Genomic DNA, 66173 nt, shown 5'->3' on the forward strand with positions numbered 1-66173 from the left:
AGATCTCTGAGGTATGCTAATGGTAGTTGAGCTGCAATTGCATTGAATCTGTACAGCAGTTTTGGGAGGATGGCCATTTTCACAATGTTGGTTCCTTCTATCCATGAGCAAGGAATGATTTTCCATTTACTCTTTTTTCATAGTAGTGTAGTTTTCATTGAAGAGATCTTCTACTTCTTTTGTTATATTGATTCCTAAGTATTTCAATTCCTTGGATGTTATTGTGAAAGGTATGGTTTCCTTAATTTCTCTCTCACTGTGTTTGTTGTTTGTGTAAAGGAATGCTATCGATTTCTAGGTGTTGACTTTGTATCCAGCTACACTGCTGAATTTGTTGATTAACTCAAGGAGTCTCCTTGTGGAGTTTTTGTGGTCTTCCATGTAAAGTATCACATCATCTGCAAATAGTGATAGTTTTACTTCTTCCTTTCCTGTCCTTGTTCCTTTTATTTCTCGCTCCTGTCTTATTGCTCTGGCTAGTGCTTCCAGAACTATATTGAACAGCAGTGGTGACAGCAGACATCCTTGTCTTGTTCCCAATTTTAAAGTAAAACCTTTCAGTTTTTGTCCATGGAGAATGATGTTGGCTGTTGGATTGTCATAGATGGCATGGCTTTGATCAGGTTAAGGTAAAGACTATCTATTACTATTTTCTGTAGCGTTTTTATTAAAAATTCATGTTGGACCTTGTCAAAAGCTTTTTCTGCATCTATTGAGATGATCCTGTGGTTTTGGTCCTTGGCTCCATTAATATGGCATATAACATTTATACATTTGTGAATATTGAACCAACCTTGCATTCCTGGAATGAATCCAACTTGCTCGTGATGTATGATTTTCTTGATAATTTGCTGCATTCTATTTGGTAGTATGTTATTGAGTATCTTTGCATCTATATTCCTTAGGGAGATTGGTCTGTAGTTCTGTTTCTTGGTTGGGACTTTCTTTGGTTTTGGTACCAGTATGATGCTTGCCTCCAGAAATGAGTGAGGGAGAATTGCTTCCTTTTCAATTTCCTTGAAGAGTTTGACGAGGGTTAGTATTAAATTTTCTCTGAATTTCTTCCCGTGAATCCATCAGGGCCTGGGCTTTTCTTTATGCATAGATTTTTAATGACACTGTCAATCTCATTAATTCATATTGGGTTGTTCAGGAATTTGATATCTTCTTGAGTCAACCTTGGTAATTCGTATATATCTAGGAATCTGTCCATTTCTTCTGAGTTTTCTATTCTAAGAGAGTGAAGATTTTCAAAGTAGGTATTAATGATTTCTGAATTTCTGCATAATCTGTGGTAATTTCATCCTTCTCATTCCTTATTGCATGAATTTGAGTTCTTTCTTTTCCTTTCTTGATAAGGTTGGCTAGGGATTTATCATTTTGTTTATTCTTTCAAAGAACCAGCTCTTTGATTCATTTATTTTTTGGAGGGTTTTCTCTGTCTCAATTGCATTAATTTCTACCCTAAGCTTTATAATCTCCTCCCTTCTTTGGGCTTTGGGCCTGACTTGTTCTTCTTTTTCTAAAAGTTTGAGATGAAGCATTAGGCTACTTATTTGTTCTCTTTCTGTTTTCCTTATGTGTGAATTCAGCGCTACAAATTTCCCTCTGAGAACTGCTTTCATTGCATCCCATAGATTCCGGTAAGTTGTATTTATATTTTCATTGGTTCTTAGTTAATTTTAATTTCCTCTTGAATTTCTTCTGTGACCCATTGGTTGTTCAGGAGGTTGTTATTTAATTTCCAAGTGTTTATGGAGTTTTTGGAGTGAGTTTTATCATTAATTTCCAATTTCATTGCACTGTGGTCAGATAATATGCACCGGATAATTTCAGTTCTTTTGTATTTCACAAGTTATGCTTTATGAGTTATGATGTGGTCTATTTTAGAGACCATATGCTGCTGAGAAAAATGTGTATTCTGATGTTGTTGGGTGCAACACTCTGTATACATCTACTAAGTCCATTTCTTCACAGCTTTAATTCAAATCTGTTATTTCCTTGATGATGTTTTGTCCATTTGACCTATCTCTGTCTCAATGGGGTGTTGAGATCTCCTGTTACAATAGTGTTATTCATTATATGGGTTTTCATGCCTGTTAAGATTTGTCTTATATAATTTGGAGCTCTGATATTTCGTGCATACATGTTTATGATTGTCATCTGATCCTCTTGCAGTTTTCCTCTGACTAGTATGTAGTGACCTTCTTTATCTCTTTTGATTATTGTTGGTTTGTAGTTTGCATTGTCTGCAAGCAGAATAGCTACCCCTGCCTTTTTCTGGGTTCCTGTTGCATGGAGGATTGTTTTCCATCCTTTGAATTTTAGTCTGTCGATTTCCTTTTCAGTGAAATGTGTTTCCTGTATACAGCATATTGTTGGATTTCGTTTTTAAATCCACTCTGCCAGACTGTTTCTTTTGACTGGAGAATTTACATTTACATTTATAGTTATAACCGATATGTATGGATTTATCATTGTCATGTTATTTACTTGCATTGGTGTCCTACTTTTTCTACCTGTTAACTTGCTTGCTGTACTTGACATTTCATCCTACTGTTGTTTTTGAAATTGAGGTCTGACTTTTCTCTGTCTAGAATATCTTTTAGTACTCTTTGTAATGCTGGCTTGGTGCTCATGAAGTTCTTCAATTGTTCTTTTTGTGAAAATATTTTATTTCTCCTTTGAATTTGAGGGATACTTTATCAGGGTACATCAGTCTTGGTTGGAAGTTGTTCTGTCTCAGGACCTGTAATACTTCACTCCAAGCTCTTCTTGATTGGAAGGTTTGTGCTGAGAAGTCTGTTGTGATTCTGATGGGCTTCCCTTCATAGACAATCTGTTTCTTTTCTCTAGCAGCTTTTGATATTGTGTTCTTTTGCTGAAGATCTGAGAACTTGACTATTATATGTTTGGGTGTAGTTTCATTTTAGTTGTGGTTGTTTGCAGTTCTAAATGCCTAACTGAACTGTATATCAGGTTCTGTTTCCATGCTAGGTAATTTTTCTGCTATTATTTCTGCAAATGATCTTTTTACATCAGTTTTGCTGCTTCTGGCTTTTTCATTGACTCCTGTAAGTTAACATTCTTCCTCTTTGCCTCATCTTGCATCTGTTGAATTAACTTTTCCTGGGTCCTTGTTGATTTTATGAGATCCTTTCTTTCATGTTCACCAGTTTCCATGCTGTCTTCAAAGTCTGAGATTCTATTTTCAACTTCATTCAAGTGGTTTTGGTAGCTTTCATTGGTAGCTTTGTTTTCCTGGATGTCTCTTTGAATCTGGTTCATGTGTTCTAAGTCCTTTCTATATTTTTCTTTGAACTCTTCCTACCCTTGCCTTTGTTCTTGTATTTTCTTATATGTTTCTTCTTCAGACTTTTTGAGCATTTCCTTCATTATTGTTGTCATTTCACTTTGTGCCTGAAAGATTATTTCTGATCTCATCTCTTCTATGGCCTTATGGAGTTGTTTCTTTACTTCCATTGCAATCATTTCAGCTATTTGAGGCATGTGTTTACCAAGTTCTCCTATGTTGATGTCTCCTGGACTTATTCTGATTGGGGTGGAGTTCTAGGATTGTGTTTTAGTCCTTCATTTTGTCATGTTTGCTACCAGATGCAGAAAGTTCAGTTTTCCTCTTCAGTAGCTGCTCAGCCAACACCACTAGTATCCCCAGTTTTCCTGTTGTTCAGTTTTCCCCTGAGTGACCTCTGAGAAGCACTACTTAGTCTCGGGTTTTCCAGCAGTTTTTGATTTGTATCTAGTTATCCCCATTCTCAGACACAGGCACTGGTGTCAGCTGATGGCTGACTGTCTGATCCAGTGTCCCCTTACTGTTTAGGGCATGTGCACAGCCCAGACTCGGTTTGCACTTGTGTGAGAATCCCGGTCCATTGGATGTATGTCCGTAGGCAGTTCAGGGTACAGGCAAAATCCAAACACAAACTGCAGGGTCTACACTTTGTGAACCACCTGATTCTGTGTCTCCAGTCAGTTAAGGACACATACAGGAAGCAGATGCAGCCCAGATGCGTAGCAGTCACAGACTGCCTGTGCCTTCGACCCACTAGGGGGTCTGGGCAAAGGTAAAGCACTGACTTGAACCATGGGACCAGCAGCTCCTGGAGCACTTGCTTACTCAGTGGAGGGCACGCAAGGGCTGGGAGAGGCTGCACGCCCTGCCCCCAACCAGAGAAGTCCCCGGGGCTTCTGAGTGAGGACCTCCTCTCTGCTGCAGGTGCAGGGAAGGGAGAGACTCAGTCTGTAATGTTGGCAGAGTCCTGGGTTAGCCTGCTCTGCCCTCACCAAGTGGATGGGAAATACCTGGCTCTCTCCATGAGCTTCAGCTGGGAATCGTGGTGGTATGAGCAAAGCTTGAACTCGAACCTTGTATCCAGCAGCTTCCAGAACACTTGTTCCCATGCTGACTTTATCACACTAGCTTTGTAGTATAATTTTAAATCAGGGATTGTGATACCTCCTGCCTTGCCTTTGTTACCCAGTATTGCTTTTGCTACTCTGGGCCTCTTCTGGTTCCAGAAGAATTTTAGGAATATTTTCTCTAAATCTGTGAGGTATACCAATGGTATTTTCACTGGAATTGCATTGAAAAAGTAAAACAATTTTGGGAGTATGATCATTTTCACATTATTGATTCTTCCTGTACATGAACAAAGAATATCTTTCCATTTTTTGAAATCACCTTTGATCTCTTTTTTCAGATTATTATAGTTTTCACTCTATAGATCTTTTACTTCTTTTGTTAGATTGATTCCTAAGTATCTTAGGTTTTTGGGTGCTATTGTGAAAGGTATGATTTCCCTTATTTCTCTCTGAATGTTTGTTATTTGTCTACAGGAGTGCTATTTTTTTTGCACTTCAATAATTTTATTTAAAGGTATAATTCTTAGTACCAAAAATAATGGTAGTTGGTTAGGTTACCTCTGCCAACTCAAAGTTTATTAAATATTGTTGTTTATTAAATATTTGTTGTTTTCAAAATATTGAAATATGTTAGCCTTTTGGTAAAATTGAAGTTTTCCATAAAACATGGTTTTGAAAAAGTTAAAGGTAGAATATGCTATGGTTCTTTGGTTTATTTTGCAATGCTTATTTATCTACATGATGTCAAAATTGGTGATGTCCATTCTTGATAGACTCAGGCTTCAGGCCCTATTAAGTTACTGTTTACAACACTAACAATATATATATGCATTTCCTTACATTTATTGGCTCACATGGAGAGTTCCAAACACTACCTCAGTGATCTCATAATTATGGAGGTGCCTACTTACTTTTCTTAAGATGCAGTATAGAAATTTGTGAAAGTATGTTCTTTTTCTTAAGAAAAATAATAGAAGCAATGGCAGTTTTATAGAAACAATTCATAGTAATACCTGGAGTGCTTTATCTAGCCAGAACTTAGGGTAAAGCAAGTTTTCAGAGAGATAATTGATTCTGAGTTTCTATATAATATAATAGAATAATTTTTTAATGAAACTAGACTGAGGAAGTAGATTCTATATAGAAATTTTTATCATTGATACAAACATAACCTGTTTTTTGGAAGAAATATTAAAGAGCTCAATGAATATGCCAAACTTACTAGATCTGCATTTTAGCTTAATAAAAAAGTCTTTAAATTTAAATGCAATTCCCATACAGCAATAACATTCTCATCTCTGAATTATATTATTACTCGCATTATAGGTGTCAAAAAAACCATTACATTGCTAGAAGATAACCGTTATTATGCTTTAAGTGCATGTGTGAAATGTTGGTTTTGATGTAAACCTCATAATTTAAAATATAACATTTAAATTAAGTGGGTTACCTTTTCAATATCACCTAAATATAATATATTGATCCAATATGGAAAGTTAGGCTGTTATAGTTTGTGTCTGTGTGTCCCCCCATATCTTCATGCAGTCATGGGGCGGGCTTTTAGAGTTTTGATTGATTGGGTGTCAGTGCTATATTTGCCATGGGGCAGATAATTTGCATATGTAAGGGAAAGAGGCTTACTCTTCCTGCAGCTTCTCCATTTTGCTCTTGTTACTTTACTGTGCTCCACTGCCATGAACTGTAGTCCTCTACCATGTGTCCCTCTGCCTTAGAGACAGCCAAGTATGGACTGAAACCTCCACAAACTGTAAGCTAAATAAACCTTTCCTTCCTTAATTTTGGGCACCAGGTATTTTGTCTCATCAATGAGAGAGAAGTTACCAAGACATAGGTTAATGTTACAAATGGAAATTCGCAGTTCACCTTTTCAGGTTTGGATTAAGTATTTCACATTTATACCTCTAGCTTTACAAATGAATTCCAATATAAACAGTCCTACAATAACACTATATTAGGCAGTTTTACCAAGGTGGAGAACATCATACTAATCTAGTTGTGATGTTTTGAGGATTTATAACTTAAATCCATTATAACATTAAGGAATCCATAGTTCAGGGTTGCAGGAAAAGCCTTCAAAGAAACGTTTATTGTTGCTAAAATAATACTATTTATGTAAAGAACAAACAACCCCAACTTATTACAAGCTGGTTTAAATACTAGTAGTTATTAAAAGAAAAATTTTCATACCTAAGTTTCACAGTCATATGTAGATGTGTTAAATGTTGACATTTATTTTTGAGTAAGAAAAGACAAATCATTGCTATAACTTAATAAATATAGATGACAAGAACATATAGAATATTTTTATGAATACAATTACTTTCTGAATTCTTATTGCAATATCAGTATGTTGATACATATTGGTAATTTTCAGAAACAACAGATCATCTGTTTTGTATTACTTTTTCTTTAAGTATAATATTCAGTTTCATAATGATTCTGCTTATAAGCTAACAGTCTTAAATTAGTTCACACATTGATCAGACTTTTAGTCCTGTTATAACTTTAAATGAGGTAGAACATGGGGCTATGTATAGTGAAATGTGCAATTAAAAAACCTTTACTTCAGGGTTACTTTAAAAATTCAGGTTATTAAAGAGGATATTATTTTCCAAGCTGTAGTAATTTAATGAAATGGTTAACATATATATCAGAGATTGGATAACTCTTTTCTTTAGGGTGTTGTACCTTATGTATAGTAAATGCCTTTCAAACATGGGCTGACTGGATTAGTGATGCTATTTTTTCCTTTTTGCTATTACAAGTCCAGATGATTTATTTTGAAGATACTATTTCAGAATTTCAATTGTAGAAAAAAATTATACAATTTTCTCTATACAGAGAAAAACATACAAATTTACCAATTAAGGAACCATTTCAGGGATTGTTGGAAGGTGAGTTATTCTGCAGTAACTGTGCTTCAGTTGCCATGCAATACTCCCAGAAACAATCTACTTTTACTTCTGAACATTTGGCTTGGAACACTTGTTTGATGAATATTCAGTTAAACATTTGGTTACAAGCTCTTGCCAGAAGGTCAGATCTCTGCCATTTATCTTGAAATGTTTTTGAAGACATTCTACTCCTTCTGTTAACTCCACACACTTCTGTGCTTGGATCTCCAACGCAAAGATAGACAAGGCCAACACAGAAGGCTCTGCTTTAGAAGATATGATCCTGTAGTGACATGTCTTAAGCTGAGCTTCTAGTCTTTCAAAGTTCAGGCTATTTTTCCTTTCAAATGGCAAGTTCTCTTGAATGAGTGAATAACAGAGTTGTAGAAACTGAAAGACAGTGGTAGCTTTGACTTCCCAACACACCTTCTCCAATACAGTCTTTTCCATTCTCATCAAATCTGAAACCATGAACCTATTTTAACTTATTCAAATCAAGCCAGGTGCCAATAGGACATTTCTTTCCTCTTCTATGATTTTACAGCCAAATAAAAGTAGCTCAGCTCAACACACCCAAGGTGCTTGAGCTGTACATTCATTTTAGACAGGAATTTGTCCAGTAAATTCATAGCTAAAGAAAATGTCTCTATGTCTAAGCCAAAGAACTAAGACAAGGAGATCTTTTACTTCAATGTCCCTTAGTCTTTCAGTCATTCTGAGGCCATTATCATGTGTAGATTCAATTAGTCTCAAGCCACAGACCTTTGGCTGGCAACTCACCTCCTATTCCAACAAGATATTTAGCTGGTGTAGCAGTTTCTGGGAGTCAGCTGTTGTCAGTACTTCTATTATCTTGGCAGAGACTGCAGCTCATTGGTGTGGGCACCCTCCCCAGGCCTTCTCTCAACTTTCCCCATGATATCGATACAACAGGCCTAGGAAGCAAGAGGGAAGAGGCCCAGGGAGGGAGAACTGTCCAGGGTGGAGGTCTCCACAGCTCCTCTGAGACTACACTGCCCTCTTGTCACTGGGACCAAAGCCCAGGAATGATATTGATTTTTGAGTGTTAACTTTGTATCCAGCTACTCTACTGGATTTGTTTATTAGATCTGGGAGTCTTTTGGTGGGGTTTTTGAGATCTATGCAAAGTATCATGTAATCTGTGAATAATGATAATTTCACTTTTTTCATTCCTATCCTTATTCCTTTTATTTCTCTCTCTTGTCTAATTGCTTTGCCTAGTGTTTTGAGAACTATGCTGAATAGGAATGGTGACAGGGGACATTCTTGTCTTGGTCCTGATTTTCAAGTGAAAGTTTTCGGGTTTTGTCCATTTAGTATGATGTTGGCTGTTTGTTTATCATAGATGGCTTTGATCAGATTTAGGTAGTCCATCTATGCCAATTTTTTGTAGGGCTTTTATCATGAATAAGTGTTGAGCTTTACCAAAACCTCTTCTGCATCTATTGAGGTGATCATGGGATTCTTCTCTTTGGCTCTATTGATATGGTGTATTACATGTATTGATTTGTGTATATTGAACCATCCCTGCATTCCTGGGATGAATCCCACTTGGTCATGGTACATTATCTTCTTGGTGATTTGCTATATGCTCTTTGCTAGTATTTTATTGAGAATTCTTGCATCTATCTTCATTAGGGAGATTGGCCCATAGTTCTCTTTTCTGGTTGTCTTTTTCTGGTTTTACTATCAGGGTACTACTTGCCTCCAGGAGTGAGTTGAGGAGATTTGCTTCCTTTTTATGTCATTAAAGAGTTTGAGAAGAATTGGTATTAAATCTTCTCTAAAATACTTGTAGAATTCTGCTGTAAATCCTTTAGGACCTGGGCTTTTCTTTGTTGGTAAGTTTTTTACTACATTTTTTATTTTGTTGGCTGATACTGGGTTATTAAGGAGTTTTATATCTTCTTGATTCTGCTTTAGTAGTTTGTATGTATCCAGGAATCAGTCCATTTCCTCTGTGTTTTCCATCCTATGAGAGTAAAGATTTTTGAAATAGGTATTTATGATCTTCTGAATTTCTATAGGATCTGTAGTGATTTCACACTTTTCATTCCTTATTATGTGGAATTGAGTTTTTTCTTTCCTTTTTTTGATAAGGGTGGCTAGGGTTTTAACAATTTTATTTATTCTTTCAAAGAACCAATTCTTTGATTCATTAATGTTTTGTATTGTTTCTTAGTTTCAAATGTGTTAATTTCTGCTCTGATCTTTGTAATTTCCTCCCTTCTTTGGGCTTTGGGCCTGAATTGTTCTTTTTCTAGAAGTTTGAGGTGCAGCATAAGATTGTTTATTTGTGTTCATTCTGTTTTCCTGATGTGCGAATTCACTGCTCTGCTTAGAGTGAATTATTTCAAGTCCTGAAAGAAAACAATTCCCATTCACTGGGTGTTAACTTATTTTTGTTCTGGCTAATTAAATTTCTATATGCCTTACTTAACTGTATGTCAGATTCTTTTCCCATGTTTTGGAAATTATCTGCTATTCTGCAAATAGTTTTTTATATCATTTGTGTTGACTCCTGCTTTTTTATTGACACCAATTATTCTTATATTAGTATTTTTCTACATCATCTTGTAGCTGTTGAATAATTTGCTGATCTTTTATTATTTTCAAAAGATTGTTTTCCTTAAGGATCACTAGGCAAAATCCTGCCTTCAAGGTGTGAAAGTCTATCTTCAGTTTGATTCAATTGGCTTTGCCACTTTCAGTGGAATTTTTAATTTCCTGGATATCTGTTTGAATCCACTTTCCTTTATTGATCATTGAAGACTTCCATCCTCTTCCTATCATCATCAATTTTTTATCTATCTCTACTCTAGGTTTGCTGAGCAATTACTTTATAAATATTGACACTTCTTATTTTACCTGAGAGATTATTTCTGATCTGATTTCCTCTATAGTCTCATGTATTTGTTTCTTTATTTCAGTTGCTATCCTTTCAGAAATTTCAGGTGTGTGTCTTCCATTTTCCTCTGTCTTGCTGTCTTCTATACTTGTGCTGGATGAGCTGAAGGTTTGAGGTTACATTTTGCTTCTGTGTCTTGAATTTTCTATTTCAAAAGTTATTATTTTGTTTTCTGTGTTGATCTTTGTAATTTTTTTGTAGTAGGTAGCTATATTACTAGTATCAAGGCCTCTCTAGGTAAACTTTGTTCTTTGGAGATGTCTTCTGTTTGTACAAGGTGGTTGGTTTGTAACTATCTCAAGGTCCTACCTTTCCAATTAATTAAGAGTGGGATGTTGCTATCCATTTGGCTCAGTTCCCCAATCCTCTGGTGCTGGGGTGTGGTAAGGTTATTACACCAGAACTTCCCAGTATTGTTACAGAAGTGAGAACAACTGATTAACACAGAAATGACATGCTAGCTAAAGTAGTATAATTACCAATAATGATAGCATCTAGCACTATTTAGACACTGACAAACCATGGTAATGATTAATTTTGTACCTCTAACCATAGGAGCAAAATCTACAATTATATTACAGAATTGATCATATTTTGGAAACTTGTATGCAAAATGTTTCCCCTTGGTAGAGTTGTTTTTACCCTCTGGTGGGGAAATTTAAGAATGATAGTGGATAAAAGAAAGGCAACTGAAAAGAAAGTAGAAACCAGGCTGGAGGACAAAAGATGATCATGTAAGCTTTGGGAAAGTAGAGAAGAGGGCAGAAGAGAAAGACTAAAGGGGTAAGCAAGGGATTATCTGAACTTGGTTTCGGGTTTGGGGCATAGGATTCATTTTCTGTGGCTTGATTTTACCCTGTTTAGAAAAGAGAACAAAAGATAAGAAAAAAGAAAAGAAAAATAGAGAAGAAAAGGGGAAACCCCACCTGCCTGCTTCTATTCTTTGTGTCTTTGTTCCCAAGCACAACGCTGGTTTGTGTAACTTACCATTTGTTGGCTCCTACTATTACTGTTGCTTCTGATGATTTCATGCTGCTAGTCCCACCTGTCCAGCTTGTGACCCTGCCTGGGGGCCCTACTATGTGACTGATGTTCCTGCTGGTGTTTGCGTCTTCCTATGCTAATTCTCTAGCTCAAGAAAAAGGTATCAGATTTAGGCTTGTATTCATTCTGTCTGAATGTAGAACTCATCCTACACTTTTCAACTACATGAACTGATAAAATGTCTTTTAAATCCATAAGAATTTGGATTTAACATCCATAAGTACCAGGAAATATAGTTTGAGAAATGTTGTTCTAATATTTTTGTGGCTCATAGTTGAGTATTGACATATACTTTCCATCTTCAATTATGTTCTTAGCTCTGGAATTTCTTAATACCTATCATTTTACTACAGACATGACTTAGTTACTATATTATTTTGATAAAGTAATTACTAATTGATGCATTGACTTGGTATATATTAATATGGTATAATTAATATCATAACTATATTAATGAATTCATGGTAAATATGATAGAAATGTATAATTGGGAAGACATATTAAACAAATAATTAAAACCATACATCTGCTTTCTGCTTAAATTAGGTCCTGGTCCCTTTCTACCTCAGTACTTATTATTCTAGGATTAGTTATAGTCATTATCTTTGTCTAAGAGCCTTCTTTAACTCTCCAGAATGTTTAGGTCCCACAATCATTATAAAGCTGTCACTGTACTTGCACTATGTCTTTGACATACTCATCAGAGTTTTGTTAATTATTTGACTGAGTCAGATGTGGTGGCACATGCCTGTGATCCCAGCACTCAGGCGGCTGAAGCAGGAGGATATCTGTGAGTTCAGGGCCAGCCTGGGCTACATAGAGAGAAATTTCAAAAAATGTCTCAAAAAATTTTTTCGTGTAAATATTTGTTCAATATTATTTTCTCATCAGAAGGTAAGGCCTGTGGTCTTCCATGTTCCTTGGATCTCCTGTAATGCTGTGTATAGTGGTTTCTCACTATCAATAGAGGGAATAACGAGTGCTTGAGCCTCATAAGAGAAGTTAAGGTAACACAGAAGCAGAGACAGGAGGAGTCACCCTGGGCTACAGGAGCGAAGAAGAACTCCTGAGCAAAGGACAGTTGAGCTGAAAGAGGACGAGCTAGGACAGTCATCCAGGTGTGGGGATCGAGAGCACACTAGCTGAGGCAGCACGTGAAGCGATGTGAAAGGAGTCTGAGCCATCTTATGAAGAAGCACTGGGGGGTTTTAATGTCAAGTGTTTAGACTTTACAGCAACAACATTTGGAAGCTATTCTGAATATAGAAATGATAAACCATTTTACTTTTTTTAAAAAGGACTGACCAGTGTCTCCAGAACTGCTCAAGGGTGAGCAAACCCGGAGAAGCAGTGAGATGGGAGTGGAAATGTGACTAGCTCAAGGGAGGAGTGGCATGGCAGAGATGTTGCATTTGCCCTCACTTCTTTTACTCGACAAGAAGCTATTGTGTACTTACTGTACCAAGAGATACTCTAGATAATGATGAGTATTATAGAAAGGAACGACACAGAAAAGATCCTGAATATATGGGTTGCCATATTAATTGGGGAGTGAAATGCTGACAAATGAATACATAAATAGCCAAGAAAGATACATTACCTTGGAAGGAGTAGCAGTAGATAAAAATGGAGTTTTTAATCCAGTTTGTGAAAACCAGAGTACAATGGGATGACATCTTTCAAGTACTCTTGGAAAACAATTGCCAAGCATTATGAAAGTCTAATGAAGAACTCTTAGGGATGCAATATAGTGTCCTAGATAGAAAGCTCATGGTCAAGTCACCTAAGATATTCACAAATCTGAGGGACTCTCTTGTAACCTGAAGATGATGATTTCAAGGAAAGAAAAATAAGTAAAATACTGTTACACCAAAAACTCAAAAAGAATAGAAAAGTAAGGCATTTTTGGTTTATTTGCAACATATTTTGAAAATCTTTGATTTTAACAAAGATTTATATGAAGGATGAAAATAAAATTATTTCTCAAATAAAGGAAAAAAAAAAGGAGGAAGAGGAGAAAAAGAAGAAACTTACTTTCCAAAGTTAACAAGGTAGGAACAGGACAAGAACTAAATGGAATAGCTGGGCATGGTGAACACACCTATAATCCCAGTACTCAGGAATCCTAAGCAGGAGGATTGCCACGAGTTCGAGGATAGCCTGAATTATATAGTGAGACAGTGACTCTAAATAGTAAGTAAGTAAGTAAATAAATAAATAAATAAAGGAACTAAATGGAATAGATTAATGTGAATTGTTTCTCTATTGGAGTTTGAAAATGTTTTTTCTTTCCCTATTAAACTTTCACATTTAAAACGTTTTTGAACTTTGGTAAATCATTTCAATTGTATGGACTTATTTATTTATTTTTAATTCCAACCTGATCACTCTTCTTCAACGTGTAGTGAGGTCAAAGTGCTCTGTTAAGATATGTTTTACTAATTTAGAGACATGTCATTTGTGCTAAATGCTAAACTATAGAAGTGCCCGCTAGAAAGCTAGGCAGAGAGGAGGTAAAAACACAACTATTACTAAAAAGGTGGAAGCAACCCTAAGATATTCTTTCTGTATTAGCGCATACTAGTTGTACAGAATAATGGATTTCTTTCATGCCTGCATATGCTGAATTTTGATCTTACACAATCTAAGTTTGGTAGTTTTTAAATGGGCCAGCAACTCCTCTCCCTCCCTTTGAAGACAAGAATGTGTGCCGGACGCTAATATTTTCGTTTTCTCACCAAGGGGCACAATTCTTGAATGGAGGCATTTAAAAAGCCTTGGGAAGTTTTCTTTACAATCAAACTAACTTTCAACGCTATGGCTAGCTTTGCATAGGCCCTTTCTCCAGTGCGGCTGAGTGCTCCGGCTCGCTGCTTCTGGCTCTACATCCCGTTGCCTCCTTTCTGCAGTTTCCTTTTTCTCTTTCTTTCTTCATGGAACACTGCTGGTGTCCATAAGTTCCCTGCTGGCTGCTACGTTCAAACTTGCCTCGTTCAAAGCCACTTGGGAAAGACAGAAACAAGGGTTTGGGGAAGGACTTGTGAAATTTTCTAAGTTTTCCGAAATACATTTGGAACTCTGTCAGGGGCCAAATCCGAAAGGTTCTTGAGTATTGGAAGGGGTGGATAGGCAGGGTCTTCAGAGATCAATGCTTTTAACTTCACTGCTCAGAGGATCGGATCGTCCTCCATGCAGTCCTTGTCTTTTCCGAATCACCCACAGCTCCTGGGCCCATCATCAGATCTCACTGGGTAGCTAAGGACGGGCCAGCTGAGTCTGGAACCACAGGACCACCTGCAGCCTCCTCCTCAGAGGGCCCTGGAGGGGGAGGAGGCCGTTCCTGAGAGCGAGGAAGAGGGGGTGGCAAGGGGAAGGGGAGCCCGAGGTGGGCGTGGAAGAGTCGGCCTCGCAGGGCTGATTGGCTCCCGAGGCCAACCCTCTAGCCGCGGTTTATAAGAATTGGGGCTGCCCCGAGCGCCCTGCCCAGGAGCCACAGCCGGGCCTCCGAAAGCGCTCCTCGAAGTCCTGCCTGGCCCTGGGCCTGCCCTGCGGCTGCTTTTGGAGTCGCTGCGGGCGAAGCGTTAGGAGCGAGAGGCCCAGGGAGCCGAGCGCCCGAGCGAGCGGGCAGCGCCATGCGCCGTGCCAGCCGCGACTACACCAAGTACCTGCGGGGCGCGGAGGAGATGGGCAGCGGGGGCCCCGGAGACCCGCACGAGGGCGCCCCGCACGCCGCGCCTCACGCCGCGCCGCCCCCGCCGCCCGCCGCTTCCCGCTCCACCTTCCTGGCCCTGCTGGGGCTGGGGCTGGGCCAGGTCGTGTGCAGCGTTGCTCTGTTCCTGTACTTCCGCGCGCAGGTGAGTGTCGCCTTCGCGTGCGCGCCGTCTTGTCCGGCCTCCTCCCGCCCTGGGGGAACTGAGTCCTGCTCCCCAGATCCTGACCGTTGCGGGGAAAGTGACGCAGACCGAGCCAGAGACGGAGACAAGCAGAGGGCGGCGCGCACCCGGTGCCTTGGCGCGGGCTGAGGGCGCGCTCGCGCGCCTTCCCGTCGCACCTTGCCCCGCGGAAAGCGGGCTCGCTGGGCCGGCGCTGGATTTGAATTTCCCCCCCGAAGCAGCATTGGCTGCGCATCTCTTCTGGAAGTAATCGCACACTTTCCTCCCTTTCCGTCTCTCTGCGGGAGTTAAAAACCAATTTAAGTCTCCTTGGGGGAAAACACAAGGAGTGCCTTAGCGTGGGCATCGACCTTGCCCTTCTGCCCACTGCTCCGGGGCTTTGGGCTCCCGGGTCTGGTGCGTCGCAGGCGCCCTGTGGGGCGGCTCACGGGGCGCACAGCCCGTGGAGCACGGGGCGATACCCAGTTCGCCAGATGGGCAGAATGACACCGCTGCCGAAGGCGCCCGGCTCCAGACGGCAGGCTAGAGGGGTGAAGGCAAAGGAAGGCCCAAGTGCCTGCCAGCGAGGTGGGCGGAGGAAGGAAGAGAGGTGTGTGCGACCGCGCTCGCCTCGCTCCCGAGTCACCCGCCTTTGAAAAGATGAAGGGGCTCTGCAGGAAGACTCGGAACTGCAGGGAGACAGTAGAAAGGAAGGGGTGAATGTGTAATATTATGCTTTCTGGTGGTTTATGCTCTGTGTGTTCTTGGAAATTGCAGTGCAGTTGGTTGGATTCATTCAAGTATTCTTGTCTGGTGCTGTGAACTCTTTCTCAGAGGAAGTGGGGGGCTGACTGTGCAGTTTTTTTTTTATGGGAAAATAAAGTTGGACTTGGACTTCGTTGGTTTTCAGATTCAAAGGTGATTACTACCCAACTGGACGCATCAGAACATGGAATTGCTTGGGTTGTGGAGTTGTTGACGAGGGCTGGGGTCCTGCCTGGAATGCCTGCTTTTTAAACCATAGGCTTTTTGTTAAGTATTCATTATCTGCTAGCTTGCATTCTATAACGCTAGTATGGTTATCAATTTAAACAAAAATAGAAATGCCACTAACACTACTTTAGAAAATTTGTATTTGTGCATTATAAACATAGTAGTTACCTTTTATTTTTTCTAAGACAGTTTTTGGGTAGTGTATTTGCAACATGGATTATACAAGTCTATGAACTGACTAAATTTTCTTCTTTCACTACGATGTGGTGAAGTCAAGAATGAATGTTTTACCCATTTATTTCCCATCCAGTATTTGTTAACAACCCCCAGTTAGTGTTTATATAGCATGGTTCTTAAATGCTGTGGCCTGTGACTTAATCATTCTACACACCGTGTCCACTTACTCTGTGTATGGTGCTAGCTAACAGTAGTAGTCAAATAAATGTTCAGGGTAGAAAGAACAGGAGGGAATAGACGAGTTCTAGGGACCATGACAGTTTACCTTGCCAGGAACCATGGAAATTAGCATGACCACATAGGAAAGAGTGACCAGCTAGGCTTCCGTTACAGTCGTTCAGCTTTCTGGAAGGCCTTCCAACTGCCGGGTGGGCTGAGAGGTGTTCTTCTGATGCTGCCAGCCGGCTGAACGGCATAGGAGTAATGAGACACTCAAATCCTTTTCCTAGGTCAAATATGTGATTTAATAAGCTTTATTAGACATTTTTCATTTAGAGAATTAGATTTCTGAGAAGGTGCAATATTTCCAACTGCGTTGAAGATTGGGTTTCTCTAAAATATATGCAAAATATTTTAATCATTATTCACAACCCAATTCTGTACTGCATTTTTAAAAGGGCATCTCCTTCAGTAAAGAAGCAGTATTAGGAGTAATGTGTTCATATGAATACTCCAGTAGATCTGATTATATTTTACTGAGTATGGTTATCTACATGTGATACCTAAAGGAATCTAATCATTTATCAACAAAAATCTGAAATATTTATGAATGCAATGCTATGTTGTTTGGAATTTATTTAAAAACAGTTGATGAGAAGGGATAGAGACAGGGATATCTGTAGATGAAACAAGATTGGCTATGAGATGGTAATTATAGAAGTTGGGTTATGGGTGCATGGAGTTCAGTCCATATGCTTCCTACATTTATAAATTTAAGAGCTTTCTCTTATAATTCTAGCTAATAGAGTAGGCTCAATTTGGCCTGTCACTGATTTAGTGTTTTTTTGCTTATGTCAACTTCTTTGAATTTTAGTTTGGTCTCAAATAATAGAGATTTTTAAAAGTTGTGGATCAAATACTCACAACGTCTGAAGGCATTTCAGTAAAAATAAAACCATTTAGGGGGCTGGGGATTTAGCTCAGTGGCACAGAGCCTGCCTGGCAATCGTGAGGTCATGAGTTCGATTCCCGGTACTGGAAAAACAAACAAACAAACAAAAAACCATTTGGTAACAGGGAAACCTATTTGCTTTGTATAGTTAAAAAAAAAAAAAAGGATAAAAGAAACTAGTTTAATTGTTTTAGTTTAAACATAGGAAAAAGAAGCTATGCAAATTCTCAAAAAAAGGAGTTTATTTTGAATGCACCAAAAATGCCCAAAATAGTGTAAAATTATAGTAACTTGAAATTGTTTTCTTAATTCATGTTTTAATAGTTAATAATGAACGTTTCAGATTGCCTAGGGTTAAGTTTTTTTAAAAAAATATATGTACTAGATCTGGTAAAGATTGGCTTTTTCTTACTAACGCTGCTGCAATGAAAATAGCATGTGGCTTGTGCTATGTATTTACCACATAACATTCATACTTGAGTTTACAAAAGAAAAAAAAAAAAGCTTTCCAAAAAGTTGCATGTAAAATGTGTGTGTGTGTGTGTTTGTGTGTGTGTGTGACATCTCCATAGCCATATTCAAAGCTTACCAATAAGATAAGCCCTCTTTAACTCCTTCTTTCTGTTTCCCCAAATGCACATACCAGCCTTTCTGGCAGCTTTTTAACCAGTGCAGCCATCACTACTGAAAATCTGAAGTCAGGTGTGAGGCTTCCTGTATGAAGACACTGAAAGTGAGACACCAAGCATCCTGCCTCATTTAACCCTTTTAATGGTTACGTTTCAAGGAAGTTAAAAAAAAAAAAAAAAAAAGAACACTTCAGAGGCACTGCATAATCTGATAAATGCATTTTAAAAATCTATTTTAAATCAGCTATGCAAAGTTTCATGTTTTCAGATATGCCTAGACACAATGATCTCATCTGTTACTGACTTTACTGTATTCTTTTGTGTAATTTCTCTGTTCCTCTGTTGACTTGTAACTTCCATGACGACAGAGCCTATTTGTTTTGCCCTCTGTCTTTTTCACAACATGTAGTACAGTACCTGGTGTGTTTAATTGACTGAAAAGGCCTTTCAATGATTTGTAACACTACATCTATCACCATTTCTAACTTAGAATATGTAAATTATCTCACTAGTAGCTAAGATAGTACAATTTTTAGCCACGCAAACCCTAATTTCCAAGCTGACTGGTAAGCTGGCTGATGTCTTTGCATGAGTCTGCTTTTCTGAGGTCTGAACCTAGTGACCCTTCAAGTCAGCTGTCCACATATTTTTGGTTTTCTGGCACACTTGTTAGCATAAGTGACCTTTTTTTTTTTTAACTAAAAACTGTGTTGAAGCTGTCCTTCTTAGACACTCACACACTGTGATTAATTATAATTATTCTGAAGAAAATAGAAATAAATATGGAGTACAAATATTTTTGCTTCATAGTGGCATTTCTTTGTGATTATAAATCATTGTACTTGCAAGGCTATACTAATATTATTTGTATTAATGAATACACACTTGTTAGAAGGCTATTGTTTCATTTTGACGGTTTCATATATGGGTAGGGTACCTCCTCGTTCTGGTGGTTGGTTAATAAACCTGCACATTTTTAAAATTACATTTAAAAATCTAAATAAATCAGGGAAAGAAAGACTTGGTACTGATCCTGACTGAACTTTTGTTATTGTAAACTTATATATTTTTGCCTACCTTCCTTCTTTCTCCTTCCCTTCCCTTCCCTTCCCTTTCCATCCCCTTCCTTTCTTCCTTCCTTCCTTACTTGCTCTTTCTCACTCTTTCTTTTTTGTCTTGTTCGTATGTACTAATAAGCAAACGCTTATGAAGTGTTTAAATTAAAAAAAAAAAAAAACAACAAAAAAACCAGGTTAAACTATTATTATCAGCGCAACCGGTAGCTAATTATTGCTACCCTTTATGTCACAGTTGAAACTGCTGCAAAGGCTTCCCAGAGCCCTAGGAAGAGCAGGTGGACACTGTAGAGTAGTGCAAAAGGACACTGGACATTTGTTTAGACCAGGCAGTCAGCAAATAACTCTATGGGGGATATTTAAGGTGGGACAATCTCTCCCTTACACTATGTGCATCTTGGCATTAATTTCCCCATGTTCCTGTGACGTTGAATTTCACCCCCACCTGTCCCCAAATTCTCCAGGTTGAGAAATACTGATGAGAGTTTTGACTACAAGAAAGATTATGCTTCTGACTTCAGGTTTTGCTTTGAGCTAGGAAATGGCTTTCTCTTCCTTTTCTTTTATTTATTAGATATTTATTGATGAAGAAAAAGGACAAGCAAACATTAAAGATGACATTAATTTTGCCTGATTAATACAGGCTTCATGCTTTGAATATCCAAAATGTCCAGACAACTGGCATCTAGCATGTTGTATATGTCTTAAGGACAAAAAACTTTCTCCCTGCACTGCACATGAGATTTCCTTGATGCTCCTCCCTAAATGAAAACTCGCAGGTTATCAGACAGTTTGAGAAGTTACATGTGAATCACACATCTGTTTTTGAAAATCTACTACAGAACTATGCCTTTTTGTATGGATGATAGCTCTTTATCAAAATGAATTAGAAGCCAACATTTTCATCAACTAGAGGGAAATTATATTAGCTATTAATTGTAAAAATTAACTTTTTGTTCTAGTCACATTTTACTAAATAACAGAATAAGTACTAATTACCACTCTGATATCTGCCCTCATCCTCAGATGGATCCTAATAGAATATCAGAAGACAGTACTCACTGCATTTATAGAATTTTGAGACTCCATGAAAATACAGATTTGCAAGACACAGCTCTGGAGAGTGAAGACACAAAGTTAATACCTGACTCATGTAGGAGAATTAAACAGGCCTTTCAAGGAGCTGTGCAAAGGGTAAGTCCACACTGAAGTTGCTAAGTCAAGGGCCTTTGCTGACTCTACAGTTATTCAATATTAACGCTTGCTAGGTGCTATTGATGCTGTTCTTTTTCTTTTAATAGTTTGTAAAAGAGCTAAAGAGAATGCCTTACAATATTGGTAGAATTGTTTTGAAATTGGTAGTAGTTGGTTATGATATCCAGACACATTTATGCAAATATGCATTTCATTTTATGAGGAGGTATTTAAATTCACTTAGAAAGAGGATAACAGTGGTTTGTAGTTAGTAGATGGATCAATGTGATAGTTTGAATTCCTTAACAGAGAAACTGTTCCTCAGGTTGACAGGACTTTCTGGTAGCTATTTCCTTTACATTTGGTTTTGTGTTCCCTTGTTCCTCATATGAGATCCATGGCTCTGATGAAAAGCTATTCTAACTGGACCTTTCTTGTCTTGTGTGGTGAGGAGGTAAGCATGCATAGCAGGAAATGATGTACTCAAGATGGAAATTCTGTGTCTGTTTTCTTATTTTCTGGGAGAGTTGGGTTATAAGAGAGGAGATGGGAACAAAGAAGATCAAAAGATTTCACCAACAGCTTCAATTGAGAAACACTCTATAACTGCCTGTTTTCTTTTCCTGAATAAAACCATCTGAAAATTTTGCAGACTTAGGACTATTTTACTTACTGATTTTACTAAAACCTGGATAGAAACTCATTGACTCCAGTGTAGAACACCCATCCGCAAGGCACATCTGTGTGCACACGCATAGGTGTTTGTGCAGCCAGCTGTCCAACCTGTTCTGCAGCTTCTTAGGTTGTAGCTTATCATTTCAGAGTAAATTGTGAAGTTCTCAAAACTCTTAAATCTAAATTTTGTTCACTTTAAAAATGCACATGGAGTAGTATTTTTTAAAGGTTGGAAATAAAATTAAAATAAAAATTAAATAAAATTAAATAAAACTAAATAAAAATTAAAATTTAATGAAAAAAGTGTATCAGTCAGAAGTAGAGGCAGGGAGATGAAGTTAGTCTGTAGAACTATTAAATGTAAATGTTTTACACCCATAAGTTTAAGATTTGCTGTATTTTATCAAGTTGAAGACATGAAGTTTTGACTTATTTCACTATGTTGTGTATCACTTAGATAGAAAAAAGGGCCAGGGATATAGCTCAGTGGCACAGTGCCTGCCTGGCAAGTACAAGGTCCTAAGTTTTATTCTCGGTACCAAAAAAAAAAAAAAAAAAAAGTGGAAGGACAAATTAAACATGATTGTAATAGATCCTAATTACATCTTAATTTTAGGAATACTACACTGTAAAAATAAGTGCATCATAGAATCAATAAAGTACATATTCTAAAATGTATAAGAAAGTCGTATTATTTATGAAAATCACATTTTCAATATAATTAATGAATAGATACTTTATATGGTAGATGTATAAAATGTGGTTTTAAATTCATTGATTCTTTTACATTATAATTTTTGAGCTGTAACAGCAAGGATTCTGCTAATCTGTTCATTTTCATTGCTCTGTTTATGCATCAGTTTTTAACCCAATTTGTAAACTTACCTCCCACATACATGACAATCTATCTATAAACAATTATTTACATATACCAGGGATTACTCTATTAGTCCAAAGCTGAATCCTTTACTGAGATAATTCTGGGTAGGTGAATGATTGTGTCCTGATTTGCTGTTTGGATTGGCCCACTTGTATCTCCTTAAAAATGAAGGAATGAACTTTTAATTTTATTGATGCTCTGGCTCTTAACAGTATCCTTTAAGTTTCTTATGGATGAAAGGTAAGATCAACCAGGATAATTTTGAAAATAAATAATGACAAATAACATTAATATTTATTTATGAAAATGCAAGAAGGGATCAGCCTTAATTGGTCAAGGGAGAAAAATGTTTTATCGTCTCATAGAACATGAGAAGTGATTGAAAAATTTTCCACCTATTATTTCTGATGTTTAAGATCCATAAGAAAATATACAGTTAGATGGATTCTTGATATTATCACAAATATCTCAGATTAAAAGTGAAAAATTAGAGTATTTCTCTAAAAATCAGGAGCATAATAAAGAAGTCCATCGTCCCTACATTGTGTAACATTGTTCTGACAGTGCTGGCAAATGTAGTTGCACCAGACATTGAAACGAGAAAAAATATTTAGAGAAAAGGAAAGGGGATGATTTTCGTGTGATATGATTGTGTACTTGGGAAAATTCAAAAGAAGCAGAAAGGCTACTGTTTATAAAAGTCAGTGATTATTACTAGATGTCTTCATTTTCAACATTAATTAGAAAACATGAATAGAGAGTCCATTAATAATTTGTAAAAAAAGTTCTAAAAATAAATTTAACAATGTTCAAGGCTTATAAGAATAAAGCTATAAAACTTTATAGAGACCTTTAAGGTAGAATTGGATGATACAAAGAGAAAACTATGCAAAATCATAATATTTATTGCAATATAACATATATGCATGTAGTTTAATATAAAATGAAGTAAGCAAGCATAGTTTGGATTATTGAAACAATGATATTTAGAATGGTCTGTTTACTGCCTTTGAAATGCTCTGTCCTCCAATCATGTTTGAAAGGAAAGCACACCCTGGACAGCGCAGCCCACCAACACTCCCTGTTGTTCCACTGAACTTGTCTTCCACTTCCTGCCTCACCAGAACTTACCGGTCCATCGCTGCATTTCCTTTGAGGTTTCTGAGTGATTGCCTAGCTTCAGAATCAAACAATTTGTATTAAGGACGTTTAGGAGCGGTAATGGTAGCACTTTGACTATTTTGGCAGCCATTGGAGATAGGGTGCCTCCTGCCAACTGAGCAGCACTAATAGTGAGAGATTTAGTTCCTGGTAAACCAGATGAAAGATCTTTGTGCAGGCAGGAATAATCAACTGCTCTTATAAAAGGCACATAGTCTTAATTATACGTAGATTATTATGGCTCACGGGGTGAGTAGAACTTTATTTCATTAGTTTCATATTTGTTTTTATTGTACTGTTACAATACAGCCAAGTGTATTAGTATAATGCCCTAATTATCACAACATAGCAGTGTGTACTAGAGGTAAATGATTCCATTTCCCCCAGAACAGATCTTTAGAAAAATGAATGTTATCCATACCTTGTCATTAGAATCAGTCAGTGTCCATTAACTGCACATACTGTTCTAGGAGCTTTGCCATACCTTTTCCTATACCCAGGGCTTTACTCTTCACTACCCCCAGGCAAATTAATGAATTGCCAATGGTGTTAGCCTTTACTGTGACATTCTATACAACTTGCCAAAATAATTAGATTTCTTATTTCACTTGCCAAATAGGATGCTGAAAATAGGATGGATGTATAAATAGGAAGGATGTATTAAGCATTTGTAAGTAGGTTTGTGTCTTAGCTTTAGTTCTAACATAGATATTGAGTGAGTCCACAAAACAAAATTACATGTGTGGCTGCAATCATTATTGAGAGATCAACCATCCAGTGGTAAATACCAGACATAAGCACAATATCACATTATATGTGTGCAGAAAGTGGTGTTTACCCAGCCCATCTCTGGTCAGACAAGTAATGCTGTTTTTCCCTCTTTTTTTTTGTTTGTGGCTAGATTTTCTTGGCTTTTTTTCCCCTTTAGCACAGAACTCTGAAAGCCTCTCAGTGATCCAACTCTACCAACCACAGTTTATAAAGTCTATCATAACAGTCTGTGACAATAAAGAAAACACAAGTACAAATATGGTGTCTGATTAGTAAAGTGATTCCTATTTTCAGTTTTGGCAGCCTCTCTGGCCTCTGCCAGCCACATGGGGGTGGGAAGAGGGGTGAGCTCAGGCCTGAGCAAGGACTGTGCTGCGTGGCAGAGAGTACGCTGGGCCTTGGACTGCCGGGCCAGTCTCCGTGGAGAGCCACTGTCTGTCTCTGCACTGACAGTGTGTCCTGAGTGGTCATAGCTGTGGCCCTTCTCAACTTCAGTGTGCCAGGCCACTGTTTCACAGTGGATATTTGTTTGGGGTCAACCCTCTGGAATTACTTGCAAAGATAATTGAAAAAATGGCATACAGGAGAGAGATTAATATACAAGTTACATAAATCACCTTGTTCTTGGAAATGTGATGTCTGATGAATTCAAGATCATCCCCTAGGAGATAGGAAGAAACATGAGGACTTATTTGTATATTTATTTTGTAGTATTATCTTTTAAAAATGGGATTTAAACTGCAAATATTTTATAATATATGATAAATGAGTATTTTATTTAATATTTAATAAATATGTATGTTTTTTCCTTGATAGAGCTGAACAATTAGAAATGTTTATAGGCCACTGAGCAAAGTTGCAAGACCATCAAGGAAAACACTGTCAATTTGCACATATTTGAAAACATTACACCCTAATTTGTTTTCAGAAATGAATGGAAAAAAGAACAAATAAATGATGGATTGAACTCTGTAAACTAATATTTTTGGATAAAATGGGACTGTAACCAATTTATAAAGCCATTCAAGAATAGTATAAGCTGGGCATGGCAATGCACACCTGCAGTCCCAGCACTGAGGAGACTAAAGCAGGAAAATTGCTGCGAGTTCATGGCCATACTGAGCTACACAGTGCACTCAAGGCCAGCCTGAACTGCATAACATGACCCTGTCTCAAAAAGAATAGAAACGAATATTATAAACCTGATTCTGGGGCTGGGGATTTAGCTCAGTGGCAAAAGCGCCTGCCTGGCAAGCGCAAGGTCGTGAGTTCGGTTCCCGGTACCGGAGAAAAACCAAAAAAAAAAAAAAAAAAACCTGATTCTTATGTGATCTTATCATTGTCACAATTGATAATTGTGAATAGTAGTGACTGTGTCAATAAAGCTTTGATACAGTCATCATTAGGTTACTTTTCATTAGAAGTTATCCAGTGCTGGATTTTTCACATTAGGCACATGTTCCTCATGTTTGTTTGACTGTCGGGAGCCTATTCAGTATGTAGAGGAAGGCCAGTACTGGGAACCAAAAACATGACCCTGTCTCCTAATGTTAGCGCAAGTTTTTTAAAATTCTCCAATGATTAGCAGTATGTCTAATGACTTCTTTGGCATGTCCTGAAGTGTAAGACTGTGACGCTCTGTCAACTGACTGGTAAATGGGGAACAAGGTCGAAAGCCATAGTTACTGAACAGTTTGTTTTTACCTGGAGTTCTTTTCTTTTCTGGGGGATCAGTATACATTTGGCCTCTTCTCCCTTAGGATGCATAATGTAAATACAAACTAACCTTTGATATTAAGAACCCAAAAGTTTTCAGTGCTTGGCCCTTGATGAAATAGTCACTATTTTTTGGAATCTGAGCTGGTTAACAAAGTGACTCATAGAGTTTTTTCTTTCGTATGTATTAATTCAGAGGTTAGCTGTTGGGGTATGTTCATTCCACCTCCATGTCAGAGTTGATTTCTCCATTTGTTCTCATTTCTAGACAAGTGAAGAGTAAAAAAAAAAGCCAGAGCAGTGCTTGTGAGTTGAGATATCACTACCAGGAGCATCCTGTTGACTGGGAGTTACTCTGGGTCATACCTTTCTGCACAGCTTGATCTCCAGCTAAGGGCCTTTTTCCCATAAAACTTGAAGAAGGAAAAGGAGAGGATGATGGATGGGAGGAGGGTGCAATAAGCAATGTCTGACATTCATTGAGCCCTGGCACGTTAGAAAGTGGGCTCATCCTATGAACAAAAGTTGATCGAGAATACACAGAACTATAAAACATTATAATGGTCAATATTTTATTTTTAAAGGTACGAGTACTTGAGGATTGTTTTGATTATGAGAGAAATGTAGAAGTAGATTTAACAGCGTTCATCTCGTTGAGAAAGGCTCAGAGATCCACCTAGACATATGTGTCTACGATGTTGATTAAACTTTTATTGTAATCTGCCTTGTTATTGCTAAATTTTGTGGCTTCAAGAGCATTAATTTAAAATCAGAAAGTTCATCAGGTTAAGTGACTGTGTTTTTCCCATATATAAAACCAATCCTTCAAAATTCCAATCTTGATTATTATGAGAAAGCTATTTACAATTTTAAAATACATAAAAATCAATTAAAATTTAAATAGATTGCATCTGTTTGTGAAACTGTAATCATTGGAGTTATTATATAGCCATTATTTCTTTTTTGATTTTTTTTGCTTTAAAAAAAGGAAAGGGAAAAATTTAACCTCATTTATTGCCTCTTTGCCTTTACATACAAGAGTATGTGTCTCAGGAAGCTTTCTTATAAACCCACAGAGAAACTTGAGTTTTGGGGCACTAATCTTCCCAAATAAAGATGTTTGTTAGTCATATAGTGGTTTTCCAATAGAACTTCCTCTGTCTTTGTCATAATAGTTTTGGAAAGTGCAGTTCAACCCCAGTCATATTTAGCATTTATAAAAGCTTATCTTTATGGGATATGTGACCCATAAAGCAAGACCCACAGAGTTTTCCTACCAAACCAACGCCATCTACTGCCTTTTGCCCAGCAGTAAGCTACTGACAGTGTGGTCAATTGCAGGGGAGACCCAGGGAAGAAAACAAGAGGTCGGAGGTTTTCAACAGGGAAATAATCAATGAGTGATATAGTCAGAGAGGGGTCTATCTGTGTGCTACAAGCAGGATAAAAGAAAGAATATTTTGAGTAGACATCTTTAAAGAAAAAAAACTGAAAGGATGTGTCTGAAAGAGGTGCATTCATTATGTGGCCTGAGACCCTGTGCAGATCCTAGAAGTAAATGGAGCCCAATGTCCTTCATTGGAGAGTAGGTGCCCAGGGGGCCGTTCACATTGTTTTGCCAGGTGGTACATCCTCCAGACAGACATCCTGTGTAACCAGAGAAAAAGTTACATCCCAGATCAGTGTTCCTAAACCTGGTAGACCTTAAGACTCTGCTTGAATCCTTTTTTTTTAAGGAGGCATCTAGAGCCATTATTAGAGATTCTGATTTAGCAGGCTAGCAAATTCTGATTTTGTGTGACTTCTTCAGTGGATACTAAGAGGCAAAACCCACCGGTGCACAGAGAAGCCATTTGTGAGTGACGTGTATATTTGTGACATAGGATCAAGGCTGTGTGGTTTGGAAAAGGTGGGCTTGGAAGTCAGGAAAGGTTGTTTGTGTCTAATGAGATCAGACAACTAATGGTTGCTTAAACATTTTGAAGTCAAGTCTGGGAGAATTTCATTTTCACTGAGTTTTCTCATTGCTGGGGTGCTATTCTAGTCCTCAGTCTTCACCTTGGGGAAATGTTGGGTGGTGGTAGTAACAATTGGAGAAGTAAAAATGCTGATTATAAACACTAACGCGCATCTCATCAGAAAGTCTTGGTGAACTCAGAGCTCTTGTCACACCCATGGCACCTTCTCATCTGACACCCTTCCATGGTGAATGGCAGTACCATCATCTTGATCACACCAAACCAGTGGTCAGAAGATGGTCTTACAGAATAACAAACTAACTCTTCCTCTCTTCCTTATCCTGTGACTTCTACTTTTTTTAATAAACCCTTCAGGTGCTCCTTTATTCTGTTCACTAGGGTGGTCCTGTGAATAGAGTCCATCATTGTTTCTTATCTGGATCGTGGCAACTGGCCACCCTGTGCACGGTCTCACTGCCTCTCATCGTCCTCTCCATAACTGAGTGACTTCTAAAATGCAGGTCTGAACATGTCACTTACTTTTCTACTAGAGTATCCTTGTGTGGCTTCCTGTAGTCAGGGTAAAATCTGATCTGACAAACATGTAACATAAAGTTCTCTGTGTTCTGAAAACCTTCATCCAGCTCCTACCTTTGCAGGCTCATTACCTTGGTTATTGTATCTTATCTTATCACCCCAACTTGTATCCAGTAGTGCCACCACACCTAAGTGCTTGAAATCTTTATCCTGATTTTATCCTTTCACCTCTCCACATGTCTGTCACCTAAGCACAGCAAGGACAAGGATGTCTGTTCTGTGAACTTAGAATTCTTAGCAGCCCCCAGGAGGCTGATGCCTTGCCATCACTAAACTTTGTAGAATGGGTGGATGGATAGATGAATTAGGAGACTTGTGTATGCCATTCCAGGCTCTTTTTCTTCAGTTCTTTTTCTAATCATCTCTCAAAATCCAAGGTGGGCATTATTTCCCAAAGAGACCCCCACTGACGCCTGGCCTGGCTTGCTCAAATGTAGCTTTCCAAGGATAGGGCCCAGTGACGCTTCATTTCTGTCCCTAGTGGCAGACTAGGTAGGTACCTAATGAAAGTTTGAAGAACAAATGTAATAAAGGAATATTTTGTGCCACTCCTACTATAAGTATCGACAGGCATTTAGTTGTTTTTTCTGGTCAGAAATTAGTCACATGGGACATTCACAAGATTCATTAAGGAGTGGAGATCACTCCCAAGCCTGGTGCGATCTTGCTTATTTGAGAGTCAAGCTTCCTCCTTCTTTGGGGCATGAGCACTTCAGGAGCCTTGAGGCTGGGGCCCTTCTCCACTGTACTGTCCCAGTGCTTGGCCTGGCACTTCCCATCTCCTGTAACTCTCCTCCTTTGCAGCCCAAAACACTGGGAGAATGTGTGAGAGTAAGACTTTTTCAGAGCTGAGGCCTTGCAAATGTAGAAAGTACAGCCAATGTAAAGATGACATTATTATTTTTCAGTTGGCAGAGGAAAGCAGAGACATGGCAAATAGCACAGAGAGAGCCTAGGATACCACATTGCAACTACTCTGCCAAGCCCCTAGATTAAAGTTCTCTAACAAGTAGCACAGTGTAAGACATTTTAAAATTGGGCTCTTTATGAAGACTAATATTGCTGTCATAAGGCTACTTTATGAAAACCCAAGGGGACCTTTAACTCTAGCAGAAGCTTCCTTATTTAAACCATGAAGGTTAAACAATAAAAACTAATTTTCTATTCCCAGCATACCCATCGTACTGCCAGGAAAAGCATCACTGCTTTATGAAAACAAGGACTCACTATTCCTCAGTCCTTTGGTGGGCAGGGCACATTGGCTGTTTGCTAAGATGTGTCTCTTCACTCAGCACTTCACTTCTTTTGACAGAGATGGTACCCAAGTAGCCTTATTTGGGCTGGGAAGCAGAGGCCAACCTACATCCTGGGTGGGCTCCTTGTTGGGAATCTGCATGGATGGTGGTGGGATGGTGCTGGTTGATGAGTTAGGAAGAGGAGAGGTTAGGAGGCTGAGAGTGAGGTCATGGAGGATGTAGAATCCACTTTGGGAAGATTTTGTTTTGGGAGATTTTTTTTAGTCAGTAGTTTTATATTTGAAAAGCAAAGAATTTTAGAGTTCAAAATGTGAATCTACAAGGGCCTGGGGATTTAGCTCAGTGGCACAGGACCTGCCTGGCAGGTGCAAGGTCGTGAGTTCGATTCCTGGTACCGGAAAAAAAAAAGAAAAATGTGAATTTACAGATTTACATCAGAGATGGCTGCTGCCTTCGGGGTCAGTGGTGTCTGTGCGCTGTTTCCCTTCTCCCCTCACCTCCGCTTGCTGAACCGATAAACGTCCACCCACTTCACACTCTTGCCCCATCGGGCACAGTGAGGAGCTGGCTCTCCCCTTCACTGGTGCCGCTGACTGCCCCCTTCCTGCTGCCTGAGAGAGCTCTGCTCTGAGGAACTTGGGCTGAGCAGCAGTTTCCGTCCTGCATGTATTTAAGCAACAGCCTACTCTATGGATTTCACTCTTAAAATTCTTTGTTTTGCACACTCCTACCTTTCCTGCTGGGATGGAGTCCAGGGCCTCAAGCACGCTATCGCTGAGCCATACCCCCAACATAATTCTCCATTATGAAAATCCCAAGGAGACTTGCAGCAGAAGCTTCCTCATTTAAATCATGAAGGTTAAACAGTCTGTCAGCAGTTGCCACTGACTCTTCATAAGGAAGTAGGGGTCACCAGCTCCATCCAGGTCTTACTAAGTGTCCCCTCAGGCCCTGGGGATTTAAAGATTCAGATAAGCTTCTGAGGAGGGAGGAAAGCCAAGAGAGATTCTAAGTCCCATCTTTTTAGTTGCACAGTACCTAGTTGTCATTATTTCTGTTCCTTGTGCACCAAGAACACCATAGAAGTAATAGAAATTAAAGATGAGACACTGTTGATGAAATGGTGAGGTGCCTTCCTGAGGGAGGCAGGAGCAATGTATGTCAAGGTCTGCATGAACAGGAGGTGAAGTACTTGCTGATAGAGCTGTCACTGCCTCTTGTGCTGGACCCTAGGTCATCCCAGAGCATCCTTGCAAGCTGATGGTTTGGGGCCCAAGGGAGGAACAGGAGGAGAGTCTGATGGGAAACAGAGCTGCATGAACAGCTACTGTACTCCCTACACTCACAACACTTCTGACACCACATATTCCAGCCCTTTCCTTACCTTAAGCAGTTTGTAAGTCTACAGCAACATCTTGGTGTCCTACAGGTCAATCATGACCCCACAGACAAGTCCCAGATTATGATCTGCACTTCTCACTAACCAGCTGTAAGTCAGGGCTCCCAGGATCCCCTCTTTGGGTTCAGTAATTTGCTTGAGCAGCTCACAGGCTTCCAGAGGCACTTTGCTTACTATTACCCATTTCTTATGAAGGACGCAACTCAGGAAGAGCCTAATGAATGAGAGGCCTAGGGCAAAGGATGGAAAGGCAGTTCATGGAGTGTCGCCTTCCTGGCCCCTTGATGTGTTTACCAGCTCAGAAGCTCCCCAAACCCCATTACTTAGGGTGTTTTAGAGGATCCGTTCTGTAGGCATCATTGATCAAAATACTGGCTGTTGATTATTAAACTCAGTCCCTGCCTCTCCCACTCCCTAAAGATCAAGGGATAGGTCAGGGGATAGGTCTGGGAATAGGGTGAAAACTCCAGTCCCCTAATGGTGTTGTTGGATCCTCAGTGGCAACTAGCCCCATTTTCCAAGTATAAATTAAAGTCTGGTTAGAAAAAGTTTATGAATAAACAAAAGATGCTTCTATCCCACTGCTATCATTTAAGACATTCTAAGCATTGTAAGAGTGTGTACCAGGAGTTTGGATGAAGAACAATTGCATATTTCTTTTTATATCACACAAGACCAGTCACGCAGTGTCTCATAAGCCCACAGACTTGTTCTTAAGTTTGCAAGCAGCTCCTGGAGCATTAGAAGGAGAGAAGGGACATGTTCCGACTCGACCTTAGGGTGCACCCTCTAGCAGAGATGGGTCAGTTCGAGGAGGGGAGGAGACAGAGAGAGGAAGTAGGTTAGAGCTGTTATTGTAATCACAGTGAGAAGCAGTGAAAGTTTGAAGGAAGGTACTGGCACCCACTGAAGAGGAGGAGTTGGATTTCTGAACTATTTACAAGGTAGAAGTCTGCAGGACCTCTCCGCAGGAATAGGAAACTGGCTATGCACTTTCAGAGACAACCCATGTGTGGCATTCATGTGCTAACTTGCTGATGAATGCACTATTCTTGTAACTAGGTTGGAGAAGAATTACATGACAGGTATCATTAAGATGTTAAAATGAATGCATTACATATGTTAACAAGTGTATGAACCCTGTATTATGTCTGGCAAACGGGGTGTTAAATCCTTGTTCAACCAGCCAGATGTCCCTGCAGCTGCTGCTGGTATTGCAGAGGGAGGCAGCCATCTGAGACCCCAGCTCCAAGCTGGTGCCAATAGCTTCTGAAGCATCTGGCTGTACAAATTGCTTCTTCTGTGCTCTGATTGACAGGTACCACATGGATCACAGGATTCACATTGCAATGTACAGGTGGGGTTTTCCATCTGATAAGCCCAGACTCCAGCAACTTGACCTTTTCAGGGAATCTTTGCAGCTGGGAATGTCCTTATTTGGAATATAGACCTACTTATAATATTTTGTAGGAGTACTGGTGCTAAGACTGGAGTGTTTTCCTTATCATTCTCTTGGGAACTGTGCTTCTTGGATGTTGAGTTCAGGAGAGGTTGAAGAAGGGCAGTGCCAGAGACCACAATTACACAATCACATTGATCTTTTGTGTACTTTGTTTCCTGGAGGAGAAATTGTGAAATCCCAACATTTTTTTCTGAGTTAAAATGGAAGTTGAGATTTAGAGAAAAAAAAAAAAAATCATATTGGTTGTTTTCTTGTCTGTTTAAATATACCCCGGGGCTGGGGATTTAGCTCAGCGGCACAGTGCCTGCCTGGCAAGAGCAAGGTCATCAGTTCGATTCCCGGTACCGGAAATAAATAAATAAATAAATACATAAGTAAATAAATAAATAAATAAATATACCCTGACAGCCAAAACGAAAAGTTGTTGTCATATAAATAGAAAAGTTTTTTAAATGTTGTGAAACTTCATCTCTGTTGTTTTTAGACAGCTTTAAATCTACAAAGCCTGGTTGAGGTGGTGTCACAAGCATGTCGGTTTTGGGCAACGTCCACTAGGTGGCAGTATGTCAGAGCGTTTATTTTAACCTAGAATTGGCAGCAATTTCTTTAGCGGCCTCCAGTAGCTGAATTTTTTTTTGTCCTATTTTGAAGGGTTAAAGGGAATAATTTAGGCCTAAATTATTCTTATGTAAAAGCAAATGAATTTGTGGAAAAAGCTACTTGTTATCGTTTGATCATAAGCAAGTTCTTCATTCGTATCAATTTGCTTAGTGACTTACCGTAAATAATGATCATAGTTTGTAGAAAACAACAGGCAATTCTTTATGGCCTCTGCATGTACCAGGTGGTAAATAGATGGACTGTGGGAAGGTAGGTCTCTGATCTTCCCGGGCAAAATGTTAGGTTCCCTTGAAGACTTCCACAGTGGCTGGTGGCCAGGAGACGGTAGGGAGTGCTTTTGTGCAGCTTCCTCCCACTGAAAATTGCTTCTGGCCGCTGCTTCAGACTGTTTACTGGAAGATGTGTCAAAGCCAGTTGCACTTCTATGTGCAAATCTGAGTAATCTGGTAGTATAGGTAACATACGATTGCACTGTATCTTTTTCCAGAGAGTTAGCTAGCTGGTTTTTATTAGTGTAAGTTGGCTTAAAATAAAATAAAACACACGTAAAAAATTTAAAGCTCTATTTCATCTGAATAATTTGTTTAGGAAAAAGGAGTTACGATGCTCTTTGTAGTGTTTTCCCCAAATTAGATTATCGGAACTTTCTGAATTCAAACAAACAAAAATCAGAAGCAGTGCCTAAATGATAAGATTTGGAATACAGAATACTACAGATTTTTAAAATCTCTCATTAGCTTGAGAGACATAAAAGACAAATGTGGATGAAAATCAGTTTAAAAGTGAAGCTTAGGAAATAAATGGAATTGTCAGCTGGTATGAAATTTGGGTGTCCCTTCAGAAGGGTTTCTGTAATCTCAACAGTGAAAATACGAAGAGGCATTCAAGCAAGGTCCGTGCTTGGGATAAACACAGCAGCGCATCTGATCGGCGAGGAAATTACAGAGCAGAATGGCTCTGCTCCCACAGTGGACTCCGCAGTGTCCTCCTTGCAGGCACACTGCTCCTGCCCTTTGGGCCTGTAGGCCTTAGTGTGAGGGATTCACCAGTCAAGCCCAGAGCATGTCTTGGCCAGTTCTCAGGCAACTGTGTTTCTGAAGCGTCTGGAAAATCTGAGATCTTATTTCCTGGTGTTTTAAGTTCTTTCTGTCAGATCCCTAGTTCCCTGGAAGTTAGATGCTTGTCGAGGCATGCCTGCTTTTCAGAGTTACATCTTTGGGGAGGGAACCTGCTATCTAACAGTAGAGGTTCAACTTTGTTATGTGAGTCTATGTTCTCTTTCTGCCTCTGTTTCTCAGTCTGAAAAATGAGGCTGCGGGTAAGAGTCAAGTGAGATGATACAAGGAAAGCACTATACACAAGGAAAGCACAAGTGTAAAAAGGTCTTTACTATTCAGTACATGGAATAGAAATACAACTTGTGAGGATATAATAACCCTTTGACTAAGTGGGAGTGTCACCAACATTCACGGGAACACCACCTAACAGTAATGTTTCTCAACGCGTGCTGCATATCAGAATCATCCAGGAGCATCTTTTTTCTAGGCAGGGTCTTGCTATGTAGTTCAACCAGGCCTTAAGCTCACTTTGTAGCCCAGGCTGGCCTCAGACACACAGCAAAATCCTCCTGCCTCAGGCTCTCAAGTGCTGGGATTACAGGTTTGTGCCACCATGCCCTGCTAGGAGCATTTTTTAAAAAACAAAAAACTATCAAGTCAATAACAGACTAATTGAGTTAGACTTGCTGTGGGTAGGGCCAAGGCAAACCCAGAGCTTTGCCATAAGTGAAGCCAGGTTCCCTACTGGGGTGCATCAAGTTCTGCCCACAAAAGATTCATTTATAGTCTCCAAATCCAAAGATGCCCTAAAATACAGTGGTAGAAGAATATTGTGTCTATGATTTCATATCTATAACAATGACCTGAGAGTTCAAAAAGTTGGGGGGAGATACACATACTCAGAATACATTTTTTTTTTTTTTTTGGTAACCTGAGGCCATAGACAAAATGTCAGCTCCTTTTTTAACGCTAAAACTTGCCTGTAGAATTTTTGAGAAGAATTGCAGCTCTTGAATACCTGAGAGATAGAACATGAGAGCAGTGGTACTTCACTGACCCTGATGAGAGACTTAATTCAAGAACGTGATGCTCTTTGCCCTTTCCTTAGAAAAGGCACTGAGATGCTTCTGACAGGTGCTACTTACCAAATTTTCTTGTAACTAAATGGGACGAGGCAACTCTGACTTCGAATCCACTGATCAGATGAGCAAGCAAAATTTATTCCCAAGGGAGAGTGAGCAGACTTCCTCTGCCCATTTAGTAGTGACTGGGACCTGCTGCTGCTTTGGCCCGCATCTCAAGCTTCACCATAACACCCTCCTTTGCTTATCTGTGAATCTTTGCAGATGCCAAAGGAATTGCCATTCTTAAATGAGGTCCCAGGCCAGTAGCACCAGCTTACCTGTTAGAAATGCAATTCTTGAGTCCTGGCTCAGATCTCTGGGATCAGAAACTCTAGTCTGGCCCCCGTGAAGATTATCATACACATTCAGGTTTGAGAATCAGAGAGCAGGGACAAAAGCATGTTCCTTGCTTTTCTAGGTAAGGGTATTTGTATAGAAAATCATGAGATGGACATTGGTAAGCAAATGCCACACTTAGCTATGCTTTCATCTCCACTCCAGAGAGATAAGAGCTGTGGAGAAAATGAAGGAGTAGCCTCAAATCATTGAATTATTGTCTCCAAGGTTCCTATTCCAGTCTTTGAGAGATACTAATCAGGTAAAGGTATACTGTGTACATATAAATGTATCATGATATATACACAGTGGATGAAGATAAATTGTCTATATATAAATATATAAAGTTACATAAATATATATATATAAATATGAGCCCAAGTTGAGAAGTTTTAGAAATTGGGGCACCATCGAGAATCCAAAGGTCTTGAGAAAACACCTGGGAGACGATGTGAGTGGGAGAGGGGAAGAGAAGGGAGCCGGGTAGGATCACTGGATTGTTCAGTGCAAAATGGACCATGATCTACCTGGAATACCCTGCAAGTAATTCTCCTGGGGCCGTCCAGTGCTCTGGGTCTGGATGGGCAGAAGATAACTTTTGATGAGTCCCTAAGCTTTCTGACGAGGTCCTCCAGCTTGTGACTTTAGGACTTTGGAATAGTTAACTGAAGATGGTGATGTTGTGTCCTCCAAGGGTCATTAAAAATAGAGTAGAATCTCATCTCTCTTGGGAGTCCTGGAGGCAGATAAAAGAAAAAATGTTATCTCCAGAACCCTTCAAGCTCTTAATGGTTGAAATTATATTATTGCAACTATCTGCATCTATCTATCTATCATCTATCTATCTTTCTGTCTATCTGTCATCTGTCTATTGATTTCACAGCTCTCCTCTTCAGCTATGCAGAGAATTTAACTACATGGTCTACCTTTTAAACAGCATGGCATAGATGGTTAACATGAATGGTTGTCCAGTAACAGAGAAATTAGGAATCTTTCCAGTGTCCCCAGTATCTAGATATGTACTGGGTACACAGCTAAGTGCCAACCCGCATTTTCTTATTTAATCTTCTTAACCACCATCTGATAGAAATGCTGTTAAAATTCTGGGTTTAGGCAGAAATTTGAACTGCAGTGAAACCCTGAGCTTTCCCCACTCCACTTTATTATGTCTCCTGATGGTTCACTTTAACATTAGCTCATGTGTGGATGCAGGTGAGATGTGACTTACTTTTGGAACCTTCATCCTCAGGCTCAAATTGAGATATGCAATTACCTACACTCTATGTACTTATGTTCATTCTTTTTCTGGCTTGTGCTTCTAGACCTCTATTTGCAGCAATATTTTAAGTTAATTATTGGTACTCTAAAAGCTCTTAGACTCCCATATAGCACCTTAAATAGTATGACTTTAAAGTAAAAAATTAACCACTGGGAGCCAGGCATCATTTTCCTTCCTGTGGGCTGTGCCTCAGTGTTATAACAGAATTCACTAATGAAAGAGACGTAAAAACCGCCTCCCTGAAGTTTTAGGAGAGTCATATATTCTGTCTAATTGTTATTTTCCTGGTTAATGTCATCTCCATTTGTGTACCTACTACAAAATTCTAATTATATTCAATTATTTCATGTTTTATAATTGACCTTGTCTTTTATAATTTCTTCGGATTCTATAATTTCTTCCGATTCACCAGAGTTTGGTGGTATGTATGTGGTCAACTTTTAAGCATGTCGACATCCACTTCTTTGGGGTGAACTTCTTTTGATAGCTGCCTAGAACACCTAGGAATATTAATGCCCCTTCGTTTCTGGTATCTTTTGAAGGAAAAGGGTTAATTTAGTACCTGTGTAAAAGTCCTCAGTATCCTTAGTGCTTTTCAGAAGGAATGACTTTATAAATGAAATTGTTTCTCCTTTTTATTTCAGGAATTACAACATATTGTTGGGTCACAACACATCAGAGCAGAGAAAGGTAATCATGAATCTGTATGAATATTTGAAATCCTGGGAGTCACTAGTCTTTGGGCTGATGTGGTTTCTCTTATTTCTAGCAACAGTGGAAGGTTCATGGTTTGATCTGGTCAAGAGAGGCAAGCTGGAAACTCAACCTTTTGCTCACCTCACTATTAATGCCACCAATATCCCATCAGGTGAGTTCGATTTGTAACTAGCTTCAAAAATATTTCAAAAGTCCCTTAACAGTCCATTTAAATACTCAAGTCTATTACCATGCTGCTACTGAAGTTTTTGAGAGCTCTTACATCTAAACCAGAAGAAGAAAGATCATCAGTCTTCAGCTGATACACATCATGGAAACAGTGATTCTCAATCTTAAAACCACTAGATTCATTTTCAGATCAACACAGTGGGTGCTTGTTTTAAATAACTGCCAGGGGAACACAACTAGGAAGGACAATCCCTTGTTAAACTCATCTATTTTTACCCACACTAACGTGGACACTTCCCCACCACTGACAGCTAAAGTGGATGAGTTTATTTAGGCAGTCAGACAGTAAGCCCTCTCCTGTCAAATTCCAGGTAAGGGCTTAGCAGAATGATCTTTAAAAGACAATAGTCCTCTGGAAAATGAGACATCCTCCCCGGTCTCCAGCAGCTGATCATTTCCTGTGGGGAAGGGTTTAGTTCAGTAGACTAGAGACCTGATTACCTTTGGAGAACAAGGGGACACAGAGCTCTAGGTCTGAGGTCATCTTAATGTGTCAGGTCTACCTTAGACAGCCTTAGACAAAATCTTGGGCTAGGTGAGGATCCAAAAAATTATAACAAATATTCAGGATAGAGTGATGACTGAACATTATTGTCATTATGATGTGGCTTATTAAATATCTACTGTGGATCAGGCATTTTGCTCTATATTCATTATCACTAGATAGTTATTCACATTTTGCAGATGGTGAAAGAAAGGTTTCTATCACTTATCATTTGTTCAAGATCACTGTGGTGGCAGTATTATAAGTTGAATTCTAATTTGGTTAATTCCCAAATCTAAGCTTTGTATGCTTCTATTACCCTATAAACAGGCTAGTAGGTGGCATGGGGTAAGTTGGCTTTTTAAGTGGGAAATAATTCAAAGCTTTTATATTTTTTCCTCTAAGAGGTAAATTAGTAGAGTGTCTAATGACAGGGGCTCTACAATCTGTCTGTTACTTTAGTACTTTGTGGCTGTGTGGCCTTGTACAGGTTACAAGGCCTCCACCTCACCATGTCTAAGAGGAGAATGGTGATAGTGCCTTCCTGTGTGGTAGCAGCAAAGACCAAGGCAGGTCATGTACTAGCGTTCTTGCATGGATGGTGGCTTATGGCAAGCACTCAGAGTAAGATTTATTACTGGCATTTGAACTTCACTAAGTAATCATACATATTCCACTTCATTTTACAAACAGCTTAAGGCAGGTTTTATTTTGAGTTAAAAATAAGCCAAATTTTAATAAATGTTTTCAGAGCCATTGTCAGCATGGGCTGTGGAGGTGTTTGTTTGTGTTTCCTGATTGAAAACATGTAGATTGAGAAACCAACTCTTGGGTTTTTGAAGAATTTTCTAAACTATCTATCCTATCCCAGATATTTGCCTCATAAACAAATTTTCTCTGTCTGTGTATGCCTTATGGCAAAGCTATACACATTTTCTCTGAGTAGAAAACTACTTTGCATGGTAGCAAAGGCAATCAAATTAATACCAATGCATCAGCTGCGTACACTATTACTGCACCCGACATTTATCTTTTCAGTTCACTTTAAATGGTGTATGATAAATATTGCATTAGACTGTGTGCCAAAGTCTGTTTGGCAAGAGCAAGCATGTTTTAGTTATAAAGCTCTCTCTGCAGGCACCTAGAATCAAATCATTGCCAAAAAACAAGGCAAAACCCCTGGTTATTTCCCGACAGTTACTGGGTTTGTGACTCAGAAATGAGTTAGTGTATGCTTCTGTTTAAGAAAATAGAACTGGGCCAACAGCCTCTTGAGCACAGTCTCCCATGGTGACCAGTGTTTGGATACATCAGAGGAAGGTAGCTTTAATTTTGCATTTTCATGTATTGAGGCTCTATTTTATGTTAACCTACACATAACAAAGCAGAATGTGCCTTATACAGACAGTTACTTTGTGCCTTTTCAAAGCTTTTTAAATGAAATGCATTGAGAGCTATTTTAGGGGGTCAGAACATACAGCTTTCTTTACAGAGATGCTCAAAATAAGTAATTACAGAGGTCTCTTCTCTGATTTCTAAAGCCGGGACCATAGCACAGTGTGAAGGAGGCTGTGCAGACTGCATAAGAGGGCCGCGGCCTGGCTCACTGGTAGTGGAAACCCAGCTGCCACGTCAGTGCTTCAGCCAGATCACAGCATGCTTTTCTTGTCTGTTCTGGTGCTGCTGTTTAGTTATGCATTCTCCAGTCACACAGTTCAGCTTTCCCACTGCTCTCCTGGGAGTGCCACATGCAGTTCATTCCTTCTGCAGTGCTCTCCCTTTTCTGAGTGTCCGAATTTGACATACATCCTCTTCATTCTCTGGCTCTTCTGTCCCCTCGTGGGGTCTAACTCTCCTGAATTTGGTAGTTGATCGGCAGTTTCTTGTTACTGAGTGTCAACCAAGTCATATCATCATGTGAAAATGAAAATGCTCTGCTTTATATGCATATTTCTGATGCTCTCCAGTCTTCATGGTATCATGAGGCTACACTGCTTAATACAGTTCTTAATCATGGGGATGGTCAATGTCCTTAGAAAGCACCACACCCGTGTTTTATGCCACATGAGCAGAATGAATGAGTGAATACATGAGTAAATGAATGGATAAAAACAGAGAGATGCTTCACAGGAAATAAAGACACTTCTTCCACACAACTTGCCTAGCTACAGGAGTAGAATTCAGTGAGTTCCCGTGTCCTCCCCTCTCTATTTTGTGTCCTTTTCTGGCCTGCCCTGGCCACATGTTGCTCTAACATGAGCAGATCATTCCATTTAAAGGTACTCATTCTGCATCTGCCTGTTAAGACGTAATGATAAGACAATTAATTGAATGAAATGAAGGATTGAATACAGCACAGCAGTAGAGTAAGAAGGAGCACAACATACAACCTGAGATGGGAAGCATCTTTAATTTCGTTAGCTTTGTCCGTGGGTTAGGTAACTGTTCAGCAGCCTGGAGTGAACAGGGTCTTGTAGCCTCATGCTATCTTTTTTGGCGTTTTGTTCTTATTTTTGTTTTGGTGGTGGTGGTACTGGTGGCGCTGAGCATTGACTCAGGGCCTCATATACACAGTGATGCCTTGGTTTATGAATTCAGTTCTCTCCATAATTGTGGTCACAAGCAGGACTGGATAAGAACTGAATCAAATTTTTTGATAAAGTCACCATTGAACCTAACCACTGAATTTGATTCTGATTTCATCTGACTCAGTTTGTGACCAGAATCGTAGACAAAATAGTTCATAAACCAAGGTACCACTGGTATTAGGCAAGTGCTATAAGAATGAGCTATATTACCAGCCCTTTGTTATCATCAATATTTATTTTTATTTTTTTAAATTTATTTTAAAAATAAAAGAATGAAAACGTATTAACAAACAGACATCCATTTATGAAATAATACAAGAACAAAACAAGCAATACTGAATTACAGACAAAGTGATAGGACATTAACAATGGTTGTTGTGTTACATACTGATATCTCCAAAGTGGTTTCTCAGGAAAACAAACACAGACACAAAAGATTGATCAAATAATTAATCATTAACTATTCCTTTCAGTAAAGCCATAGCAGTCAGTAGTACAACTATGTTAGCTGCCCTGTATATACATACATACATACATAATTTCCCCTTCTTTCTTTTCTCTTTTCCCTCATATCAGTTGCTCTTTACTTTTGAGCGTTTCCTTTCATTTCACAATGTCTATCATAACTCCTAATTTTTATTCACTCTTTCAGGTTCTTACACTCTTGAAACAATATGTTGCTTACACATAGAGGTCTGATTTATTTCACTTATGAGTATGGTCTCTAGTTATGACCATTTACCTGTAAAAGCCTCGAGTTTATCTCTCTTTATAGCTGAGTAATATTCCATTATATAAAAAGTACCACAATTTTTTTATCTATTCCTCCGTAGATGGACATTTGGGTTACTTCCACAATTTAGCAATTACACATTGTGCTGCTATAAATATGGGTGCACGTATATCGCTGTGATATGATGCTTTCAGATCTTCTTGGAAAATACTCAGAAGGGGAATAGCTGGGTTGAATGGGACTTCTAGACCTAGTTTTGTGAGGAATCTCCTGACTGATTTCCACAGTGGTTTCACCAGTCTGCATTCCCACCAGCAGTGGAGGAGAGTTCCTATTTTTCCACAGCCTAGCCAGCATTTGTTCTTGGTTGATTTCTTAATGCTAGCCATTCTTACTGGGGTGAGATGAAATCTCAGTGTTGTTTTAATTTGCATTACTCTAATGACTAATGATGTTGAACATTTTCTCATGCATTTATTTGCCATTTGTGTTTCTCTTTTTATTTTAAAAAATAAAAGAAGGAAACATATTAACAAACACACATCCATTTACAAAATAGCATAAGAACAATACAAACAAAACAGAGTTACAGACAAAGTTGTAGGAAATTAACCATGGTTGTTGTATTACTTATTAATATCTTCAAAGTGGTTTCTCAGGAAAACAAATAGAGATTGATCAAACAAGTAATCATTAACTGTTCCTTTCTGTAGAGCAATACAGTAGTACAACTATGTTAGCTATCCTGTATATACATACTTACCTAATTTCCTCTTCTTTCCCTTCTTCGTTTCCCACACCCCGGTTGTGCTTTACTTGTGAGCATTTTTCTTTCATTTCACAATATCTGTCATACCTGCTCATTTTTATTCACTCTTTCAGGTCTTACATGAGACAATACAATGCTTATACATGCAGGTATGATTTATTTCACTTATGAGTGCCACTTGTATTTCTTTATCTGAGAAGTGTGTACTCATCTCAGTTGCCCATTTTTGGATTGGGTCTTTGAATTTGGGGGGACTGATATTTTTAATTCTTTGTAAGTTCTAGATAGAAGCCCTTTGTCTGAGTGACAGTCAGCTAAAATTTTTTCCAAGTTGTGGGTTTTCTTTTTACTCTGCTGATGATTTCTTTAGATGTGCAAAAACTTTTTGGTATGATGAGATTCCAGTTGTTGATTCTTTGAAGTATCTCGCATGCAGTTTGGTTTTTGTTCATGAACTCTCTGCCTACCCCTATGTCTTCAAGGTTTCTAACCTACTTTCTCTTCCAATAGATTTAATGTTTCTGGTTTAATATTGAGATCTGTGAACCATTTTGACTTGAGTTTGGTACATGGTGATAGGCTTGGGTCTATTTTCAGTCTTTGGCAGGTAGCAAGCCACATTTTCCAGCACGATTTATTAAAGAGGCCATCGTTCTTCCAGTGAGTTTGTTTGACCCCTTTATCAAAATTAGGTGGCTGGATGTGTTTTTGGTTGTGGCTGTTTCTTCCAGTCTGTTCTATTGACCTCAGGTCTTTTTTTAGCTCGGAAATCAATAGCATTCCTATACATAAACAACAAACAGACTGAGAGAGAAATTGAGGAAAACAGACTTTTCACAATAGCATCCACGGAATTGATATATTTAGGAATCAATCTAACAAAAGAAGTAAAAGATCTATTCAATGAAAACTACAGTACTCTGAAAAAGAGATTGAAGAAGATTTCAGTAAATGGAAAAACATTCCTTGCTTAAGAACTAACATTGTGAAAATGGCCATACTGCCAAAATTATTGTACAGATTCAATGCAATTCCCATTAAACTACCATTTGCATACCTCACAGATCTAGAGAAAACATTCCTTAAATTCATCTGGAAGCAGAAGAGACCCAGAATAGCAAAAGCAATCCTGGGCAACAGAGACAAGTCAGGTGGAATCACCATCTGTGACCTGAAATTATACTACAAAGCTACTGCAACAAAATCATCAACTTTTTAAAGATCAGTAAGATATACTAAAGATCTGAAATATGAAAAGCATTGGACATGTTGTTGATCTAGAATATTCTTTTTTTTTATCTTGAGGTTAAAAGCAGAATTTACTGAAGGAAAGAAAGCTTCTGTCCGAGAGAGGGGCAGAAGGGGGTCCGAGTGGGTTTCCCAGGGTGATTTAGAATATTCTTTAGAAACTTTCACTGCTCCAGAAACATTAGTATGAGGATCAATTATCATCTTATTTGAGGAGTGAGAAGAAATTAAATGAAAATTTGGTCATTCCAGAAGGATTTTCTTCTGGACTTTGTGTGAAGTTGTTAAGATGGATAGTGCAAAGCTGAGAATGTTTTGTTTTTCAGTTTGTCTGAGGATAGTTTTTCAGCTGTGTGAACCTGGAGACATGTGAGCTATTGGAGTTGACGGTGATAAAACTCAAGTTTTGGAGGTTGGCCATTTGCCCAAAGTTACTTTGACCCAGATTTCCATCTCCTTCCACATATTCCTTTTCATGGAACAAAAGAGAAGGCTGAGACATGGGAAGCATGGAAAGTCTTTTCCTATATTAATTTCTGGCTTTTTTGTCTCATGTGGCTTTGGCTAATTCTCCCTTAGCCTGGAATGGTCTTTCTGCTTCTGTGTGGCTGAATCCTATTCCTTTTTTGAAGTTCTCAAGCTTAATAGCAACCGAACAAAATCTGTCTGAGTGGAAATAATCCTTTTCTATTTTGAATTTCCAAAGCAATGATGTACACAGGTCCTTTCAGTGCTCTGCTGATGATCTGAATGCATCTAGTACCAATCCCCAGTGTACTGTAGCTTCCTGAGGAGCAGGAAGAGGGAATTCTTGTCTTTGTACCTTCAAATGTGCCTCAGTAAACATATCTGAATGTATAGATGTGCATTTCAAGAAGTTACTCTCCATTGGAATAATGACTACTGTTCTGCTGTCCCCTACTAACCTCATGGAATGGTTAGAATGTTCTTCTCATTGAAAGAGTGAATTTTAAATCACATGCCTCTCCTCTCCACAGGTTCCCACAAAGTTAGTCTGTCCTCTTGGTACCATGACCGGGGTTGGGCCAAGATCTCCAATATGACTTTGAGCAATGGAAAACTAATGGTTAATCAAGATGGCTTTTATTACCTGTATGCCAATATTTGTTTTCGACACCATGAAACATCGGGAGACTTAGCTACAAAGTATCTTCAGCTCATGGTATACGTCACAAAAACCAGCATCAAAATTCCGAGTTCTCATACTCTGATGAAAGGAGGAAGCACCAAATACTGGTCAGGGAATTCTGAATTCCATTTTTATTCCATAAATGTTGGGGGATTTTTTAAACTACGATCTGGTGAGGAAATAAGCATTGAAGTGTCCAACCCTTCCCTGCTTGATCCAGACCAAGATGCAACTTACTTTGGGGCTTTCAAAGTGCGTGACATAGACTGAGACCCACTTTGTGGAGCTTTACTGTGCATTTCCTAGATGTTTGGAAATTTTGTTTTAGACAAGCCAAGAGAGATGTACATAGGGGTTTAAGACTGCTAAGAGGCATGGCCCATGATGGTACAAAATTCATCTGTTCTCTTGAGCTTGTTCAGAGCTTGCATACTTACAGTCAGTGAGGGATGCATTACACAGTGGTTTTACAGTTTTATAATGAACTCCCAGGATTAAGCCAGACTGGAACAAGTATGACTGCCCTCATGAAAATCAGCATCTGGGCCATGAGAGGGGTTACTTCTCTGGGCAGTGGTTCTGTGTCACTCTGCCCTTCAGGTGGAGGATGTCACTGCACTGCAAATGAATGATCATCTAAAGGGTTAAGTTCTTGTGAGTTGTTGCACCATTCTGGAACTTGCAAACAAATATTTTTTCTAATGAGAAGAGAAAATAATATGTATTTTTATATAATATCTAAATTTATATTTCAGATGTAATGTTTTCTTTGTGAAGTATTATAAATTATATTTGTGCTATAGTATTTGATTCAAAGTATTTAAAAATGTCTCACTGTTGACATATTTAATGTTTTAAATGTACAGACATATTTAACTGGTGCACTTTGTAAATTCCCTAAGGAAAACTTGCAGCTAAGGAGGGAAAATGCTATGTCCTAATATCAAATGCAGCATATTTCTTCATTCTTTTTAACTTAATAGATTTTCAGAATTGTGAAGCCTGTGCAAAAAATAAATAAATAAATAAATAAATAAATAAATAAATAAATGGATGCCTTGAAAAGCAAGCAAGATGTTGGCCACCAGGTGCCTTTCAAATTTAGAAACTAATTGACTTTAGAAAGCTGACATTACCAAAAGGGATACATAATAGGCTACTGAAACCTACCAGGAGTATTTATATAATTGTGGAACAGGTGTTTTTTCTACAAGTGCTGCAAATTGTAAATTTTTTTAAATAGAAAATTTACTAGTGGTAGCAAAAACAATCCAATTTTTAATTTAGTAAGAAGTTATTTTATACTGTACAATAAAAGTTTTGCCTTTGAATGTTAATTTTTTTTGGTACAGAAATAAATTTTTATGAAACATGCCTTGTGATTTTGTACTTGCCATTCATGTCTGTCTTGCTCTATGATACTGCTCTTTCCAATTTGAAAATGTAGCTTCTGTCTTTTTTCCAAAGATTACTGGGATAAATGCAGATTTAATTAAAAACTAGGAACAGATTCAATTAAATTAATGAACATTGGAATTTGAAAAATAATTTGCAAGGGATTTGTATGCAAGGATGTAGCCAGGTAGAAGACAGATGTTCTCACTCAGAAAAGTTTATATTATGTTTACATTACAAAAAAAAAAAGAAGAAAACCATTTCTCTTGGAGGAATACCTGCACATTTTCACTTACCATAGAAAGGAAGGACAACGAGTGGCCTGGCCTTCTGTCCTCTTCAGAATTTATGTGGGTGAGTTGTCTAACCCAGGCTGGCCTCTTGTGTGAAGGAGATTTGAGAAAACAAGCAGCTTGGGAAGACACAGGAGGCCATCATTTAGGGCACTTGCCACTTGTGGATGAATGGTCCTTGGTGGTTTTGACAAGGTAGAAGGAGAGAAAGAATAGCGAATGCTGTAAACAAGAAATTGTAAATGATAAACAGCAGAGCTGTAAAGGTAGGGGATTCAATCATTGGCCAAAATACTATACCTATTATTTTTTTAAAACATTAGTAAATGGGAGGTAGGCTGGAGCAAAGTATGGATATACCAGTGCCAAACTTGAAGTTACCTGTCATCTTAAATCAGTTTTTACACCTACATAGTCCCATTGTCCTTGTATCTTTCCAAAGCACTGTTGTCAGTGGTTCTTGTTTAGTATTCTGCTTTCCTTTGTTTTTCCTTGTGTCTCATTCACCCCCATTAAGTCATCTTTAAAAATACCTAGAGATGATCTATTTCCTCCATGACTTTGGTGCAAAGCTGAGCATCTCATGCCTTGTGTTTTCTCTTTCTGTGCCTGGGTGTTGACTTGGGTTGAGATAATGGCAGGAGGTTATCCTTGTACTTTGAGTGAAACAACTTTTGCTCAATGGGCAACCCTACTTTTAGCTTACAGAGTGATGAGGGGCACACAAAGCATGTATTTACTTCACTTTTGGCTTTGTTAATTGATTATCCAGATTCCTAGCTATGAAATTGAAATATGTTTCTAGATAGTTGCATTTATAAATACTAATTAGTTATTGATTCACAATATTATGATTTAACCTTGCATCACTTTTTATAATAAAAAGGTATGCACACAGTGTTAGGTTTTAGCTGTAAAACAAAACTATCCTTTTGGTTAATAACATTTTTATAATACTTTTACTTTTCTATTCTTCTAACTTAAGTATTCTGTTTTTTAGTCATCTTTTATCCCCTCCCCTCTTCCCTTTCTTGTTGACAGACTGTCTTTGCAAGGTATACCAGTATTGCATCTTGACCAGTATTTTATTTGTAACAGGAATTCAGTGTTCAAGGACGTAAGGTAGATGTGCCAATTTAAGCAGAGTGTGAATTAGCTCTTGCACCCTCTTTTTGTTCTACCCAAACCCTCAGTGGATTGTGTGATGCCCACCCACATTGATGAGAGTATTCAAATGCTAGCCTCTTCTAGAAACACCCCAATAGAAATAATGTTTTACCATCTGTCTGGGCATCTCTTAACCCCATCAAGATGACACATAAAGTTAGCAGGAGAAAGCAACCCCTGAGAACATCAGATATGTACCAAGAAATTTCAAGCAACTTCCATTCCCCTCTCTCTTTCAAAGCTGTCAACGTAGGTGACTCATCTAGGAGGGAATATGAGTAAAGGATGTTTGGCACCTGGGAACTGAACAAGATTGTGACTTAGGCATGAGAGTCCACTGCATTCGGGCATGAGAGCTACTAGTGCAGGCATGATCCCAGTGTATGGTAAACAGAAGAAGAACAGCAATTCAGCTCTGGAGGAAGACTGGCAGGGTCCCTGGAAGTGGGACAGACTTCCAATGGTGGGGAGTATGGGGAGCACCTCTCCTGTCAAGGTACTAGGGAGGCCCCAGGTATAAGAAGAAACCCCAGGTGCCCATGGTCCCTGAGCAGAAGGGCTAGACAGCCAGACAGGCAGGCTTTTCTGCAGAGTAGGTTGTGGAAAGTTCTGTGGAAGCCTGTCCTTGACACTCCAAAAAGTTATTACCCTTCATATTATTTTTCTGGGTCTGCACAACAAAACGCCACAATCTTTGAGAAGTAAAATAACATAAAATGGTATTTTCTCAGTTTTGGAGTCAGAAGTCTAAAAGCAAGGCATTGGCAGGGCCGTGTTTCCTCTAGAAAAGTCCTTTGCTCCTTCAGGGTTCTGGCAGCACTAAGATTTCCTTGCAGCTGTCCCACTCCAGTCTCTGCTTCTGTCTTTCATGTCGTTCTTCACTTCTCTCTGTGTGTTTTCTGTTCTTGTTTCTTATAAGAACACTTCTTGTTGACTTTAAGGTCTATCCTGATAAAGCAGGATGAGTTCATCTCAAGATTCTTAACTATATCATTATATTATTAAATTCTATTTTGCAATATATTTTATAATTGCATTAATTATAATAAATTATAATTAAATTATATTTTAAATAAAATCATATTTATAAAGTGTAGGGTTTAGGACAGACATATCTTTCTGAGGGCCACCATTCTGGGCAGCATACTCTCCACAAGATCGTGTCTCAATCTCAGCTGTTTTGGGGCCAGTCACTTGCTATCCCCCCATTTGGCACCATAGCTCCTGGGGAGGAAGAGACCGAGATTGGGAAAATTAATGAGTAAAATATAGAATGTTACAAGTGCTTAAATCTGTAAATTTCAAAAAAAAATTTTGAACAGTGGAGATGAATCCCACTGGGGTAAATAAACATAAGCAAGTTACTGTGTTAGAGGGGAAAGACTAGAAAGGTTTTCTTTTCAGAATTTCCCTACTGTTGTTACCCTGCCATTGAATTCAATAGTAAAGAGCACTGAAACTGGTCTTTTCAATAGAGAAAAGAGATTGCAGTACTGTATTTACTGGTAAGTGAATCTAGGCTCAGACCTGTGAGCCTGGGTGCTTTTGAAATGGACTGCCCTGGGGGTTTGAGGTAAAGCACATCAGCTGGAGGAAGGAGGAGCCAGTGGTTTAGAAGAGAAAGAAGTGACTTCTCCCCAAGAGCTGTCTTTTACTATTCACAGCCATTGATGGGGATTGTATAAGGAACTAAGGCCTAAAAATCCCTCCAAAAACCAGGCTTAACATCCAGATTCCCAACATATCCTCTTAACCTTGTCTTCTCCCCATTTGTAGTGGTTGACTGATTATGTCAACTTGAGAAGTATAGAAGCATAATTAAACTTGGTTCAGCAATTGGCCAGCAATTCTATACCCTAGGGTATAGAGGAGCCACCCTAGGGTGGATCATCACCTAGATAATATAAAAGGGACATAAAGAAGGACAGAGGTACTTCCATTACTTTTGGAGGCACTCCAGTCTTCACCTTCAGCTTGGACTTGTCACCTGGCTTCTAGTGCAGACTCTTCGACTTCCACCTTGGATCCTTCAGCCTTCCATCACAGACTCATCGGCCTCCTGGTACGGACTTGCACGGAACTCTGCAGTGAGCTCCAAACCTTGGACTGATTCCTTTGGTCTTCAGTGTGCAGACACCCTCTACATACTTCCCCATATAACTCTCTGGCTGACCATTGTAAGCCAATCTTGTAATTTCTTATAATTTGTATATCCTGTGTTATATCTGTTTCTCCAGTAAAACCCTGACTGATACACCATTCTTCCTGAGTCTAGAAGACAAGAAGAGGAAGCAGGGCAGTTTGAAAAAAGGTGACTGTTTTTCTGAATGCCTTAAATCTAAGAGTCTCAGAATTAATTTTTTAAGATAACTTGACAACCTGATTTTTGCCACTGACAAAGAATAACCATGGCAGACAGAGATAAATTAATCAAAATGTTCCTTGAGCATGTGAACTACTCTGGTAAAGATAGTATCTTTGAGGGATGGCTATTTAATCATGTATGTTTTTAATGGATTGTTAAAAGGAACTTAAAGTCAGGTGTATATTTTTGTGTGTGTGATATAAAAAAAATGTGAGAACAGCATCATTTCCAAATAGAAACCTTGGTTTCCCGAAGCCTGACATAACCATTCATAGAAGTGCAGCCCAGCCCAGCAGCATCCATAGAAGTGCAGCCCTACAATGTCTGCAGTGCATTCTCTGGCCTGAGAAGAGGGTTAAGCTACTGGCTGAAAAGCACTATGAGAATTTGTATTTTTCATCAATAGATGCTGGCTAAAAGGAGTACATTAGTTAGGGTTCCCCAGAGGGACAGAACCAATAGAATTTATCTACTATCTATCATATATATCTATCTCTATATCTATCTATCATCTATTATCTATCTATCAATCATCTATCTATCTATCTGAGAGGGGATTTACTAGGGGAATTGGTTCATGTCAGTATGGATGGACTTGGGAGAAAATTGTTGTAAGTCCTAGAGTCTAAAAGCTGGACAGCCTGGAAATTTGACATCCAAGGGCAGGAGAGCATATTTCAGCCCCAGAAAAGAGAGAGAGAAAGAGATAGACAGGCACAGGCACAGGCACAGGCACAGGCACAGGCACAGGCACAGAGATATGGAAAGAACAAGTTGCTTTGCTTTGCTTTTCCTTTTGTTCTGTCTGAGCCCAATGCAGCTGGATCTTGCCCTCCCACACTGAGGGTGGTCTCTACTTACTCTTCACATGTTCATCTCCTTTGGAAACACACAGACAGGAAGTTGATAGAAAAAAAGGTAAAAAAGAAAGGAAAATTTTAGTTTAAAAATCGGGTTTCAGGACACAAAAGTTACCCAAGGTTAGAATTCTTTTTTGCTTTATAAAACTCATTCCAAAACATCCCTAAATGTCTTAAAGATACAATAAGCCTTTAAATTGGAAGCACTCATGCTTTTCAGTTGTAAATTGCTCTTCCTTCTGAAGACCTCCATCCTAAAGAAACAACACTATTAAGTGAGCAGCAGAGCACTAAACTTTAACCACATGTACATGGTTTGCACTCTAACCTTACCCATCAAACAATGTGGGAGAGTCTGACCGTCAGTAAGAATGAATATACATCCTAGATAATCCACCTTAAAATCACCCTCAACCCACATAGAACCCCCAATCCTGGGCTGTAGTGCACCTTTCTCTTGAATGCTTGCACTCCCCTCTGAGTCAGTATTTCCTCCTGCCTAATAAAACTCTCTGCCTTTCACTGATGTGTCCTTGAATTTTTTGTTGTTGTTATGAAAATCAGTGACTTTACTAACTACTCTGTGTGTTGCATGAAGTAAGTAAGATTCCCATCTCTTCTTTGGGGACCTCCGTGGACCATATCCAGAGACGGAGACACCCCCAAACAATGCCTTAACAGTTCTCTAAGTAGGTATTTCTTAATGCAGAGAAATTGGCACCTAAAATTAATCATAACAGGGAAGAAAACAAGCAAACATAGTTTAGAAAACTTTTCTTATTTGCTCTTCACAGTTAAAACGTTTTAAATTTATTAGGTGCTGTTAGCATTAATGTCTGTAGCCTTTGCATTGTTAAAATAAGCAATTTTTATGATACAGTCTTCTTTTTACAAGGAATTTGGAGTTTTTAAAAACTGTTTTTTGACATCTCTGGAAGAAACAAGACATTTAATGACCCAGGTCTACCAGAATGTGGGTCCTGAATGACAGGGTTCAGACCAGTTTAGTCTTCCTTAAATGAATATTTTAAAAATCTGTTTAAGAGAGAGGAATGCTGTATGTGACAGGGCAGAGCAGGGTCACTGGTAGCAGTGTTAAGTCGCCTTTTGGTCCTCATGAACTATTCAGAGTTGGCCCAAAGTATGACATTCAGTAAAATAGATAGTACAGCAGCTCTTTTTTGTTAGAGGAAAACACAGTGAGAGCCCCAAGTACACCTTCCCAGTGTAGTAAGGATTGCTGAGCTGAATGCACTTAAAGAAGATGCTTGGGAACCCTTTGGCCTCACTCTATGTGACTAAAAGAGTATAAATTTATTTGCAAATACAAAAGATGTCTCTCTTCTAAGGAGAGCAAAGTTTAACCGCTGAAGATAACTTGGATCACCTAGAGATGGTACAGAGAATCTACATTATAAACTTTACTACCTACCTTTATCTCCCTTTTATTTTCCTCCTCTGAGTTGCTGACTATAGAGACTCAAATTCCTCTTCCTTTGTATTATCATTTCTCTACATTTGCTATTTTGTTATGGCTGTGGAAGATGCTTTCTAAGCTGGGATTCAAAGCCACTTCTTTGAGGACTACTTCTCAGGATGTCTACCTCATACAAATGAAATACACAAATGAAATATACATGTGAATAAGAGTAGTTTTTCTCTTAATGTTTTTTTATAGTAAGGATCCATTCCAACTCCTGTGGGGGTTATTATTTTTCCTTTGCACTCTTTCAGGAGGATGATACTTATGGGTACCCATTTGGGCTAAAAATCAATTTTTTTTCAATATGTAGAAAAGTATATATTTATTCTCTCCACCACAATTTTCTTGCATTTTACACCCCAGGCATCCAACTCCCTGCTCATTCAGTTGTCTCTGATGAAGGTAAGACCACAGTCATCAGTTACCCATAAGCAAAAAAACACAAAAAGCAAACAAAAGAAACCAGTTTCCTATCTCATCACTGAAAAGGTCTTGAGGACTATATTACATCAAATTGTCAAATATTATCAATAATATAATAACTTATTTTCATTCAGTTGCATTTGCCTGAATCAGTGATTAAGAAATATCTGAATTTGTTTCTTCCCACTTTGGAGAGCTATAGCAACTTATGTCTATTGGCTAAAACTTTCCAGGTTAACTGAAGAGTGCTGAGAATCCCCTGTGCACTGAGCATCATGTGAGGTTCTCCTCATGCACGATCTCTTGCCTCTCACGACAGTCCATACAGAGTCGTAAGTGTTAGGTGGCCTCTGGAATGAGTGTGTGTGTGTGGAGGGTTATGTTTGGATTGAGTGCAGTCTTGCTGTTATTGACAGTGTGAATGATGCAGGCTTTTCTACCTGAAATGTCCATCTTCTCACCTGGCCAGGTTCTCACATCATTGAGGAGGTTAACCCCACTCTACCCCAATGAATCCAGCTGTGACTTTTTCCTTTCATAAACTCCTGTTGTATTTTATGTTTTAACAGTATAATTTAAGGTTAGGTTATATCTTGTCTGCTACTACCTTGTAAGTATTTCCTGAATTTTAGTCTTGCTTTCAAAGAGGGTATCAACTGCTTTAGTATAGTCTGTACCATAACAAGGCAGAGAAGAACATAATGCAGGCTCCTCAGATACATGAGTGAGTTCACCTCTGTTATCTGCCAGCTGTGAGTATTTATAGCTCAGTTTTTGTTATGTGCACTTAAGAAACTTCGGAATTCTCACCTCAATTTTCTGCCAGGGCTGCAAAAATTGGGTGAGTAGTGGGGTTGGATGGACTCAAAGGGGTCATTGTCACATCAAGAACTTCTTCAAGGGTATCACCTGTCAGGTAATCTCAGGGTGAGAATGTGTAGTGACTAGAAAGAAGACTGATCTTGATGCTGGGAGATCAGAGATCTAGCTCTGTGTCTTCAGTAATCATATCATACTTCAGATAAAGCACGTAACTTTTCTTTAACTCCATTTCTATATTCAAAAAACTAAACTAATAATAGCTACATCACCTATCTTTTGAGTTGTTGAGAGTTCGTGTAAAACAATAAATGTGCAAATATGTCGTAAAGAGGGAGTATAGTTCAGTGGTACAGTTCTTGCCTAGCAGGTGTAAGGCCCTGGATTCAGTCTCTAGCACCATAAAAATAAAGCAAACAAAAAAGAAAAAGAAACATGTCATAAAAAATAAAATGCAGTGGGAATTTAATAGAGCCTTCATTGTGACATCATTATTTGACCTGGTCAGCATCTAGGAGCTTTCCTGACCTGCCGTCCTATACCTGCTCATTTGTACCCCACGCCAATCACTGAGCCAGTGGTCACTGCATCAGCAAATGATTGAATCAATAATCATCTCTGAGAATTTGGTGCCATCTCCTAAACGAACAATCATTTCCAGGGAATAGTTTAGGGGTCAAGTCTTGGTCTGATCTCTCTGGTGACTCACGTATTCAACGTAAGATGTTGATTGATCAAAGGTTATATGATCATAGTTAGGAAGGATAAATTCAAAGATTCCTTGATATCATGGTTATTATACTTAGTTACAATAAGTTATACTCTGGAAAAATGTTGACTGTGGATTTTAAGTGTTCTCCCCACACACTGAAAAAACAAGGTAATGCATTTATTAATTATGCAGATTTAACCATTCTACAATGTATATATAATTCAAAAAATCAGGGTATACATTATAATGAGATACAAATTTATCTGTTAATTAAAACCTATAAAAGAAAAATTAATTCTACTTTCAGTTGACATTCAGATTTTTTTCCCCTCTCATTCCATCCTGAGAATGAATTCATCTCTTCCAATCTTTCTTTTTCTAAAGCAGAAGAGAAAGAGGCAGGAAGAGAGGAAGTACTTGAATCATAGTGGCCATGGATCACTTTCTTTTCCAGCAAGCAAAGTACAAGTGTCCCCCAAGCAGCAGTGTTTTAGAGTCTCAAGGCCAAATCCATCTTCTTTCCCCTTACTCTGAGAACTTCTCTTTTTTCATTCTTGTTGGTGGATCTGATCAGTCTATAGGAAATTTGTTATGAAAATGAGTGAGTCCAAGGAGATGATGGTTTATATATTTTTCCTCATTTGTAAAAAATAAATAAATTCTTTCCTCATTTGTCAATGAAGATGATCACTTCCATTTATTGAACCTTTTTCTTAGTGCATAATTATTGCAGCCTGGAGTTTTGACATTTGGAAAGGACTAAATAAATTGCTGAACAAAATTTAAACTCACTTTTAAAAAGACTTCAAAGAACCTACCAGAGATACATGCATTGTGGCAGAAAAAAAACTGTCCAATGAAAGGAATGACTTACTGAACAGCCTTCCAGACAGCAAGGACTGATTAGAGAAGAGAGACTGTGTGTGTGTGTATGTGTGTGTGTGTGTGTGTGTGTGTGTGTGTCTGTGTGTCTGTGTGTGTCTGTGTTCATGAGTATTTGGGAGGTATAATTTAGGGTGATTTTCTGTCTAACTGCAGATGACTTCAACTTATGTGAGTTCAACAATGAGAAAATTAGTGATACACTGTGTCGACTTGGGGCTTCTAGAGGTTTGGCTAAGTGACTCGGTAGTTCTGCATCTTGAGGTGAAAAGGTCATACCCTTACCCTTCTGAGATGTTGTTGATTGTGTCAATTTGAGAAGTTTAGAAGGTTAACTTTGTGTTTATTCTGAGCCTGTGCAAGAGGAGGGCATGGAGATTATGTGAGTGCTACACTCCCCTTGGGTGCTACAGCCCTCCTTACAATATAAGGGAAGGAAAGAGGCTTGTTCTTCTCTGCCACTCCTCCCTTTTGCTCTTGCTGCTTTGGCTTTCCCACTGTCATGAACTGTTGCCCTCTGCCATGTACCACTCTGCCTTGGAGCCAGCCGAGTATGGACTGAAACTTCCACAAACTGTAAGCTAAATAAACCTTTCCTTCCTTCCTTTTGCGTATCAGGTATTTTCTCTCATCAATGAGAGAAAAGTAACCAAGACAATTAGTAAGTTTTTCTGTGACATAATAAAACCCAGCAATAGATCTGGGTACTGATGTAGTAAGTCAGGTTTCAGATCTTTTTTTTCTTTCTGCTCTGTTCTCCATGTTTTGGTTTTGCCCTTATGAGGTAGCAAAGATGTCCCTGCAGTTCCAGTTTTCAAAATTAGATACACCAATGGGTAGAGGAAGAAAGGGACTATTCCTTCCTTTCTCTGTATAAGGAGCAAGGAGACTTTTCTTTCAGGCATTCCAGTTAGTCTTTTCCAGGGATTGACCAGAAGTTGGGTCAAGAGTCCATTCTTAAATCCTGAATAGTGCCATGTATCAAAGTTCTGAAAGTTCGAAATACAGAGCCAGATGCCACATCTTAAATTCCCTATTCTTATCAAAAAGTCCAATAGTGGTAATCAATTTGGAGTTTAAAGACAACATTTTCCACTTGAATACCCTTGAACCCCTTTACCAAATTGTTATGGTTTATGTCTGTGTGTCCCCCCAATGCCTCATGCAGTCACGGGGCAGGCTTTTAGAGTTGAATAATTGTGGGTGTGAGAGCTACACCCACCTTGGGGTGGATAGTTTGCATATGTAAGATAGAGGAAGAAGCTGCTTGAGGCCATTCCTCCCTCATTCCGCCCTGATGTGCACGCGGCTCAGCGGTGTGCTGCCGCCCTGAGATGCAGCCCTCTGCAACGTGCCGCTCTGCCTTATAATTTGCCAAGTACGGACTGAAACTTCCATGAACTGTAAGTAAAATAAACCTTTCCTTCCTTAATTTTGGGCATCAGGTATTTTGTCCCAGCAGCGAGAAAAAAGTAACCAAGACACAAGTAATTTGAAATTTTGAAAGCTTTGAGTAGGGACTGAATTTTCAAAGATTTTCAAGCCAACTCAGGCTGCAGAGATAGTTACATGTCCATCAGGGGTGTGTACTTTTACTTTCTGGGGTTCTTGCTGGGTAGAGATTTCCCTCCCAGGGACTACATCTCCTAATGCCTGTTCTGGACTCAGAACCGAACCAAGGTATCAACCAACAAACACCAAAACGCACGGATTGCCAATTGAGATTTAAGAATGAGCCTTTATTAGCTGGCCAGCGACTGACTGAGAGCCTCCACACAGGGTAGGATCAGGTCAGCCGAAAACCAGGGGTGAGAGCAGCTTTTAAGGCAAAAAACCACATCCTGCTTGGCAAGCAAAGTCTTTGTGAGGCAGCCTTCCAAGAAACTATAGAAACTATAGGAAACTTACAAGAAAGGGACGATACATTTCAGGGAGTTTCAGGGAGTGGCTAGAATGCGGAAATGCAGGTGGAAAGGACAAGAGGAGGAGTAATCAGTAATTTTTCATGTTCTTTGTGAAGCCATGCATGTCCCTTGTGAGGTCTTTTCAATGCCCGTGTCAGGGAGCCACCTGACAAGTCCTTAGTAGCAGAATGTGAGCAGAACTTAAATAGCATCTCCAAGATAAAGAGGTTCAGAAGTGCTCTTTCCTTCACATATAGGCTAGAAGCAGAAGACTTTGATGGTCTAAAAACCCACAGAAGCACAAGATGGAAGGAGTCCAGATCCCTGAATGAGCACGTGAAGGAAAACCACTTCCTTGTTAGTAACATCTGCCCCCTGAGTGAGAAATAAACTTCTACTGGACTAAGCCACTGATAATTTAGCATTTATTTGTTATTGTGGCTAGTATCCTACTAATAAGTCACATTTCAGAGCAAAAACTCCAGAAATAAGCCCTTAAAGTTCTTAACATGAAAACCCAAAAACCTGGTGTCACTTCTTTGTCCTAAATTTTGCGTGTCTCAGGTTTGCTATCTCCTTATTCTGAACCTTTTATATGAAACATCCACTGAGCAGGAAACTCCAGCTTCTCACTCTAGTATCATGCTCACAAATAGCATGTGTCCTACCCTCAACTTTGACAAATACCAGACAGATAGTCTCGAATCTCTGGTCCTACAAGCTCTTCAACTAAATCTGAACGTATTGGTAGAGATAGGAGTATGAGCGGGAAGCTCTTTGTATTCTGAGTCCCAGACAGGTCCAGAGCATGGGATCTCTGCACAGTAGGAGTTGTAGGCAGGCCTCTTTAGTGTACTAATTTTTCAGTGAGAAACCAGTAAATTGCATGCATGCACACACACAGCACACACATACATACACACACACACACACATCCAAAGGCAAACATAAGTTACTAGGGTCATATAGTATAAGTTTATTATGAAAAAGAGAAACACAGGGGCTGGGGATTTAGCTCAGCGGCAAAGCGCCTGCCTGGCAAGCGCAAGGTCGTGAGTTCGGTTCCTGGTACCGGAGAAAAACCAAAAAAAAAAAAAAAAAAAAAAAAAAAAAGAAAAAGAGAAACACATTACCCTGTGCAGACAATTAGCAAGATACTTTTTTACTACAGAATAGGAAAGTTTCTGATTTTTGAAACAGTTGCCACATGTCTTATTTTACAGGATGGAGTAACTCCTTAACTCATGTATGTCCCACTTATTTCAAATAATGTCACTTTTGGCCTGATGAAAACAGTAAGCTGTTGATTTACATAAAAGTCAGTGGTGGCTTCCTTTGCCAGTGAAAGGACCTATGGGAGCTTGACAGGGCACTGATTAAACCCTCGCTGGGAAGTGTCTGTTGCCCCAGTGCGACTGGGTGATGAGGGAGATGGAGTAGATTGTGGGGCTCTGTTTGTTTTCCCTCTCCAGACCAGAGCTGCATGCCTTAAGCTAGGACACATCACTTCTGGGAGCCCACAGCTTTCTTACTCTTCTTGTGTTCTCACTCTGTACATGGGCAGAAAGTCTGTGAGTTCGCAGCAGTCTAGGATGCACTTGACAGTGGCTCGAGGCGCTCCATGCTCCTTTCCACAGCCCTTTTCTTTCACCACAGGATGAGTTGTTTTAAACTACAAATGTTTTGGTAATGCTCAGGAAAATCCCAAATCTGATGACAGAAATGCTCTTCCTGGCTCAGGTACTCACCTGCCGCCCAGTGCTCATTCTATTGTTAGAGATAAGGTGTCAAATCTTGATAATACCACAACCTTGTCACGTTTAAGACTCATGACTCTTGGGGTGCGTGAAGTTCCCATCCAGAAGGAAGCACACAAGGGGCCTCCACAGAACCTCAGTGGGCACCATCTTGAGCCAAGAGGCTTTGTGGCCATTTAGTCCTCTACTTCTTCAGCACCTATTAGCACCAGACAAGCAGTGGGAAGGAAAGGGAGGATGACAGAGTTCTCTATTGTTAGGAACTCTGAGTACATGACTGTAAATTTCCATGTAAGGTAAAAAGTGTTACAATAGAAATATGCACTTGAGGCTTTGAGAGCACAGAAGGGGAGCACAGTGCCTAACACAGAAAGTTCAGAAAAGTCTTGGAGATGACAGCAGAGACAAGGCTTAAATTGCAGAGGAGTTAAGCAGGTGAAGGACTGGAAGGAGAAGGAATGGAGAGTAGAGCTTAACTGGCAAAAGTGAGAGGTTAAAAAAGATGAGTAAATACAAAATTAGCTGGGATAGGTGTATTGCTGATGTCTGTGATTTATTGAAAGGATTAGTTAATGCTTAACATTTTCTTTTTTCTTGACCAATTTTGCATGCTTGTATTGGATAATCAGAATGACTGATTTGAAGACAACAATATGCAATATACAACCACTGTGAATTCCTACCATCTTGTATGGTGAGGCTCTGTATTGTTTCCAATGTTTTTTTTTTTTTTATTACTTGTTATTGTCTTTGATTGTTTGATCAACCTTGCATTCTTACATCTGGTGGACTGAGCAACTTTGTTGAAGATAACAGTATGTAGCCTAGCAACCATTGTTAATTCCCATCATTTTGTTTTTGTTGTTTCTGTGTTGTTTTGTTTTTGTCTTCCTTGTTTTGTTAGTTTTTTTCCTCTTTAAAATAAAAAATGGCATTATATTAGAAGATAACAAAAAGAAAGAAAATGATGAAATCATCAGGCAGTTGAAAGCAGGAAAGGAGCCCCAAAAGAAGTGTAGGAAAAAAGGAGGGGTACAGACAGAGATGTGCCCAAGGTGTGAGAACCCATTTTGGGTACTTAGTGTTTCTGTTATATCTGTCTTAGCATGGAGCAGTCCTGCAGGCTACTTAACAGTCAAAAGTGGAGTCCACAGAAGTATTTCCTAAAGAATGAATTTCTTTGAACTTGCCTCATTTCTTTGACAGAAGGTGAAATGTGTGCTCTTGTAGAAACTGAGAATGAGGTCTGGGGGCTGGGGATTTAGCTCAGCTGCACAGCGCCCACCTGGCAAGCACAAGGTTGTGAGTTTGATCCCTGGTACCGGGAAAAAAAAACAAAACAAAAGAAAGAGAATGAGGTCTGCAAGGAGCAGGTCACCCGTTGGAATTGTCGCACCTAACCCCTTTGGGTTCCAGCTCTTCCATGGTTTATTTCTTTTCATGCAAGTGAGAAGCTTTTGCTGGGGCACAGCTCAGTGGCACCTTCATCTGCTTCTACAAGATGTGACAGCAGCTGTCTGTCTTCATGCACATTCCATTCTCTTCTTTCCAGCTTCATAACTAGTTCTAGATCATGGGTTATAGGTGAAGTGACGTGTAGACAGGAGCATTTAATCCAGGTGCAAAACCCTATAGTAATCACTTTCTTTTGTTACTGAAATCAGTAGCTTCCAACAACTTGGATCTTAGAGTAAGTGAAAATAATGCAAATCCTGAATAAACCCTCTAGCTTCACTTGTTTTTAGCTACTTTCTCTTCTTCCACAGTGTTAGAGGTTGCATAGCTATGCAGTATACTTCCAGGTAGCTTTCCTATCAGTAACACTTCTGGAACACCGTCACTATGGTAACACCTGGGTAAGCGGTCTTTCAGAAGCTTGGAGGCTGCTTTTGTCTATCTCCAGCTGGTTGAAATCACTGACCTTGCACTTGGGCCTGCACAGCTGACCAATGGATATTTAATTTTAAAAGGTCAGAAACTCACCCTCGGGTCACCCCAAAGCCACCAATTCCTGCATGTACATCCTATGAAAAGCCATGGTGAAATGTCACATGTGTGTGACATTCCTTTCTTAAAATTACCTTTTCCCATGCTTCAGATCCATCCTGTTTTTTTCATGCCATGCATATCTCCAAACCCTGTCCTCTGGGAAGTGAGTTTGAGTCAGGGACTCCCTCTCCTCACATTTCCCTTTTACAAACCTTGTCCTTTCAGGAATTGGCATAATGGGCAGTGGAAAAAAACAGCCCACTTGTATATATATCTTAAGGATTATGTGAGTCATGGACTCCCATTAATGACTGACAGGCATATAAGTGTGAATAAGAAGCAGACTTCTGCTTTGAATTTGTGCAGTTTTGTCGTTGCAGTGTAACTGAGCCCACCTGGAAAGACATAGAGAGACTGCCTTTTTCCTTGGACTTGAAAAACTGCTGCCCTTCATGGCTGTTCCATCGTAATAAGCACAATGGCCCTTGTTGGGCCAGCGCCTTTGGGGAGTCCCAGTGGTGAAAAAAATGCACTGCAATTCCCACAAGCCCAGCTTCTTGTCAAGATGACAAAGGAGAGCAGAGGAGGCTGCATACATGCTTAGCCTATGAGAATCATGATAAGGGCTTTTATGCCACTTTCATGTGAAGAAAACAAATTGGAAGGTTTCTCTGCAACAAAACCCCATTGAGTACTAATTCTCTCACAGCTGTGTGTCCTGCACCTAAACCTTCCCTCCTGCTTACTTGGTTACCAGTGATGCTTTGGGGCTGAATTTCTAGTACATGCATATTATTCTGAAGTCAGAAATGCCTTTTAAAATTTCTTTCATAGCCAATCCACTGAGAATCTGGGGTAAAAGCTGCATTCCTTAAGCAGTGTCTTGTACATGTACAGACTCCACACAAGGAATGTAAATATTATGTACTGTAAACATGTTCAAAAAAATAAGGAACTTGATCAAGAGATGGGTGGAAGGTGGAGGGAGAGAAGGAAAAGAGGATGAAAAAAAGGAATTAAGATGTATCATGCATGTAACAACTTCCCATAAGGAATGTAAGCATTATCTACTACAAAGATGCACTAACAAAAATTTTTTTAAAAACTTTCATTCCTTTACCATTTCCATTTTTTGGCCTGATGGAGCTTATTTAAGGCTTATTTTTCCAAATTTGTTTGACTGCTCAGAATGATACCAGCAATCATTTTCGGTTCTTAGATGACTTAACAACTGTGTTGGATCAACTGTACCACTGCTCCAAATGACTACAGAAATCGGTCAGTGAGATCACGAGAAACACCTCTCCACTGAACAATATTCTGCTTCATGTCAGCAGGTGACACATCTGAGCCCTGGCCTGCTCTTCCTGCCTAACTCCTGCTTCTGTGAACCTCCCAATTTGCCTTCATTGAGTTTGACAGGATGGTTTTCTAAAACAGGGTCATAATCTTGTCACTCATTTCTCCAAAGCCTCACATCATTCCTCCATGACAAAAGAATAAGTACAGACATCTGCTGGCACCACACCCTTTCTCCAAGCTTTTCCCCTGAAATCTCTGTCCTCTGGCAGAGTTCTATATACTATGCCCCAGGACCATGGGCTGCCCATGAAGCATTTATGGCTTTCATGTCTCTGTGATTGTGCAGCCTAGCCTGGGAGGCCTTTCCTCCTGCTCTGCCCCGTCACCTGAGGAACACTCACATCTCACCCTCCCCAGAACCTTTCTTTGTTCTCATGGTCACCAGGTAGTCAGTCCTACATAGGACTGATATAGGGGAAAGAAGCTTCCAACCTGCTAGATGTCTCATTCGTGTTCTCTAAAATCAAAGAATGAATTTTAACCAGAGGTTAAGGGCAGAGTATGTTTATTGAGGGAAAGAAAACTTCTCCCTGAGAGAAAGACAGAAGGGGTCCTAAGTGGGTTGCCAAGGACCTTGCCTATTCTAGTGATTTTTATAGAGCAAATCCATGATGTGAGGCAGGTGCAAGGTGGAGAAAAATGGGCAATTGCAAGGTGGGCATGAGGTGGTCCAAAACTATGGTCAACCAATAAGATTACGAGCATAATTGCTCAGATAAAATTGATTAAGTCAGAATCAAATGGGGAAGCAAGTCTCGTAGCAAATGGGCATGAGTACAGAATAGAGGCTCCTCTTGTAGGGGGTTGGGTTAGTGACTGTTCCTGGCTTTCTCATGGTGATAGAGAACTTTTTAGAATATCAATACCTAATATTTATCCTTAGGAAGTATGTGGGTACATTTGTTTTAGCTTTTGTCTTGAGGTCTGGCCCTCAGCTGTAGGTCCCTGTTTCTCCCACGGGTGTCAGCTATCTTGTCTTCTGCACTGGCTCCTTTGAGGGACCAGCCCTATCTGACTGCTATAATATTTTATCTAACTTAATTGACTGCAGCAGGATCCCTGTGGCACATTGGTTCAGCCTTGCATACTGTACTGTAATTATTTTCATGTTTGTTCCCTCATTACCGTTGGGATTATGTCTTGCTCAAATCCATGTAAATGATACCCAGCACAGTGACGAGTCACTAGTGGCTGCCCTAGGAGGAAGAGAAGGAAGCAAAGAAGGAAGAAAGAGTGAGGAAGAGGTGTGGCACTTTGGGTGGGGGCTGCACTGATCACAGGAGTGGGGCATCTCCAAGCCCCTGTTAGCCTTACATTGTAAAACACAGATTAAAGATCACATTTCCAAGAATTTGAAGCCATATGAGGTGGAGCTTAAGTTTTAAGCTTAGGGACCTGCTATGTACAGAGTCCTGTGTGACCTCAGTGGTCTCAGGCTTCTGCTGTCTTCTGGGAACTCACAGTGCTGGATGCTTATGAGCAAGGCAGCTTGGTGGAGGAAGTGGTGGTGACTCAGACCCTGCAGTCTTTTAAGGGCAACGACGACGTGTTTTAAAGAATAAAGCCTCAGTTAGATTCCCTGACTCAGATCTACCTGGTCCCCCACCAGCTCTTTAGGGAAAGCTGGATATTCTTCTGTACTGTTTTCTGCTGACCACCACTCACTGAGAGGAGAGGTGTGACAGAGATGCTCTGTGGATGCAAGTGGCTATGCTAAGTGAAAATGAGCAAAATATATCCTGCCTTCTGCACTGGGGTCATGTGCTGGCTTTGCGGAGCCATTTTATCTATCTTTATTTTTTACTGAGGCTTATTGTGGGAAAATCACATTATTCACATGTCACTGTTAGACATGCATTTCATTAGACATCAGCCCTCTAATGACCATCACCCTCCAGCAGCCTTATCCCCTCTGCCTCTGCACAATGGCTGCTCGTTTCACTTCAGTGAGTGCTTTGTTTAGACAGGTTCACTCTTTTGGCTCTCATGCTTCCCTAAAAGTAGCTGCCATATGACTTGCTGCAGAAGTCAACTGCATCCTTTCAGATATAAGGACCAACGTATATCTGACTGTATGTGCAGCCAATGACGTATAACATGAAAGTGCCAAAAAGTTGCATTTTACATTAAATATCAGAGCCATCTGCAATATATGGAATGCACAGCAGTTTAAAATTTTGTAAATATTGCCTAAGAGGAAATTTCTGATGCATTATCTAAAATTATAATCTTAGCTATGGAACATATTAAACTCAATTATTTAATGATAGTTTTGTTAATTAATAGAATTATTTGAATGAATCAAATCTTGCAAAATTATGCAGGAAAATATACCAGTTTTCTTTCAAAAAGACTATCTTTTGATGGAAAAATTCTATCAAATCTAAAAAACAGAAAACACCTAAGTAAAAGATATTTACCAAAGTTTTCTTTGCAATTGCAAAATACAGAAAACAACCTAGGTATCCAACAAAAGCAGGGTATGTAAATGATGGCATGAGAAAGACAGTGCAGTTGTCCATTGGTATCTGGGGGACTAGTGGCAGAGAACCTTACCCCCATTTGCCAAGATACCAAAAGCCTGTGGATGCTCAAGTTCCTTGTAGAAAATACTATAATATTTGCATATAACTTACACTCATCCTCCTATATACTTCAAATAATCTCTAGATGGTTTATAATACCTAATTCCTGTAAATGCTATGTTACATAGCTGTTATGCCATATTGTTTAGGGAAAAATGACTTCTACCAAAAAAAGTCTGTACGTATCTTGACAGATGTAATTTTCCCCTGAATATTTTCAGTGTGTGGTTGGTTGAATGCAAGGAGAGGAAGGCAGAAGGCAATTGCATAGTCAAAGCTGTGATGTTGAATCTTTTAGAGCTTTCAGTGGTAACAAAAAGGCTACTGTGGCATGTGTGCTGCAGGTTCATTACCCCTGGTCTCAGGTTAAGCGTAGGCGCTGAGTTAGCAGGTCTTTAGTCCAAAAGCCAGCTCTTTCACTTACTAATTTTGTGGTACTGAACAAGCTGGTTTTCCCATCTAATGTACCAATTAGCTATTATGAAATAAAAACTTGCCTCAAACCCCAGTGACTTAAAACAGTAATCATTAATGAACATTTTTTGTATCTGTGACTTTGACTAGGCTGTGCAGGGCAGCTTTGTGTCAGCAGAGGTGATCTCACTCGACATCACTCATTTTTCTCTCTCATCTTGTAGGGTAGACAGAACATATTCTTTACATGATGTTAGAAGGGTCAAAAGAGTCAGGTGTAGTAACAGGATTATAATCCTGGCCCTCTGGGAGGCTGAGACAGGAGAATTAAGAATTTAAGCCTAGGCTTAGCAACTTAGCAATTTAGTAAGAGCCTATTTCAAAATTTAAAAAATAAAGAATAACAGCATATGTAGCTCAGTGTGGAGAACCGTGTCTCTATTAAGTGATCCAGTACTGAAGAAAGAAAGAAAGGAAGGAAGAATGAAAGAAAGAAAGAAAGAAAGAAAGAAAGAAAGAAAGAAAGAAAGAAAGAAAAAGAAAGAAAGAAAGGAAGGAAGGAAGGAAGGAAGGAAGGAAGAAAGAAAGAAAGAAAGAAAGAAAGAAAGAAAGAAAGAAAGAAAGAAAGAAAGAAAAAGCCACAGAGAGAAAGATTTAAAAAAATGAAAGACAACAGTGTCACACTGAAATATTTACCTCATTCTGTTGGCTAGGGCAAGTCGTCCTGCCAATCCCCAAGTTACAATTGGAAAAAAAAATCATCACACAGTAAGTAATAGGCATGACTCTATAGCACAATTTTTTAACCTTTGCATGACTGACCCTAGTTCTAGATAATTGTATGTTGTGGGACCTGCCCAGATATTGTCAGATATTCAGCAGCAGCCCTGGGCTCTTTCTAACAATAGATGTGAAAAGCATCCCCGAGTATGACAACCAAAAGTACTTCCAGTCGCTGCCAAGTATCTCCCCAAAGGCATAGAATTGGTCCCTGCATTATGGGTGATGCATGTATACGTGTGTGTGTGTGTGTGTGTGTGTGTGTGTGTGTGTGTGTGTGTGTGTATGCACATGGGTCTGTGTGTGTGTGTGTGAAGAATTTGGTACAGTGGTGGGTGTTATAATATTATTGATTATTGATAATATAATTGAGTTTCTTTTTTTTTTTTT

At 39.2% G+C, this 66173-nt stretch overlaps 1 protein-coding gene and 1 pseudogene across 5 annotated transcripts; one reads left to right on the forward strand and one right to left on the reverse strand.

The window, feature by feature from the left end:
* Positions 1-7200: 7200 nt before the first annotated feature.
* On the reverse strand, positions 7201-14341 carry LOC102026904 (annotated as a pseudogene).
* A 342-nt stretch (positions 14342-14683) lies between these two features.
* Positions 14684-45346, forward strand: Tnfsf11 (tumor necrosis factor (ligand) superfamily, member 11). Of its 5 annotated transcripts, none has more exons than XM_013506972.1 (5): positions 14684-15125; positions 20216-20383; positions 37321-37366; positions 37452-37544; positions 44442-45346. In XM_013506972.1, the coding sequence occupies exons 1-5, from the start codon at positions 14904-14906 to the stop codon at positions 44861-44863; spliced, it is 951 nt and encodes a 316-aa protein (XP_013362426.1). In that variant the 5' UTR covers positions 14684-14903; the 3' UTR covers positions 44864-45346. The 5 variants fall into 5 exon arrangements, with proteins under 5 accessions (XP_013362426.1, XP_005409107.1, XP_005409111.1 ...); XM_005409050.2 differs by having other exon boundaries at positions 14689-15125; positions 37446-37544; XM_005409054.2 differs by lacking the exon at positions 14684-15125 and adding an exon at positions 15168-15410 and having other exon boundaries at positions 37446-37544.
* Positions 45347-66173: the final 20827 nt, after the last annotated feature.

This window comes from Chinchilla lanigera, unplaced genomic scaffold, assembly GCF_000276665.1.
Source record: "Chinchilla lanigera isolate Chin_1 unplaced genomic scaffold, ChiLan1.0 scaffold00117, whole genome shotgun sequence".
Classification (NCBI taxonomy): domain Eukaryota; kingdom Metazoa; phylum Chordata; class Mammalia; order Rodentia; family Chinchillidae; genus Chinchilla; species Chinchilla lanigera.

Bases quoted from the DNA above. Each gene is read 5' to 3' on its own strand.
- Tnfsf11 (XM_005409050.2), top strand. From the start codon at position 14,904: ATGCGCCGTGCCAGCCGCGACTACACCAAGTACCTGCGGGGCGCGGAG. The intron at 20,384-37,320 runs GTAAGTCCACAC...TTTTTATTTCAG, and splicing joins TTCAAGGAGCTGTGCAAAGG to GAATTACAACATATTGTTGG. The intron at 37,367-37,445 runs GTAATCATGAAT...TCTTATTTCTAG, and splicing joins ACACATCAGAGCAGAGAAAG to CAACAGTGGAAGGTTCATGG.